The sequence below is a fragment of the Jaculus jaculus genome, chromosome 19, assembly GCF_020740685.1.
Source record: "Jaculus jaculus isolate mJacJac1 chromosome 19, mJacJac1.mat.Y.cur, whole genome shotgun sequence".
NCBI classification, from domain to species: Eukaryota; Metazoa; Chordata; class Mammalia; order Rodentia; family Dipodidae; genus Jaculus; species Jaculus jaculus.
Window position 1 is genome coordinate 58,392,344 of NC_059120.1, and position 60,128 is coordinate 58,452,471.

The window sequence follows — 60,128 nt, forward strand, 5'->3', positions numbered from 1 at the left end:
ACGTGGTTTTCTATGCTTGTCAGAACAGAGCCTGCAACCTACTACAGGCTATGAAGTCTTGTAAAGACTAAAAATGGAGAAACCATTATTCCCCTGACTGTTGAAAAGAGATAGAAAAAAGCACGGAGCTGGGCGTGGTGGTGCACTCCTTTAATCCCAACACTAGGGAGGCAGAGGTAGGAGGATCGCCGTGAATTCCAGGTCAGCCTGGATCAGGGTGAGACCCTACCTTGAAAGAAAAAAAGAAAGAAAATAGCATGAGATGTTGAAGGGAGGCCTGCAGTGGCCTGTGGTTCAAATGTTGCCTAGGGCCACTGCTACTATGATGTGACTTTAGGCATGTCACAGAGCCTCAGATGAGACCCAGCACGTTCACAAGTCACCTAATCTCAATCTCTCTCTCTTTTTCCCCCTCTGGTAGTCTTACTTCCTTCAAAGTCTATTTCTCAGTGAGATACAAGGCCCAGAAATGTCTTGGCAAGCTAATGGCACTGTATAGATGTCAGGAGAGCTCCAGTCACTATGCCTGTACTGGTCTTTCCTTACAAAGCTGTAAGAAGGGTGACAGCTGACAGCCACCTTTGAGTTGAGAAGGCTTTAATGGCCACCCTATTAAAGCCTCAGGCTCTCTAGCACTTTCCTCTCCACCCAGTATGTGGCTTCAGGTTTCTGCCTGTCCTTCCTTGTCTAGATCACCTGTCCCTTTGACTCTGAACCAGAGCTCAGTAATGACCTCAAGAAATGACTGACCTCACTTATCTGGGTGCCTCCCCTGGAGGAACGGCGATCAATGAAGGTCAGTGTCCTGAGCTGGTAAAAACTTACTAAGTGGCCCAGCCCCTGAGGTATGAAGGGAAGGGGGAGGCGGGTGGCACAGGCCCATGCAACTTGGGGAGGGCCGAAATGATGACCTCCTAGTTGGCCAATCCTTTCCCAAAGCCCACATTCTGCAAAACAGAGCCCAGTACCTCCCACTCACCCCACCCCACTAAACCAGCTTTGGCCTTCCTTCTTTCCTGGTATTGTGTGAGGGCACAGGCATCCACTTGGCAAGAGGCTAGGAGGCCAAGTGACCTTGACTCCTCCCTCTCCTGCCCCCATCCATGCAGGCAGGTCGATACTAACTCCTGGCCCAGGCCAGTCCCCAGCCTCCCAGGAAATCCCCCCTCCACCACCACAGCTGAATCCTCCTGGCCACCTGTGATTTTCCACCTCCCCATCCAACCTCCCTGCACCAGTGTGCATCTTCCCACAAGTGCCTCTGGCTTCCAGTGCCTTCCGTGGATGCCACTTCCGCTCTTTTCCCATAGTACAGGGCCCCCAGGCGTGTTTCTGAGTCATCTGCCTCAGGCTGTCCCTGCCTTCCTTCAGCTCACCTTTGCCTCTCCTGAAACCATCTCCCCAGTCCCCGAGATCCCACTGCCCTCACGCTCTACCTCAGAGGCCTCCCCTCCAGGTCCTCTCCACCCTTCCCGGCACCATTATGCGAGACTGTGAGCACTCTGCTTGTGTTAAACTTGGGTAGTTAGCCTGAGGGGCAAGGATTGGAAGCTGTGGCACCCAGCACAGCCTTGAAACAGAGGAGGTCCTGCTACGGGCTTGGAACCCAGTGCCCTCTGCTCCCAGGTCAACAGCCCCAGGAGCTCTCCATTTCACCCTAGAAGTTCCGAAAAATTAAAACTCGGGCTGGAGAAATGGCCCAGCAGTTAAGGCACTTGCCTACAATGCCTAACAACCCAGGTTCGATTCCCCAGTACCCACATAAAGCCAGATGACAGAGTGGTGCATGCGTCTGAGTTCATTCACAGTGGCTAGATGCCCCGATGTGCCCATTGTCTCTTTTCTCTCTTTCTCCTCTCAAATAAATAATAAATATATCAACCACCATTTCGATAGCATAGTTGGCTTTCTTTTCTTATTTTTTATTTATTTACTTCTTTGACAGAGAAAGAGGGAGAGAGAGAGAATGGGCACACCAGGGCCTCCAGCCACTGCAAACGAACTCCAGATGCGTGCGCCCCTTGTGCATTTGGCTAACGTGGGTCCTGGGGAATCGAACCAGGGTCCTTTGGCTTTGCAGGCAAATGCCTTAATCGCTAAGCCATCCCTCCAGCCCCATAGTTGGTTTTCTATACCAGTGGGTTCTACAACAGTGGAGCCAGTCAGCAGCACAGCAAAACATCTAAAAAGTGAAGCATGATGGCGCCCACCTTTAATTCCAGCACTCGGAATGCAGAAGCAGGAAGATCTTGATTTCCAAGACAGCTAACACTACACAGTAAGATGTGTCTCAAAAACAGAACAAGAGAGTTTGATCGGTAGCGGGAGCGGAGAGCGGACCCCAGAGAGCCCTGAGCAGCCCCACCGCCGCCGCCGGCCTAGTTACCATCACACCCCGGGAGGAGCCGCAGCTGCCGCAGCCGGCCCCAGTCACCGTCACCGCGACCGTGAGCAGCGATGCCGAGACCCAGCCGCCGCCCGCCGCCCCGCCCTCGGCGCCGCCGACACCAAGCCCGGCACCACGGGCAGCGGCGCAGGGATCGGCGGCGCCTGCCGGCGGGGACAAGAAGGTCATCGCAAGGCAGGTTTTGGGAACAGTAAAATGGTTCAATGTAAGGAATGGATATGGTTTCATCCACAGGAATGACACCAAGGAAGATGTATTTGTACACCAGACTGCCATAAAGAAGAATAACCCCAGGAAGCACCTTCGCAGTGCAGGAGATGGAGAGACTGTGGAGTCTGATGTTGTTGAAGGAGAAAAGGGTGCGGAGGCAGCAAATGCTGCAGGCCCTGGTGGAGGTCCAGGTCAAGGCAGTAAATATGCAGCAGACCGTAACCATTATAGACGCTGTCCACGTCGTAGGGGTCCTCCACGCAGTTACCAGCAGAATTACCGGAATAGTGAGAGTGGGGGAAAGGATGAAGGATGGAGAGCGCTCCTGGAGGACAGGCCCAACAACGCCGGCCCTACCGCAGGGAAGGCTCCCACCTGACCACGTGAAAGGCCCTATGGGCGCGGACCACAGTATTCCAACCTCCTGTGCAGGGAGAAGAGATGGAGGGTGCTGACAACCAGGGTGCAGGAGAGCAAGGTGGACCAGTGAGACAGAATATGTATCGGGGCTATACACCACGATTCCGCAGGGGTCCTCCTCGCCAAAGACAGCCCAGAAAGGATGGCAATGAAGAGGACAAGGAAAATCAAGGAGATGACACCCAAGGTCAGCAGCCAGCTCAACGTCGGTACCGCCGCAACTTCAATTACCGACGCAGACGCCCAGGGAACCCTAAACCACAAGATGGCAAAGAGACAAAAGCAGCCGATCCACCAGCTGAAAACTCCTTCGCTCCCGAGGCTGAGCAGGGCGGGGCTGAGTAAATGCCGGCTTACCACCTTTACCATCATCCGGTTTAGTCATCCAACAAGAAGAAATGAATATGAAATTCCAGCAATAAGAAACGAACAAAAGATTGGAGCTGAAGACCTTAAGTGCTTGCTTTTTGCCCATTGACCAGATAAACTAGAACTATCTGCATTGACTATGCAGCATGGGGTTTTTATTATTTTTACCTAAAGATGTCTCTTTTTGGTAATGACAAACGTGTTTTTTAAAAAAGCCTGGTTTTTCTCAATATACCTTTAAAGGTTTTTAAATTGTTTCATATCTGGTCAAGTTGAGATTTTTAAGAACTTCATTTTTAATTTGTAATAAAAAGTTTACAACTTGATTTTTTCAAAAAAAAAAAGTCCACAAACTGCAAGCACCTGTAAATAAAGGTCTTAAATAATGGAAAAAACAAACAAACAAAAAAAAAAACAGAACAAGAATGTTAGGTGTAACCAGGTGTGGTGGTGCATGCCTTTAACCCTAGCACTCAGGAGGCAGAGGTAGGATTGCCATGAGTGTGAGGCCACCCTGAGATAACATAGTGAATTCCAGACCAGCCTGGACCAGAGTGAGAGACACTACCTGGAAAAAAAAAAAAGGTGTGATGATGGTAACCTCAACAGTGATTGAGAGCTGAGATGGGAGGAACGCCACAGTTTTGAGGCTCCACAGAGTGAGAGTGTCTCAAAATAACAGAAGGAGGGAGGGAAGAAGATAGGGAAGGAAGGAAGGAAGAAAGAAAGGGTGGGAGGGAGGGAAAAAGGAAGGAAGGGAGAAAAGGAGGAAAGGAAGGAGGAAGAGAGGGAAGAAAAAAGGACATGGTGACCCACGCCTACAATCCCAGTACTTGGGAGGTAGAGGAAAAAGGATCAGAAGTTCAAGGTCATCCTCAACTATATAGTGTGCTCAAGGCCAGTCTAGGCTACCTGAGATCCTAGAAAAAAAAAAAAAAAGCCAGGTATGGTGGTGCACGCCTTTAATCCTAGCACTCAAGGCCAGATAGGAGGATCACTGTGAGTTCAAGGCCACCCTGAGACTACATAGTGAATTCCAGGTCAGCCTAGGCTACAGCAAGACCTTACTTTAAAAAAACCAAAAAAAAAAAAGGAATGTGGGGAAACCATATCTGTTTTGAACATAGGCAGGTCTTGTTTTCTTGTTATTTCCTAAGTAATATAATGCAGTACAACTATCTAACATTTACACCATGTTGGGTATCATAAGTGGTTCAGAGATGTTTGACCTGAACGGGCCTCTGTGTTTGGAGAAGATACAAATGCTATGTCCCTTTAGATACGGGACATGAATATCCATGGATGTGGGTACCCACCAGGGTCCTGGTGTGCCTTGTGTATGCCCACAAATTACTGTGCTCTGCAGCATTTTCCCCTGCTAACCAGGGACACTTTCCCGAGGAGAGGGCTGTGCACCAGAGTCCTTAGGCTTCACAGGTAAGCGCTTAACCGCTAAGCATCTTTCCAGCCACTCCCTCGCCTTCTTAGCAGACATTTCCTGGCCTGGCCAGGGCAGTTACTGCCCTCAGACACCTCTGCCACCCCCTAAGCTCACTGGGAGATTCTAGGGGTACTCAAGCAGGCTGCCAAGATTGAGGTTAGATCTCTGAAAGGACTTCCCAAAGCAAAGACAAGGATTCTGGGATGTGTTGAGAACTAGTCAGTGGGGAGAAAGCTAAGATCTGGGAGTGGGGAGTAGTTTGTGGGGGGGGGGCGGCAGTGGGGGGAAACAAAGTCTGGAGAAATGTGGAGCCACAGTGCCACCTAGTGGCTCCCTCACCTCTTGAGATCCAGATGCCCAGGTTGGGTGCTTTCTGCCCTCCTGTACATCTGGCTCCAAAGGCAGTACCGTCGGAGCAGAAACAGAAACAGAAACAGAACAGGCCTTCACTTCCTTATTAATTAGTTTATTTGCGTGTGTGTGTGTGTGTGTGTGTGTGTGTGTGTGTGTGTGCGCGCGCGCACGCGCACGTGCCAGGGTCTCTTACCACTACAATCAAACACTTGGGGAACTGAACCAAGGTGGCAGGCTTCCCAAGCAAGCACTTTTAGCCATTCCCCCGGGGCCCTCACTTCCTTGATTTATTTATTTTCGTCCTCAACACTTCAGTCCCCCCAATTTTTAAAAATTATTTTTTAGAGAGAAAATTGGTGTGTCAGGGCCTCCACCACTGCAATTAAACACCAGCTTGTGACACCTAGTGGGCATGTGCGACCTTGCACTTGCCTCACCTTTGTGTGTCTGGCTTACATGGGATCTGGAGAGACACTGAACATGGGTCCTTAGGTCCCCAGGCAAGTGCCTTAGCCACTAAGCCATCTCTCCAGCCCTTCAGTCTCCCACCCCCCAACCTTTTTTAAAGATAAGAACACCGATCTGGGGGAGAACCTGGCCTGAGACCACTTAATCTGCATTTAACAAGGTTCATATTCCAGAATCCACAGGACTCCACCAGCCAGGGGTGAGCCAGGGCAGCTGTAGCCTGAGCCTAGGTTCCTTGTGGAGGGCTAAGCAAGGGAAAAGGAAATGTGGGAGGGAGAAGGTCTGAGTCTAGGGTCCCATCCACTTAAGTGGCAGGTGTCTGGTGTCCCCCATCCCCACCTTTGAGTGTACAGTCCACACAAGGGTTGAAAGCTACTGAGAAGCCAGGGTAAGAAGGGGAATTCACCCCTGTGGGGAGCTGCTCCCAACTCTATCAGAATTCCAGGGCAGGTCTGGATCTGGGCTCCAGCAGCAGTACCAACCCTTCCCAGGAGCACCAGGTCAGGTGTGGATACGGGGCAAACACAGGAGATGGGGATGGTTTTTGGCTACAAGATGAGAATGTGCTTCCCAAAACACTCCCCCCCAGGCCGCTCACACTGGCACAAGTCAGGTGCAGGCCACACCCAAGGCCACGTGAATTTGCATACATCGCAGTGCAGTGGGTCCCATTAAGTCTGTTTCCTAGCTAAAGTGGCATCAGTGCAGGACTGGCTGCTGTCGCTCTCTGCTGGGGACATCGAAAGACACCAAAGAGCCAAAGAGCCAGGGGAGGCCGGCTGGACAGTGGCAGCGGGCTTCCGGGTGTCACACATAAGGCAGGGTAGCCTGGGCTACACATAGGCCAAGAGCGTTCCCCAAAGCAAGGGCAAGGCTCAGCCACGTTGGGAGTGCTGGCTGTGGGCCTCCCCAGGCCCCATAACTCGGGGGCTCCGTGAGTGCTTGTCCTTCTTCCCAGACCTGTGGGGAGACACAAAGTGGGACAGGAAGAACTCTTTAAGGGACAAAACCAGCAGAGAAGAGCCACCTCCAGCACAGAGACCTGGTCTCCCAGGGGGAAGGCTCCATCTGGGGAGGCACAAAGTGCTGTACGGGGCTGGGAAAATGGCTCAGCAGACAAAGGCGCTTGCTTGCAAAGCCTGCCGGCTTGGGGTCTGATTCCCCAGTATCCACGTAAAGCCAGATGTGCAAAGTAGTGAATGTGTCTGGAGTCCGTTTGCAGTGGCAAGAGGCATAAACATTCTCTATTCTCTCCTTGCAAATAAATAATTTTTATTATTGTTTAGTAACAAATTTTATTAGTTCGATCTACTGTAGAACATGTTGAGGAATGTAAAATGTTTTTTTTTGTTTTTTTTTTTTTGAGGTAGGCTCTCATTCTAGCCCAGGCTGACCTGGCACTCAGTCTGTAATCCCAGGCTGGCATCAAACTCACAGCAATTTTCCTACCTCTGTCTCCCAAATGCTGGGATTAAAGGCATGCCCTGTATCTGGTTTAAAATGTATTTATTGGGCTGGAGTGATGGCTTAGCGGTTAAGCGCTTGCCTGTGAAGCCTAAGGACCCCGGTTCAAGGCTCGGTTCTCCAGGTCCCACGTTAGCCAGATGCACAAGGGGGCACACGCGTCTGGAGTTCGTTTGCAGAGGCTGGAAGCCCTGGCGTGCCCATTTTCTCTCTCTCCCTCTATCTGTCTTTCTCTCTGTGTCTGTCACTCTCAAATAAATAAATAAGTAAATTTTTTAAAAATGTATTTATTTATCTATTTATTGGAGAGAGAGAGAGAGAGAGAGAGAGGAAGAGGTAGAGGCAGATAGAGAGAGAATGGGGACGCCAGACCCACCAGCCACTGCAAACAAACTCCAGATGCACATGCTGCCACCTTGTGCATCTGGTTTATGTGGGTACTGGGGAGTCAAAACTGGCTCATTAGACTTCGCAGGCAAGCACCTGAACCGCTAAGCCATTTCTCCAACCCTGGATTAAAAAAAAAAAGAAAAAAAAATTTTTTAAGGTAGGATCTCACTCTATCCCAGGCTAACCTGGAATTCATTCTGTAGTCTCAGGGTGACCTCCAACTCACAGCAGTTTTCCTACCTCCAACCTCCCCAGTACTGGGATTAAAGGCATATGCCACAACACCTGGCCTTAAAATATTCTTTAAAGGGCCACGCAGATACAGGCAGAGTGGAACACAAGGAGAACCCTTAGCCCAAGGACCGCCGTGGCCCCTCAAGGAAAACCAGAGGAGGCATGTCTGGGGCCTTCACAGCTCTCCCCACCCTCCCACAGGCGCCCACCCACCTCTTGAGTGCTCGGTCTCCAAAATAGTGCCTGAAGATGAAATCCTCAAAGTCATCCACCTCCTCATCATCACCCGTCCACCTCACCGCCACCTCCTCCAGGCTGTCCTCCAGGGCATCCACGAAGTCTCGGAAGCGAAGGCGGTCGTGGCGGAAGATACCATCCTCGCCAAAGTAGGCAGGTGAGAGGGGAAGCTCCTCGGTCAGCGGCCCGGCCCAGGGCAGCCGTGCCAGGTACGTTCTCAGCAAAGAAGCCAGCTCCTGCCGCTGCACCGGGGCCAGCTCGGAGCCAAAGAGGGCCAGGCCCTCCTGCCGGGCACACTCTTGCACCCCGGAGCAGCCCTGGGGGGGCCGGTACTTGCGCCTCAGCAGCTCCTCCCAGGGGGACAGGGGAGGCAACTGCCTCTCCCCGGAGGGAGAGCTCTTCCTCGGGGGTGCCCCGGGGTCCTGGTGCTTGGCATCCTTTCTGCCCCTCCACTTCTCCATGCTTGGCTTGCTCTCCTTCCACCTCCCTGCTGGCCTTCTGTCCTCCTCAAGCCCCCAGCTCTTCTTCCTCTCCCAGCCAGGGTCCCCCTTCCTGGGCTTCCAGGGCTCAGCCTTCGGGTCTTTTTGCTCCTCCCGCCACTTCTCCTTCCCGCTCCTCTCCCTGGGGCTTTGGGAGCGGGGCTTGTGACGCCAGGCCTCCGAGGCATTGGCAGGAACCCCGCGGTCCCCACCCCAGTTCTCTAAGCCCTTCAGCGTCTGGGCCAACCTGTGGCCAAGTTCAGCCAGGCCAGCATGAGTGGGGGCCCCTTTGCCGACGCCTCGCAAGCCCCTCCGCAAATCCTGCTGCACGGATTCCAGCAGCTCCCGCTGCCTCTGTAGGTCCTGCCTGAGGCCCTGGGCCTCGGCTTCCAGGCGCTTCTGCTGCTCCAGGAAGCTGGCATCCGGCCCCTGACCCCTCTGACCCTGATCCTTGGTAGCCTGGCCACCCTGTGGGCCTCTGTCCCAGCTGAGGCACACTCCGTCTGTGCCTCGGACACAGCCAGCCTCCAGCCCCTGGAGCCGGGCCCTCAGCTGTTGAAGCTCTGACTCCAGGGCCCTCTGAGAGGCCTCGCCCTGCCGCAGGGCGCCCCGGAGCTGGGCATTCTCCTCCTCGAGACCCTTGGGCTGGTGCATCAGGTTCTGAAGCTCCTCTTTTTGGGCCTGGAATGGGATTAAAGATGGAAGACAGCAGAAGGGGTCCTTGTTAGGATGGGCCCGATGCCTTCCACCTGTTGGAGCAGGCAGGAGCTGGGGGAGCAGCTCTCCCTGTTGGTAGAGCTTGCTGAGCGCACACAAGGCCCTGGGGTGGACCGAGGACTCGGTTCTCCTCCTCTTCCTCCTCTCCTCACCCAATGTGAACCAATCCCCCCACGCCACCTCCTCACATGCCCGAGGGGGCACTGTTCATTGATCTCAGCACAGCCCGGGCATGCTCCTCCCACCCTTCTCCACACACAGTGTGCCAGGGAGACCAGACCCATCTGCAGAGGTGACGTGCCATGGGAAACAGGTAGGCCGGCCTGGGCACAGTTCACAGCATAAGGGAGCTGAACAGAGAACTCGGAGACGTGTGACTCTGGAGGAAAAGCTGAAGCTCCAAGAGCAGGTTAAAGGCTAGGCAGACAGCTCAGCGGTTAAGGCGCCAGCCTGCGAAGCCTAAGGACCCAGGTTCGACTCTCCGGGTCCCACGTAAGCCAGTCGTACGAGGTGATGTAAACGCACAAGATCACACATGCACGCAAGGTGGCACATGTGTCTGGAGTTCAATTACAGTGACTAGAGGCCCTGGCACACAATTCTCTCTCATTATTTTTAAAAGAAGGCAGATTAGCAGGAAAAACTCCTTTCTGGGGAGCCCACTAGGACAGATATCTAGTGAGAGTGGCCAACCAAGTCCCCTCCTGCCCACTGGGGCCCACCTGCAGCTGGGCCTGCAGCAGCCGGATGTCCTGGTTCTCTTTGGCCAGCCTGTCCAGGAGAAGACCCATGCTCTGCAGGCTGGGGACACCACTGTCCAAGGGCACCGAGGCCTGCAGCTGTTCCTGAAGGCAGACAAGGCAGCTGCCTCATGCTGCCCCACATGGACCACCGGGCCAGCCCGGCTTCTCTCCACCATGCCCCACACACCTGTGAGACCCTCCCCCAGCACCCCTTCCCCACGCACATACCTGGCTGTGGTCCAAGGCATCCACCAACTCGGTCTCCAACCCAGTATCTGGGAAGACCTGCACCTCTGCTTCCTCCATGTGTCCTGTGGGAAGCGCACTCCTGAACCCAGGCCCACGGAGCCCATCGTTGCCCTCCCAGGCACCCTGCCTGCCCTGGACACATCTCAGTGGCCCAGCAAGCTAAAGTGCCCGGTGGTCACTGCAACGGCAAGAGATGCTGTGCACCACACCTCATTCACAACCAAAGAACGACTCCCCACACACAGTCACACACGTAGAAGCCAGGCACCCTACCCACGCATCAGTCTCCACCTCCTGAAGATGGAGATGGGTTTTGGGGAGACCCTCAGGGGCATGGAGGGAAGGGCGGGGCTGAAGTGCGGGCCAGGCTGCCACTCACCAGAGAAGAGGAGGACCCCCAGTCCCAGCAGAACCAGGGCCCCCAGGAGGCACATGTTGAGGGAGATGCCTAGCTCTCCCCCCACACCCTTGCCGCGGGGCTGGTCTTCCACACCCACGGGTGCCGGGGGCTGAGATGGGCTCGGCTCCCGGCCCCACCGTCTCCGCAGACCTTCCACGTCCACGTCAGTGTCGTCGTCGCTGCTGGAGCAGCGGCCCTCTGCCCTGCCCCAAACTGGAGGAAGGAAAAGGGACAAGGCACAGGGAGGAAGATCCAGGAGGTTCCCAACCTCATCCACAGACGGAGAGGGCACATGAAGGGCCTGCCCACTTAGGCCTGGGCATCAATGACTGTCTCTGCCCGGCATGGGGATAGGAGACCTGCCCTTCCTGTCTACAAGTAGCAAAAGCCACTTCAATCCTAAGAGTCCCTTTCTTCCTCTAATGTGTGCCTCACATCAAGCTTCTAAAAGCATGTGCCACCTTTCCAGGGATCCCTCACAACTCTGGCCACTCTCCTGCCCTCTGCCCTGGCTCTTCCCTGGTCCTAAAGCTTATGGTTGTCCAGGCATCTTCTCTCACTTTCCACGGGGTCATAACTCTCTCACCCGCTCCACGGACCTCTGCTTTGTGACCGTGGTGGTTTGAGTGGGAAATGTGTCCCATAGCCTCAGAGGTCCGTCGTGATTGAGTCTCATACTTGATCCCCGGATGGTGGAGCCACGCTAGTGAGGCCGGTCCTGTGCCCTGCCTTCTACACAGCAGTGGCCGAAGGCAAGGTGAGTTCTCGTACCTGCTTTGGGACTCGAGGGCACGTTCTGTGGGGAGGTTTCGTCTTCCAGATCCTGTGTGTCTGGTCCCAGGCTCGTGACCACAGGAGTCTCCTGCAAGTCTTCCTGGACCACCGTGTCTCCCGGAGGCGGCTCCGTACCACAGCCGTTAGAGGAGACCTTGGGGGGGGGGTTCCGTTGGAGGGCTCCAGCTGTGGGCAGTGCCCTCCCCACTTCTCTTCCGCCCACGGCAAAGCTCCTCACCTTGGCCTTGGTCTCCCCCTTGGGCAGCGTGGCACCCTCATTCTGGGAGTGTTCCATGTGGAAAGGGGTCCCTGTGGGGGGACAGAAAGCCCAGGAAAACACCAGCTGAACTCCCCACCCAGCTTTCTGGCTCCCACGGGTCAATTCCAGGTTGGAAGGGGCAAGAAGAAGCTGGTACAGAGCAAGGCAGCTTGTAGTCGAGGTTGACAGGGACCCGGATAAGCAGTCCCTGCTCCCGCCCCAGGAAAGGGAAGTCCCAGAGATAAAGGATGACCACAACCTACCCTCCGCAGGGCCCCTTACCTTCTCCATCCAAGGTCTCAGCTAATGGTTCATCTGCCTTGGAGGGGTCCTGAGGAGGCGGGGGGACCCCCTCGGATGTTAGGTCCATCCTGGATTGAGGGCCCAGGGTCTTTACGGGCAGGTTCTGGGGGAAGGAGGTGAGGACAGGCCTAGTCCACAGGAAGGGTGCTCTGCGGGGGCCTCCAGGGCCAGCTCCAGTTCAGATACCGTCACCCACTCGGTCTTATGCTATACTTAGTGAGTGTCCATCCAAAGCCACTCCCCCTTGCAGCTCCGGAGGCCAGGCTGCTGTGAAATCACAGCCTCGCTGGGCAAGGCTCTAGACCAGCGGACCAGCCTGGCAACGCCTGAGGGAGGCCAGGGGAGCCTGGCATCCTTGCCCCCTGATCACGAGTACTTCCCTGCCCATAAGTGATCAACTCCATCCCGACCAGGCGTTACAGCTATGTTCTCAGGGCAACCCCCCTGCCCAGCCATGCATACCTTCCAAGCTTTCCTGGTTATTCCCACTGGCCCACACTCCCCCTGACAGCCATCTGCAACTCCTGGTACAGGCCCAGCTGCCCCCAGTCATAGCCAGCCTGACCCCAAGGTGTTGATTCCAAGCCTGGCCCTCCAGCTCTGGCCACATGATTCTGCCCTCCCCCCTCTCTGCAGACAGACCCTCGGCAGACCTTCTGCTACCCACCCCAGCCAGGCTCCTGGTGTCCATCCAAGAAGAATTTTTTAAAATAGATTTACTTATTTATTTATTTCAGAGAGAGAGGGAGGGAATGAGTGCATCAGGGCTTCTAGCCACTGCAAATGAACTCCGGAAACATGTACCCCCTTGTGCATCTGGCTTACGTCGTGGGGCCTAGAGAGTTGAACCTGGATCCTTTGGCTTTACAGGCAAGCCCTTAACTGCTAAACCATCTCTCCAGCCCCAAAGAACAATTTTTTTTTTTTGGTTTTTCGAGGTAGGGTCTCACTCTAGCTCAGGCTGACCTGGAATTCACTATGGAGTCTCAGGGCGGCCTCGAACTCACGGTGATCCTCCTACCCCTGCCTCCCGAAGAACAATTCTTTAAAAAAAATTATTTGCTGGGAGTTGTGGAGCACTCTTTTAATCCCAGCACTCGGGAGGCAGAGGTTGGAGGATCAGCGTGAGTTTGAGGTCACCCTGAGACTAGATAGTGAACTCCAGGTCAGCCTGGACCAGAGTGAGGCCCCACCTCAAAAACAAAAACAGAAACAACAACAACAACAAAAATTATTTATTTATTTGCAAGCAGAGAGGGAGAGAGAGGATGGACACACTAGGACCACTTGCCACTGCACATGATGTTTGTGTCTTTTTGCAGCTAGCTTTATGTGGGTACTGGGGAATCAAACCCGGGCCATAGGGCTTTGCAAAGTAAGCCCCTTTAACCACTGAGCTATCTTCCCAGACCTCAAGAATAATTCTTGACCTTAACATATTTCTTTATAATTGTTTTTTGTTATTGTTGTTTTGAGATAGGGCCTCACTCTAGCCCAGGCTGACTTGGAATTCACTACGTAGTCTCAGGGTAGCCTGGAACTCACAGCCATCCTCCTACCTTTGCCTTCTGAGGGCTGGGATTAAAGACATGTACCACCATGGCCCCTAAAATTACATTTTAAATTATTTATTTGAGAGAGAGAAAGAGAAAGAAAGTATGTGAGTGTCAGGGCCTCTTGCTGCTGCAAATGAACTCCAGGCTCATGCACCGCTTTGTGCATCTGGCTTTACCTGGGTACTGGGGAACCAAACCCAGACTGGTAGACTTTGCAAGCAAATTCCTTTAACCACTGAGCCATCTCTCCAGCCCCAAGTCACATGGGTTTTTTTTTTGTTGTTGTTGTTTGTTTGTTTGTTTTTTTGTTGTTGTTTTGTTTTTCATGGCCACCCTTGCAAGGCAAGGATCATAACCCTGATTTTGCAAGGAGGAGGGTAGATGAAATTGTTTGGTCCAGGCTCAACAAGTATCAACAAAGGCATCCATACAGGAGGCCAGGGCTGAATGACGGAGAGCCAAGGCCAGCCTCAAACCGGATGTGCGCTGAGGATGACCTGAAGTTTCCTGATCCTCCTGCCTCAGCTCCTCCTAGTGGATCTAGGTACAAAGTCGCAGGGTCTGGGAACTCTCAGATTCCTCTGATGTTCCCACCACCCTTCCTTAACCACTCATCCTCCATCCTACCAGCCTTTCTCCCTTCTCAGTGGTTTCTGGAGCCCTGTGGGCTCACACTTCACCACCTATGACCTGACAGGTTGCAGGAACCTTGAAGAATTGAACCTATTCCCACCGGGTCCCCTCGAGGCTTTGTTCTCTGCTCAAGGCCAGGATCATAGGGCTGCCCTCCAACACAGCAGCCTGGCACTGCCCCACTGCCAGCCTGACTGACACCTGACACCTCACCAGGCCCCTCAGGCCTCTTCCCGGTATTCCCAACTCAAAAACGCAGGCTCTGCCCAGCTGTTACTTCATCCACTAGGCCCCTCAGCATGACTTCTCTGTTGTCGCCCCTTACAGAACTCCCTCCCTTCTTCCCTCAATTACTCAAATGGACCCTTCTTTCCAAGTAAGGCCCAAGTCCCCAGCACCAGAGCCTGGGGTGAGGGTGGGGGAGGGGGAGGGTAACCTCTTCCCTGCCTCTGATGTTCCTCTAACAGCCAACAGGGGGCGATGCAGGTGACCACCAGGACCAAGGGAGAGGACAAATTCAGAAAGCCGGCCCCATCCAGCAGGAATCCCACTTCCACTTGGTTCCCAGGCCCACTCCTTCCTACCTCAGAGCTGGCGAGCACCCAGCTATTATCGGAGTCTGGGCAGGAGGCCATAGTGGCTGAGGTCCTTGGAGCCACTCGGGTGGCTTTCCCCTGCAGGAGAAAAGCGGTCTTAAGGATGGGAGCTCCCTTCGGGAGAGGCAGCCCTGGGCCGGGTTCCAAGGATCAAGGGGTGAGCAGCAGCCTCCAGCACCCAGGCTTGGTCTGGTCCTTCTGCCCATGACATCCTCTGCTTTTTCTGGCAGCGCTGACCTTGCAAAGCAGTGCCTGCTCTCCCAAGGAACCAAAGGGCCTTGGGAAACTATGCTGACCTTGAAAGGTCAAAGCTGGAAAGGCCAACCCCTTCCCTGATGATCCAGTGAGGGAAGGGGATGCCCAGATAGGTTCACTGACTTGGCTGGTTAAAGTGAACAGCTAGGAAGAGTGAGAGAAAAGACTTGGGTCCCCCAACCAGGAACTTTCACAATCACTAAATTCTCCCCCAGGGCCCAGAGAGAAGAGCTAGCCTGCTCTGGTCTTGCGGCCCCACAATCACTAAATTCTCCCCCAGGGCCCAGAGAGAAGAGCTAGCCTGCTCTGGTCTTGCGGCCCCACCCACCATCAATCTGCCTGTCTGATTCAGGGGGTTCACTTGGGGCTTAGCTAGGATCCCCAGGGAGGTGGGTGGTGACCGCTAGGCAGGAGGCTTTCTAAACAAAAGGCTCAGATGAGTGTCAAATGCAGCTTGGGGCCAGGAGAAGAGGGCGGGGTTAAGTCCTTCGTATACCTTCAGCCACCTCCCTGGTGACTCTCTCCCACTAAGTACTGCAGAATTTAGTCTTAGGGAACGTGAAGCCAGCTGGAGGAAAGGCAACTATCACCCATGAATCACTTCAAAGTTTGTAACAACAGCAACAACAAACAGACAAAAGTGGGCTGGAGGGATGGCTTAGCGGTTAAGGTGTTTGCCTACGAAGTCAAAGGACCCCGGTTCAATTCTCTAGGACCCACGTAAGCCAGATGCACAAGGGGGCACATGCGTCTGGACTTTGTTTGCAGTGGCTGGAGGCCCTGGTGCATCCATTCTCTCTCTCTCAAATATATATATTATATATATATATATATATATATATATTTTAAAGAGAGAAAAACTGAGATGGTGGTCCTGCCACCTGCTGATCTGCTTGGAGTTGGTAGCTGGGTGGTGGGGCACGGCTCTCACCTCCAAAGCAAGGCAGAAAGAGACAAGGCCAAGGCTGTGCCCTCAGGCTGGAGAGTTCCAACTGGGACCAGGCATAAGGGTAGAGTGACAGATGAGCCCTGGACTGTGGTCCAGGAAGGAATGCGTGCTCCCCCGGGGCTGGAAGAGCAGGGTACTGAAGACTATGGTGCCACAGCACTGCTGGAAGGAAGAAAGATGGAGTCTGGAAGGTCTGCTTCTGAAAAGGGACACAGTGCCTGTCTGTTTCCGCTGTGTTTAAGACCTGTGTGGCTACCCAATAAATGTCTGTGGCTCTTGCCGGTCAAGATCTAAGCCCAGGGCTGGAGAGATGGCTTAGAGGTTAAGGCGCTTGCCTACAAAGCCAAAGGATGCAGGTTCCATTCCCCAGGACCACATGTAAAGCCAGATACACAAGGTGACACATGCATCTGGAGTACATGTGCAGTGGCTAAAGACCCTGGCCATTCTCTCTCTATATCTGCCTCTTTCTCTATCAAATAAATAAATAAAATAAATATTTAAAAAGAAAGAAAGAAATACAGGGATGGTGGAGCGTACCTTTAATCCCAGCACTTTGGAGGCAGAGGTAGGTGGGCTGCCAAAAATTCAAGGCCACCCTGAGACTACATAGTGAACTCCAGGAGTCAGCCTGGGCTAGAACGAGACCCTACCTCAAAAATAAAATAAAATAAAGTAAAAAGATCCAAGCCCAGAAGAGGTAAAGGACACCTAATAGTGTCTTTTTGTTTGTTTTTGTTTTTCGAGGTAGGGTCTCATTGTAGCTCAGGCTGACCTGGAATTCACTATGTATTCTCAGGGTGGCCTCAAACTGGTGATCCTCCTACCTCTGCCTCCCCAGTGCTGGGATTAAAATCAAAGGCATGCGCCATCATGCCCGGCTTTTTTTGTTTGTTCGTTTTTTTAAGCTTTTCAAGGTAGAGTTTCACTCTATCCCAGGCTGACCTGGAATTCATTGTGTAGTCAGTCTCTGGGTAGCCTTGAACTCATGGCCATCCTCCTACTTCTGCATGCGCCACCAAGCCTGGCTTTTTAAATTTATTATTTTTATGGTGTTTTTTTTTTTTTTCCAATGCTCATTCCTCCCAGACACCAGCACTTACCCCGCAGAGACAGAATGGCTGCAATGTCTTCCCGATACTACCCACCCCGGCCCGCCCACACCCTTCTACAGCTGTCCGTGGAGCCGTGGTGTTCAGCCCTCGGCCCTCAGCCCCGCGCCTACAAGGTTCGGCCATCCTCCTGCCCCCAGCTGCGGCACGTGACTGGTAACAGGTGGTGGCAGGAAGGAAGCGCAGGCTCGGGCTGAAGTCCCTGTTTATCCCCGGCCGGGTACAGCCTGCGCAGGTCCTCCTGAACCCGGCACCATGGCAACTAGGCTGATGTCAGACCCACCGTCTCCGCGGAAACCAGCAGCAGGATGGTATTTAGGTCAACAAGACAAGCCTTCTGAAAGCCGAATAGGAGACCATGGGGGAAGCCCCACACTCGGGGTCCCAAACCCTGATAAGCCTGATAAGCTGTCTGGGCGTGTTCACCCAACATTCCAAAACAGACACCCCTCGTGTCCCAGGACAGCACCTCCCGGCTTTATTAGGAAGGTCTCCTGCGGCCTGAGTGCCACCCCATCTGGTCCCTTTCCAGCTTTTTCTCCTCATCAACCTCTGGGAAGAAAAGCGGATTCTTCGCCCCCTCTCCCCTTCCTTTTATTTCAGGCAGGAGTCAACAAAACATGTAGTATCGTCAAAAGACTTCTGCTATTGCTAATAAAAAAAAAAGAAAGAAAGAAAAAGTAAAAAGGGAGCTGCACCACTCTACAAAACTAGCAAGTCTCCCCTGGAGCTCATTCCAACCGCTGAAAGTCGTCCCGCCTCTAACACAGAGCACCGAGGGCCACAAAACTTGCCTGAGTTCCTGCCGGGGACATCGGCCTCCTCCGCCGCCCCTAGGTGCGGTGCGGGGCCGGGGCGCCGGGGCCGGCGGGGCCCATTCCCTCCAGCGCGCCGCCCGGTCCTCTGCGCGCCCAGGGTCCTGCCAGGCCCGGCCAGCTCGCCCTTCGCCCCTCCGGTGAACTTGCTGCAGCCTCGCTGGGTTTCGGGGGTGGGAGGGGGGGTCACATGGCTGGTCATTGTCCAATCAAAAGTTGACTTCCCCAAGGGGGCGGAAACTTTTGACCATTAAAAAGTAGATGATGAGCCAGGCCCAGGGGCGGGGGGTAAGGGAGGGGGGAGGAAGATGTAGGCAGCATTTTTGCCTTGCATTTAACCTCCAGGTGGGATCCCCAGCTAACTTAAAAAAAAAAAAAAGTCACCTCCCCACCTTTCCCAGTGCAATTCTGGGTGTCTGTGGGGAGACCCAAGGATCAACGACAGGGTGGCGGCTGTCAGGAGGACTCGGACCAGGTGCAAGGCTGGTCCCGGGACAGACGGAGACAGCTGCAGGTGGGGGAGGGGAGGGGTGGTAAACTGTGGGCTTAGAAGTAACTGTCCTTCCTCCTGTCTGCTACTCTAAAAACAGAAGGAAGCCGAGGCAGGATTGCAAGTTAGAGGCCCTCTGGGGCTACAAAGTGAGCTCTTGTCTCAGAGAGAGAGAGAGAAAAAAAAAAAAAATACACAGGAGCAGACGACAGAAAAGTCAGTGTGCAAAACCTTCAAAAATGAAAATGCGGAGGCTGAAGATGCAGCTCAGTGGGTAGCATTTGCTGAGCCTGTGCAAGACCGCAGGGCCGTCCCTGGCACTGCAAAAAAAAAAAAAAAAAATTAAACAAGTTTTGGGGGGAAAAGAACTCAAAACGAACTCTGCCAGGGGGATGACGGGTGCTCCCCTCATTTTAGAGCTACCTTTGACCCCTAAAGCCCACTGCTGGAAGGTACAGGCCCCAGACCCAGAGGAGTTCAAGCAGTCATCTGCTAGAGGCATCAGATCCAAAAACGGTCTGGCCCCTGGGCAGCCCAGGAATGTACTCCAGAAAGCAGCTTTCTCGTAGCCAGGACACAAGCGGGGAGGAGGGGACGCGGGCCGGCCACCTCGGCTCAGCAGCAAGTCCAGAAGAGCAGGCCAGGGCCATTCCCACTTCTGGGCGGTAGACATGGCATCATCTCTCACCTTAAGCCTCTTTCTAGCAGGGACAAGGGCTCATTCCAGCCTTTTGGCAGACAAACAGCAAGAGTCCTTGTTTGGATTTTCAAGTCATTTTATTAGTCCAACCTTACAAAAAGACCCCACAAGCACATTTCTGTTGACTCATATGTTCTTCCAAAAAGTAGTGGAGGGACAGGCGCTCCCCAGGAGCACTGTACAAACTGTGGAGGGAGCGATGATAGAAAAGGAGCAACAGATAATAAGGGCAAACAGAAACACGAGCGAAAGTCGAGCTGCCACGCAAGGGGGTTTGCTGTGGAGGAAGAGGGGAAGGCAGGATCCTCAGCCTCAGAGAGTGCTGGCTCCACTGCACCAGTGTCTTCTCCCCATGGGCAGGGGACCCCCAGAGGGCATCTCAGCTACCACACCCAGAGCTGGGCACGGGGACTTCTCTCTCAGCATGGCCACACCCAGGCTTCCCTGCCCATTTGAGGAATGTGGCTGGAGGGCTCCTGGTCAGGCCCCAGTCCCATCACTAGCGGGCAGCGCTGACAAAAATAAGAACCATGCCCAGTGCGGGACTGGCAGGGAAGAGTGAGAACTGCTCCATCACCTGACCCAGGATGATACCCAAGGGCAGAAAGGGCAAAGCAGAAAACTCGGCTCTTCTACCTTTTCCGTGTCCTGGCTTTGGGGATCCCGCTGCCTCCCCTTCCCGTAAGGCTGGAACAGGGCTTTACTTGGACCCATTTATCAGGCAGGAAATGAGGTATAAGGGCCCTGCGACCTTCAAGCTTTCCTTCAATCAGGCCAGTGAGGCAGGGAAATAAAGGCGCCAAAAGTTAAGAATGGCGCTATAGCAATGTGCAACAGATGAACAGGGAGGGAGTTCTACTGGCAGAATCTAGATTCCCAAGACAGCCCAAAGTTCAAATACTCTTGTCTGTCAGTTCACATATCTCAAACTTTTAATTTATTTTATTTTATTTATTTGAGAGCGACAGAGAAATGAGGCAGAGAGAGAGAGAGAATGGGCACACCAGGGCCTCCAGCCACTGCAAACGAACTCCAGATGCATGCGCCACTTTGTGCATCTGGCTTACGTGGGTCCTGGGGAATCAAGCCTCAAACCGGGGTCCTTAGGCTTCACAGGCAAGCGTTTAACCGCTAAGCCATCTCTCCAGCCCGACATATCTCAATTTTTGGCAAAAAGAAATGTGGTCAAGAGAAAAGCTCAGAAAGGGCCAGTGACTTTGGTATGAGGAACACGTCTTCTCGGCACCTTACCTTCTGTCCTTAGAGCCCCAGGCCTAGTCAGGGCCCTCGCCAGGAACTCTCCTGCTCCTTCAGCTATTTGGTGCTCTGAGTGGGTAAGAGCAAGATAGGTCTGGGGAACCAAGAAGGGGGGCAGAGAAAGGGAGAGGTCCCTATTGTTCCCAGAGCCCAGGAAAGGACTGGTGTAGGAATGTGAAGAAAGCCAACTCCTCTGGCCAGAAACTTTGAACACTTGACTCCAAAAGCTAAGACTGGAGCTGCGGATTGTAGGCACAGGTGCTGGGGGCATCTGTCGTTTGCGCACAGGAACCCTTGCCCTCCAGAAGTCCCGTCAGCCCCTTCTCTCTTGCAGCCACACCCTCAGGCTTCCAGACAGCCACAGAATGGCTCTGCCTCCACAGGGCTTTTGGCTTCCTGGATCACTGCAGATCTCGAAGCACAAGTTTCCAGAAGAATGAGCCATCGGGCTCTTCTGCCTGCCCACCTCAGTTCCTTTCCTGCCCTTAGGAACCATCATGTTTCTGCTCCACTGGGAACGGATGGGAAGCCAGTGGAAACGCGGACCAGGAGCCACTCCATGGCCCCGGGTAAGCAGGGAGGGAAATGTGCACTTCCCCAGGCCGCGGTGCCAACGTCACCCGTCATTAGCAGCCACCAGCTGCCCCATGCCCTCGCGGATGTAGACGGACTGGATCTCCTTGGTCTTGAGGCAGAGATCGCAGGCCCAGACGGCCGAGGCCTCCGTGGTCAGCAGCCCGTAGGCGCTCTCGGTCATGCCCGTGCACTCGCGATGGAACCACTTCTGGCAGGAGGCCTCGCAGAGAATGGCGTCCTGGTCATCATTCACCTCACTCCGACAGGCACCGCAGGGGTACACCAGACCCGGCGGAGGCTGGGGCCCCGAGCCCCCGCCTGCCTTGCCAGGGGGGGCCAGGCTGTTTGCATCTGGAGTGCCCCCACCTCGCCCACTGCTGCTGGGGGGGAAACTCGGCTGATTCCCATTAACAGCAGCTGCTGGGGAGCCCGAGTGGGGTTCCTGGGGAAAAGCTGTGGGAGCAGGCGGATTCAAGGGCTTTCCCCCATCCTCACCACCGGGGCCAGGAAAGCCAGGGTCTGGACCTGGGAAGGGACTCGTGTTGGGAGGCAGGCTCGGAAGTCCCTGACCAGGTCTCTGGAGAGAAGGACCAAAAGGTGCTCCTGGCTGGGCAAAGCGTTGAGGGAGAGGAGGCCCCAGGTCCCCCCTGGGGGGCTGTCCCATGGTGGGTGAGATCATGGGGCCAAATCCCCCCACTGGGCCTGGCATCATCTGCCCACCAGGAGGGCTAAAGTTTTGACCCAGAGGCTGGTTGAAAGGCTGACTGGGAAAGTTCATGTTGCCTGGGGGCGGGTAGCCAGGGCCTTGGGGAGGCATATTGAAAGCTGGACCCATAGGGTTAGGAGGGAAAGGAGGAGGCTGTCGGCGGAGTGGCTGGGGACCCCCTCCACCCCCCGCGCCATAGCCTGGGGGTACTTGGCCTGCCATGCCTCCCTGAACACGAAAGCCTCCGAAGGGCACAGGACTTCCAAGGAATGGAGGGGCTGCAGCCCCCACCTTAGGGGCTCCGAAGTCATCCTCAAAAGGGTTAGATGCGACCAGGTGGTCCACCATGGGAGTCGGGGGTGGTGCAAACTCCGTCAGGTGTGAGTACGCAGGGCCCTGGTGGAAAACAGGAGGAAGAGGGTGGTAGAGGGAGATGGAGAACTAAACCGTAAATGTGGCGAGCACCACACACACAGTGTACACTTTGGAGGCCAGTACTGACCAGCTCACATCTAAAACTGAGGTATCTGTGTCTTCACGAGTACAGTGGATGGGGAGGGGAGAGCCCAGAGTGCAATAACACTTTTAAAAAACAGGCAGAGCCAGGCATGGTGGCATTCTTGGAGCTCAGGAGGCTCTCAAGGGCTAGGCCAGCCTGGACTCCACAGCAAGACTCTACCTCAATAAACAAAATAAACAAAGATGTAGGCAAAATAACAACTAAATCAAAATCTGATCTTGAGGCAGGTAATTTGTTGTACCAATTGAGCGACAGTCCGTGGTGGTCAGTATTTGACTTTTTTTTTTTTGAGGTAGGGTCTCACTCTAGCCCAGGCTGACCTGGAAATCACTATGGAGTCTCAGGGTGGCCTCGAACTCACGGTGATCCTCCTACTCTGCCTCCCGAGGGCTGGGATTAAAGGCGTGTGCCACCACGACCGGCTATTTATTTGATGTTTTTTAAGCCTCGTATTTTTCATTTGTAAAGTAGGAACAACTGCAAAAGCACTTTAGTACAGTCTTAGAGAAGACTCAGTAAGATGGCTTAGCGATTAAGGAGCTTCCCTGTAAAGGCAAAGGACCCAAGCTTCTTAGTTCTCCGGTACCCACACAAAGCCAGTTGCACAAGGCAGAGCATGCATCTGGAGCTCATTTGCAGGGGCTAGAGCCTCTGGTATGCCCATACTCTCTGTCAAATAAAAATATTAACAAAAAGAATAAGCTTGGAATGGTGGCACATATCTGTAATGCCAGCATTTGTGAGGCTGAGGTGGGTGGGTGGAAAAACCAAAGCCACGCACAAGGTGATGCATGCGCACAAATTGGCACACACGTCTGGATTTCACTTGCAGTGGCTAAAGCCCTGACATGCCAATTCTCTCTCCCATTAAAAAAAAAAAAATCAAGAGCCAGGCGTGTTGGCACACACCTTTAATCCTAGCACTTGGGAGGCAAAGGTAGGAGGAGTGCTGTGAGTTTGAGACCACCCTGAGAATACAGAGTGAATTCCAGGCCAGCCTAGACTAGAGTGAGACCCTACGGGGGGGGGGGGGGGGATTGAGGGCTGAAGAGATGGCTTAGCAGTTAAGGCATTTGCCTGTGAAAGCCAAAGGACCCAGGTTCAATTTCCCAAGACCCACAAGGCAGATGCACAAGGGGCAGATGCATCTGGAGTTCATTTGCTAGAGGCCCTGGTGCGCCATCTCTCTGTCTCTGTCTCTCTCTGCTTGCAAATAAATTGACCATGGTGGCGAACGCCTATAATCCCAGCGCTGGGGGGGCAGACATAGGAGGATTGCTAGGAATTTAAGGGCACCCTGAGTCGATAGTGACGTGGATGAGATCCTACCTCGAAAAACCAAAACCAATATATATGTATGTACATATGTATGTGTGTGTACATATCTATAATTATATATATAATATGTATGTTTATATATATGTAATATTCAATAATAATAACAATTGACGCTAACCAGGGCTGACCTTGCTTCAAAGGAAAGTAGGGGCGAAAAGAGGCTCCATCAGTAGTTGGTGTTCCATTGAGACAAGGAGCAGGAGAGGGAACATGGGGGGCGGCTATAAGCCTTTTAATGTGAGCTTTGGTCAAAGCATCTTAGCAGAGGGGTATCCCCCATCCCTCCACACACATTTAAGATAGAAAGAACCAGAAACTTGCCCCTGCACCGACAGAATACACAAAAGGACGGGGGCGGGGGTAAAGAAAGTTAGACAAGATGCCTAGAGACTCGTAAAACATTCCCAAACCCCGACCGGCCATTCACCTGAGTATTTGACTTCCTTCGCTTCTTTTCCGGGCTCTTCATTTGCAGACCTGGAAGAGCAGCAAAAGGCGGGCGCCGGCGGGTTTCCCTGGGGTTTCTACGCCCTCGACCCCGCTCTCCCAAGGCGCTCGCTAGTGCTCACGGGCCGGGAGCTGGCGCAGGGCACGGAATGGCGGGGCTCTGCTCTCGGCCACTCGGTCCCGGGTGCGCCCTGACTGCAAACCGCGGTGCCCTGCACGCCGGCCCGTACCCCGTCCTCACCCGAGCCTCCCTCAGGACCCCGGCCCGAGCCCGCCAGCCCGCCCGCCCGCCCGCGGCCCCGGGCCCCGGGGATCGCCGGCCCGGCCCGGCCCGCTCGGAGCGCTCACCGGCCTTGCCCTGCTTCCTGCCGGTGCTGGGCGGCGCAGGGGGCGGTGCGGGGCCGCCACCTCCCTCCAGCTTGTCCGGTGGGGGCGGCGCCGAGGAGGCCATGAAACGGGGACCGGGTCAGCGGCGGCGGGGCGCGGAGGCTCCCTCGGGCCGCACCATCGCCGGGAAGGGGCGTCGGGCGCGGCGGCCCCGGCGGCGGCAGGTCCGGGACCCGGCGAGCGAGGCGCCGGCCCGAGCGCTGGCTCCGCTCCGCTCCCCGCCCGCCCGCGCGGCCGCAGCGACCGGAACCGGAACTCGGGCGGGCCCCACCACCGAGGGCGGCCGCAGGGGAAGCGGGGCCGGCGAGACTCCGCGTCCGGGCCGCCGGCACGCCGCGCCCCCCGCCGCCCCGCTCACCGGCCGGGCCTCCCTGCGGGCCGCGGGCACGCCCCTGCCTGCCCCGAGCCGGTGCCCTCGCCGGCCGCCTCTCCCTCCGCCGACCCCGGGGTCCCCGCGCCCGCCCAGGCCTGTGCGCTCGGTCGCCGCCTCGGGCCGCCGGCCGGGGCCCAGCAAACAATAGACTTCGCCGAGGGCCGAGGTAGAAGAAATACAGAACTTTAATGAAGACTATTCCCTTTGGTATGCGAGACTCGCGGAACATGACAACAAAAGAGGACGGCGGCCAGGACGAGAACAAGTCCCGCATTGGCTGGTCGGCGGCGGCCACATCACCATTCGCGCGCGCTCTCTCTCTCTCACCCAGCACTATCTGGCCAAACTTCCTCCTGGCCTTGCCCTAAGAGGCCCATGTTTTCGTCGGAGTCTCTCGTTTAAAAAAATAACAAGAAGCAAAGAAAGGGATAATCCTGCTAGTCCTAGTAACCCCCAGGCCCCAAGAGGAAAATGCCAATTTGGAAAAGGGCTTGGAAAAGTCAGAGGCGATGTAGAAACGTAATAATCGGTGACCGTCATTTCGTGCTCAAAAGCCAGGGAAAACAAAACTAGTCAGGTCCATCTACAGTTGCATGTAGAACAAACATGGCTGCGGTTCCAAACGTACGGACGGCACCTGGGGATTGTCTACCGCTTCATTCGCAAGGCCGCCACAGAACCTGCCTGGAGGTTAACTTGCACTTATAGGAGGCCCGAGTTTGGTCACCCACAGCCAAGAAAGGGCAGACGGGGTGGGCTGCAGGAGGAAAGGCTACACTTTGGCTGTCAAATATAACACACATGCAACATGGGAGGGGCGGGCTGAAGAAATGTATATACAGACCCCTTGGGGAAAAGGGTCCCGGCCAGGAGGCACTGAGCAAAGGGAGGGTCCAACTCCCCCCGGCCGGGAGGGGGGTCTAGGGCAATCTCTAGGGCTGCGTTATCACCCTTGAGGAGAGGGGGACAGCTGCTACTCCTGCCCTGGTTCTCCCAACCCACACGGGAGGGGCGGGGTTGCTGAGCAAAAGGGCAGGCTCTCAGAAGCCAAGGTGTCAGCACCCATCCTCAACTCAGGAGCCTGAGAATTCTACATCAAGTATCTGCCAACCCAGGAGATGGCAAAGGCACAAAGTTTCAACAGCAGGTGGGGTACTAAAAGGAGTCTGGGGTACCCTGAAGCCCGGGCATAGACCAGAGGTATGATTAATTCCCTTCCCCAAAAGGGCGATTGCTCCACTGGGCCTGTCACCACAGGGCACATGACAAGCACCCACTTTCTGGGGGTAGGGCACATCGGGTTGGCACAGGAAAGGCCCAGGCAAGGGCCATTCTGCACATTAATACTTTGGTGAGGTTTGGGGACAAGCAGGATGCTACCCCAGGATCCTAACTCAAACCCTCTCATTCAGGTGGACACTAAACCCAGAGTCCACAGTACTCCCAGCTCCCACCCCAAGCCAAGCCCACAGAACAGAAGTCCTGAGGGTTAGGGGAGCAGGGTGGAAGGGCTGGGGGGGGCATCCTCTGGGAGGGAGACTGGGGAAAGATCACACTTTCCGCTCCACAGGTTGCTGTAGGCACAGTTCGCTGCCCGCAGAGATGATGGGCAGGTGATTGTCCACGTGGTAGCTAATGAGGTGACTGACACTCTCAAAGCGGTGATCCTTTGTCCGAACCTGGAGGGGAGGAGAGTCAACTCAGGCGAGGAGTCCAGTAAAACTCTGGTCCCTCATGGCTGAGGACAACAGAATGGTTAAGAGGAAATGAGGAAGGGACTGGAGAGATGGCTTAGCGGTTTAGGTACTTGCTTGCAAAGACTGACCACCTGGGTTCAATTCCCTAGCATCCACGTAAATCCAGATGCCTCTGGAGTTCATTTGCAGCAGCAAGAGGCCCTGGTGTGCCCATTCATAGCCTCTCTCTCTCTTTCCTGGCAAATAAATAATTTTTTTTAATTTTTTTCTTAAGAAAAAGAGGAATATGCCAGGCATGGTGGCACATGCCTTTAATCCCAGCACTTGGGAAGCAGAGGTAGGAGGACTGCCGTGAGTTTGAGGGCACCCTGAGACTCAATAGTGAATTCCAGGTCAGCCTGGGCTAGAGTGAGACCCTACCTCGAAAAAAAAAAAAAAAAAGAGGAATGAGGGCTGGAGAGATGGCTCAGGAGTTAAGGTGCTTGCTTGCAAAGCCTAAGGACCCCAGTTCAATTCCCCAGTACCCACTTAAAGCCAGATGCACAAGGTGGCACATACATCTGGAGTTTGTTCACTGCAGTGGCTAGAAGCCCTGTTGCCCATTCTCTGTGTCTGTCTCATATATAAAATAAATATTTTAAGAGAGGAATGAGGAAGAAAATGGGGAGAAGGGAGATACCAGCCTGATGATCTAATTTTCTCTATAAAGAGAAGCTATTCACAAGTATGGAGACGGGCAGGTTGGTGGACTGGGAAAAAGTAGATGATCAGCCCAGAAACCATGAAGCCGAGGGACAGTAAAACGTGTGGCTTGAAGGAAGCTGGTCATTCTTCCCAAAGGAGACACACAGTACAAAGAAGGTTGTAGAAAGGTCAGGTTGCTGCAGAAAAGAGAGCAAAAAAATTTAAAAAAAAAATGTCTTTGAAGGGCTGGAGGGATGGCTTAGTGGCTAAGGAGCTTGCCTGCAAAGCCACAGGACCCAGGTTTGATTCCTCAGGACCCATGTAAGCCAGATGTACAAGGTGATGCATGCATCTGGAGTTTGCAGTGGCTGAAGGTCCTGGTGCACCCATTCTGTCTGTCTCTCTCTCTCTCAAATAAATAAATAAAATTTAAAAAAAAGAAAGAAAGAAAGAAATATATATAGAGAGAGAGCTGGGCATAGTGGTGCTTTTAATCTCAGCACTCAGAGGGCAGAGGTAAGAGGACGGCCATGAATTCTGAGACCAGCCTGGGATTAGAGTAAGTTCCAAGTCAGCCAGGAAATACAAAACGTCAAGGTTCTGAGGAGCAGTAGGTAGTACAGATAAAAGAAAGAACACTAAGCTTAGGGCCTAAGGAGCTGGGGAGACCCCAACCACCTCTTGCAAGAGGAACCTATGGGTGCAGAGCCCCTAACTATGTGGCAGCATTGCCATTCCAGGGCCATTTCCTCACTTATCAAGAGGAGTACAGGGCCAGACATGGTGGCACACGCCTTTAACCCCAGTACTCGTGAGGCAGAGGTAGGAGGATTACTGTGTGTTTGAGGCCACACTGAGACTTCATAGTGAATTCCAGGTCAGCCAGCATGAGACCCTACCTTGAAAAACCAAAACAAAAGAGGAGCATGGGGCTGGAGAGCTGGCTCAGCAGTTAAGGTGCTTGCATGCCAAGCCTACAATGAAGGTCCGATTCCCCAGTACCCACGTAAAGCCAGATGCACAAAGTGACACATGCATCTGGAGTTTGTGTGCAAGTGGCTAGAGGTCCTGGTGTGCCATTCTGCCTCTCTCTCTCTGCTTGCAAATAAATAAATAAATAAATAAAAGTTTTAAAAGAAGAAGATGGTCAAGAGGGGCACAGCTCAGACAAGCACCTTCTAGACCTGATGGGCTTATGGTCTGAGAGCTGAGGACTGGCCAAGAATATAAGGAACACAGCTCAGGCTCAGGATAGGAGGACAGAAGGAGGCTTACACCACCGCAGGGGGATACCAAGCACCTAAAAAGAGCAAAGGAGGCCCACAGACAGCAAAAGAAATGAGAGAAAGAAAGAGACCCTTTTCTGGCACTTCTACCCACACATCCAGCACACGTACCACGCCCTCCGGGTCGACCAGAAGCAGGTGCTTGGGCTGCCCGCTCTGCAAGCCAGTAAGCACATACTGGCCAGGCGTGGTTGTACTCTCGCGCACCAGGAAGTCACCATTGAGCTGCAGCAGCGCCTCGGCCTCCCGCCGGCTCAGCTTCCCGTGGAACCAGGCCTCCCCTTGGAGCTGCTCAGCCATGGACAGGGACTGGGCAGGCGGAGGTGCCCGGAGAGCATCTTCAAAGGGCTCTGTGGGCATGCAGAAAAGACTAGAATCGGTAGCTGGCCCAACACACACCCCAGTCCACACTCAGGAAGAGACAGGAGGGGAGCCAGCAGGCTGAAGAGGAACAAAGCAGGAAGCGGGGCTACAAGAGAGCCTGGCAAACTCACTCATGTCGAAGAGGTCCCGGGGTGTGCTGCCATTGATGGCCAGATTGGGGGGCCCGGCTCCCCCTTGCCTGGCCTTGTCTAGGTTCTGGATGTTGACATAGGAGGGATCATCGAAGAGCTCTCTGCCTGCTGAGGAAAGGCACTCTACAGTGACACCAGCCCTGCCTCCTGTACCCCGGCTCTGCCCGGCACAGCGAACCTTTTATACCTGAGCAGGGTGGAGGAGGCAGCATCTGTTTACGGACTTCAGGGTCTCCTGCAGCAGGCTGCCCTATGGGCTACAGGGGCAAAAACGACTGTGACACCAAGGTCCTTGCCAGACACCCCCACCTTGTGCTCGTGCACCTCCACCCAAGCAAGTTACCAGGGTCGCTCCCAGGTGGCTGGGTGGCTGGGCACTGGGTGGAGTGGGTCGAGCAGCCCCTGGAGCAGCTCCTTCCTGAAGCCTCATGTCTACCACCCCCCCAAGAGGGGGTTCCTTCCCAGGGAAGTCATTGTAGTACTGGTGATCAGGTGTCTCCTCTTCTTCCTCATCCCAAGCAGAGCCATCAAAACCAGCCATCCTGCAGAGGGTGGGGTGGAGCGAGGATGTAGGCGTGAGGGACGGGACAGCGGCTTGAGGCCTGCACTGGGCATGTACTGTGGGTCCGGCCCAAGGGCGCTTATCTTCCTGGCATCCCTAGAAGGCAACTACTGGTTCTCCCACAATTTCACAGATGAGGACCATCAAAGTGCAGGTCTCACGGCTGACAGAGGTCACTCCAGAGTGGTTTAACCACTTGGACAACACAAAGTGTCTGATGGCCTTACTGTTTATCCTTTGATGTCTGAGGCGAAAGAAAAAAAAGAGGTATTTTTCCAATCTAAACTCTTATTTTTTATTTGTATGTGTGTGTATGAGTATGCCAGAAACTCTTGACACTTGCCAATGATACTATGAGGGTGGCTTAGAAATTGGCCCCAGCCTGGCAGGCTCCTTAAGCAAGCTCCTTTAATGGCTGAGCCATCTCCCTAGCCCCCAATCTTTTTTTTTTTTTCTTTTTCTTTTGAGGTAGGGTCTCTCTCAAGCCTAGGCTGACCTGGAATTCACTATGGAGTCTCAGGTTGGCCTTGAACTCACAGAGATCCTCCTACCTCTGCCTCCCAAGTGATGGGATTAAAGGTGTGGGCCACCAACACCTGGCCCAATCAAAATTCTTTTTTATAAATATTTTTTATTTATTCACAGAGAGAGAAAGAAGCAGATAAAGAGAGAGAATGGGCCTACCAGGGTCTCCAGCCACTACAAACAAACCAAAGACTCATGCACCCCCCTTGTATATCTGGCTTACATGAGTACTACGGAAATCAAACCTGGTCCTTAGGCTTCACAAGCAAGCATCTTAACCGTTAACGCCATCTCTCCAGCTCCCAATCAAAATTCTTTTTTTTAAAATTTTTAAAATTTTTTTGAGGTACGGTTTCACTCTAGCCAGGCTGGCTTGGAATTCACTACGGAGTCTCAGGGTGGCCTTGAACTCATGGTGATCCTCCTACCTCTGCCTTCCAAGTGCTGGGATTAAAGGCATGTGCTACCACACCCGGCTCAATCAAAATTCTTAATGGCATGGCTGGAGAGATGGCTTAGTGGTTAAGGCGTTTGCCTGTGAAGCCTAAGGACCCAGGTTTAATTCCCCAGTACCCACGTAAGCCACATGCACAAGGGGGCACATGCATCTTAAGTTTGTTTACAGTAGCTGGAGGCCCTGGCGTGCCCATTCATCCTCTCTCTCTCTCTCTCAAATAAATAAATAAGTAAAATTATTAATGGCCATCAGAGCCAGGAAAACACAGAACAAAGAAGTGAGAAGTAGGCAAGACACAGGGATTGACCAGAAATGAGGAAGGTAAATTAAAAGGCTTTCCAAGCCAGGCGTGATGGCGCACACCTTTAATCCCAGCACTCAGGAGGCAGAGGTAGAGGTAGAAGGATCACCATGAGTTTGAGGCCAGTCTGGGACTACAGAGTGAATTCCATGTCAGCCTGGGCTACAGTGAGACCCTACCTTGAAAAACCAAAAATAGGGCTGAAGAGATAGCTTAGTGGTTAAGGTGCTTGTCTGTAAAGCCAAAAGGACCCAGGTTCGATTCCCCAGTACCCATGTTAGACGTATGCACAAGGTGGTGCATGCATCTGGAGTTCGCTTGCAGTGGCTGGAGGCCCTGGCACACTCATTCTCTCTATTTCTCTCTCTCTCTCTACCTGCTTCTTTCCCTCTCTTCCGCTCTCAGATAAATATATAACAAAGTAAACAAAATTTAAAAAATAATAAATAAATAAGAAAGCCTATCCAGGGCTGGAAATGGCTCACTGTCAAGGCACGTGCCTGCAAAGCCTAAGGACCCGGGTTAACTCTCCAGGTCTCAAGTAAGCTAGATGCACATGGTGGCACATGTGTCTGGAGTTTGTCTGCAGTGTCTAGAGACCCTGGTGTTCCTATTTGTGCTCGCTCTCTCCCCCCTCCAACTCTAATAAATAAATAATTCTTTTAAATAAAATAAGCCAGAGAAAGAGATGCCAATGGGAGGTTCTAGAATGCAGCTCTACCCTGGGCAAAACACTTTTCAGGAGCTAGGGATGTAAATCAGTTGGTAGAGTGCTTGCCTAGCCAGCAGGAAGCCTTTGGTGTGATTCCCAGAACCATATAAAACTAAGCATGAGTTATGAAATTTGCAGGAAAATGGATGGATCTGGAAAGGATTATACTGAGTGAAGTAACCCAGGCCCAGAAAACCAAACGTCACATGTTCTCTCTCATATGTGGATCCTAGCTACAAATGACTGGACTTCTGTGAGTAGGAAGAAAACTCAGTAGCAGAGGCCAGTAAGCTACAAAGGAGATACAAAGGGAAGAGAAAGAGAGGGAGGGGGGACCTAATAGGATGGTATTGTATAGATGTAAGTAGAAGAACAGATTAATGGGGGTGAAAACGCCTAAGTGAGGTCAGGAGAAGAGATTGAGTAAAGGAAAGGTGGAGGGAGGGCTAATCAGAATCTAAGAGGATATATAAATAGGTCATATGGAAACCTACTTTTTTGGACAATGGAAACTCAGGAGCCATAGATTGTTACTAGAAAATTTTCAGTGCCAGGGATGGGATACCTTCCAGTGAGTTGTTGGGACAGGGAGGTCCCTGATGCCCCTAAAACATTACAGGCCATTGCCGAGGCCCTTGGTTTTCCACCAGGAATAGATGGTAAGACTCTATTGCTGAACACTCCACATACTTGGGCTGCAAGGTCATTGAGAAATCCTGCTGCAACTGAGCTGAGAACCTCCTCCATGTAGACCAGCTGACAGAAAGCTGGAAGAAGACATTCTGCATTCTGCATGCAGTTCAATGGGAGAGAGAGAAATCACCAGTGAAGATACTCAACAGTGGACACTGCAAGCCTCATATTTGGCCAAATGAGCCAATGGGTGCAATAGTGGCACATCTGTCATGGTGGAAACCAACTGACCTGTAATTGGACTGGAGGCCGGCTCCATGGGAGGGAATACATCCCTGATACTGAAAACCTACAACAGGGGTAATCATGAGCCCTAGGGGTGTAACATCTGCTGCAGTCTGGCAAAATGTATATACTATGCTCATCAAACTGCCCAAGAAGCATATATTAATGCTACTCTCACTTTTGGTAAAGAACCTTCTCTTTTCAGATGGCAGTGACCTTGGGATGACTCAGGAGGCATCATGGTGCTGGGAAGAAGTGACAGGAGTGCTCAGCACTACAATATCTCTATCACACCTTCCAAGGCTCAGGGTCCATTGCAGAAGAGGTGGCAGAAAGAATGTAAGAGCCAAAGGAAGGATAGGACTCCTTACAACATCCTCCCTCCATACACAAAATGGCCTGGATATCCATGACCTCACAGTGCCTGACACTACCTACATAAGACCATCATAATAGGAGGAAAAGATCATGATATCAAAATACAGACTGAATGAGAGGGGGAGGAGATATGATGGAGAATGGAATTTCAAGAGGGAGGGAGGTAATTACCATACGATAATGTTTACAATTATGGAAGTTGACAATAAAAAAATTAATTAATTTTTAAAAAACTAAGCATGATAACACACACTTGTAATCCCATTACTCGAGAAATGAAGGCAGAAGGATCAAGAGTTCAAGGCCCAAGAACTGCCCCACACCCTTCCCACTGACTCACCTGTCATGAGGGGCAACCAACTTAGGTGGGTTCCTGAGGTATTGTTTGAAACGCAACTCAAAGGCCTGGCCAATGGTGCTGATGACGTCCTGAGCAAGCCCTTCGGGACACTCCAGGATGTGGCAGGCTGGAGGCATAGTAGAGGCATTCAGTGAGCTCTGAAGTAAGGTGTCCAAGACAGGTGGGCAGAGGTCCCCATCCTCCCCAACAGGACCCCTTAAGAGCTATGCTCCACAGGGGCAGGGAAAGAGATACCAGGTTCTGCTCACCTGCCTCTCAGACAGCTGACTCTACCCCGCCCGCGTCCCCCACCATGCCTCACCTCTCTGATTCACGGGGTCTTTGGCAACATAGGCAACGTACTCAGCTGTGTCCTGAGGGGGAAAGAATCAGAAGTGTCTAGTTAGGTAAATTTTACAGCTTCATCTCCTCTTGACCCCTAAGACACCCAGCCCTTTTCAGAGAGTCCCACAATTCCAGCCCCCCCACTTCTCTAACCATTACCTTTTCAGCCTTAGTCCCTACTTCCCATCTTTGCTCTGTTCCCCGACTCACCGGATCCCCACCAGACGCGAATGAGATAGATTGCATGTGGTGGTTGGCAATGATCTGAGGATGAGGAAGGGGATGAAGACCAAAGAGAATGACACGCGTCAGGCAGCCTCGAGGCCCGGTAGATCAGCCTCATCCCCAGCCCAGAACCCAGTGCTCCAGTCCCAGTCTCCTGACTTCTTATCCCACATGCTCCTGGTTTCTTCCATCTCCACCCTCCTACTACCCCTGGAGTCCCTTCTTAGCTTTTGGCCTCCTAGCCAGGTCTCTCCTTAGCCCTCCCTCTGGTGTTCCTAGTCCCCCTGAACCACTACCCACCTGTTTGCAGTCTGCGGCCATGAGGTTGAGGCTGCTGGTGGAGACTGTGAGAGTTATTGGCATTCCGGCAAATTTTAGGTTACTCCTCCCCAGGATAGAGCTGAGCGGGCGGCTACAGGGCTAAGGAAGGAACCAGTTTCAGAAGCCGAGGGTTCCCAACACCTGTAAAACACTCCTGACTTCTGGTCTTCCCACGTGCCACTCCACATTCCCCAGACCCACCAACCCCACATACCTTTCTCCTCCTTGTTGCTCCCTTAGCACTTGGCACAGCCTCACACACCAGACTGATGGCCTCCCTGGGGAAACAGAGGTGCTGGGTCAGACTGGCAGGAGGCCTGCCTCCTGCTGGCTGGGCTGACACAGAGCTGGAGGAGGGGAAGGCCGGGCCAGAGTCCCAGGGCACTGCAGGCTCTTTGTCGTGGTGAATTGAATTAAGGGCTTTTAATATTTGATGACACTGAGGCTGCTTCCTGGATGACTGGGTTAGGGCCTCAATGGGCGTGACTCCTCCTCTTCCCAGCCACCAAAGGTCCTGTTCCCTTCCGAGGCAGCAGCACATGCCACCGAGCCCTATTTTCTCCCCAGCTCCACCCAGCAGCTACTCCCCGCTCCACTGTGCCCAAGGCTGGACAGTAAGGCGGCGCCAGTCTGGAGCTGTACTGAAGTCCACCACTTCTCCTGATTCTCTTCTCCACCCGGAGCCCCGGAGCTCAGCAGGACAAGTGCCCCACCCTCTCCTCTCCTCCCCTCCAGTGGTCTCCCACAATCCAACCCCTCCCCACTAACCTGGTGACCTGGGTCCGGGTGTTGAAGTCCAGGGCTCGCATGGACTGCAGGACCTCCACACAGCCCATGTACTGGAGGAGGAAGAGGAGCAGCGTCAGTGGCCTCCTACAAGCCCTTCAGAGGACAGCAGGCCTTCTCCCTATGTGGTCCTTAAGGGACCTAACATGAAACAGTGCTCCCCCTGCCTGGGGCTACCATCCCACAGGTATTGCCTGGGGGGCGGGGGAGAGAAGAAAGGGCCAGCTAGGAGGACCTCACGCAGGGTAGGTATTGGGTGGGCTGGAGTGACATCTCTATAAAGGGGGAGGAGTCTGGAGGGAAAAATCAAGAAGTCACTTGTTCTAACACTTACAAAGAACCTCCGAGGTGCTGGGCATTGTGCTAAGCGGGGGTGGGGTGTCAAGGAAGGAAAGGGGCCAGGGCGGAAATTTCCCCAGGCTGGCATGGAAGGGGCACGGAACTGGAGAATGGGCAAGACAGGTTTAAGAACTAGGACAACAATTCGAGGAAGGAAGCAGCTGGGGAGGATCCAGGAAAAGAAGTCTCCGAAGCTATGAGCAGAGGCACTGGAGGGGCTGGCAGGGAGTAGAAGAGCGATGTTCACTCACCCGAACCAAGTAGGAAACCCCGGGTCCCATGACTTTGTCGTTGGGATGCAGCCAGCCCCGTGTGGGCTTATTGACAAAGCTCCCGTGTCGGGTCCACTCCTCGCCCCCCAGCTGGCCCCCTTCTACCCGAGTCCTGCGCCCGCCGCCTCCACTCAGCTTGTTCATGTCCTGGAGGAGGGGCAGGGGGCCTGAGTCCATCATGGCTGCCCCTGCAGTCCCTTCCCCATCTTCCGTGGCCTTTCCAGGCTCCCCCTTAGGGCCCAGGCGCCCCCCAGTCGGATTGGCCAGCTTCAGGTTGCTTATCCGGGGGAAGAAGGAGCACAGGGTGGTGGGACTGTCGTCCCCAGCCAGAGAAGGCAGAATGGGCCCCAGGGACGAGACTGATGGGGAAGGCAGCTCCTCCGGAGGGGTGGACCCCGAAGCCCCCTCTTCCAGCGATGACAGAGATTCATTCCGAAGTGGGTTGTACTTGGGCTTTGGGGGTAGGAGATCCATGACCAGGGTGAGAGGGGACTGCTGCCCGGCCCGGCCCGGCCCCCCTGCCAGCTTAGGCAAGGGGGCCAGGCAGGGGGCATCCGCAGGCCCTTAGTCTGGTCTGACCTCTGCGGCCCAGTGGTCACAGGGATCCTGGGGAAGCGAAGGACATGTCGCGTCTGCACCCCCACTTCAGACCTAGACAGTTTCAGATCTCATCCCTGCCCAGCCCAGGGCGGGGGGCCTCTTCTCAAAACTGAGAACAGGCTGGACCCAGAGCTGCCTGGCTCCTCCCCGGAGGCGGGAGTTACAGAAAGAGTCCAATCCCGAGGACCGTGCTGACTCACAGGCTCAGAGGGGACGAGCGACCCCCTCCCAACCTGGAGCTCCAGACAGGAGTAGAGCTGGCCATGCCTCTTTCCTTCACTAACAACTAGTAATCTGGGGAAGAGGAAAGGGGGGAGGGGTGGCCAAAGAGGAAAGAAAGGAGATAAGAGAAAGTGCATCAATCTCGACAGGATGCCCGAGCAGAGGCCAGTGAGGCTAGTGAGAAAAGTGGGAGGAACAAAGGCAGCTGGAGGTGGGAAAGGGAGGGGACCCCAGAGCACAGCATTGCCCTTCCAGTCCTGGTTCCCTCACCCTCCAGCCCAGGCCACCCCACCCTACCGCAAACAGCGGGGTGGTGGCCCCCACGTGCGGGGGGGGGGGGGGGGAGGGTCATTACCATCCTCTGCCACTACAGCTGTGGGCGGGAGCAGGGAAATGGGAAGGGAAAGGAAATGGTCCCAGGAGATACAGAGCAGAGTGGAGAGGAAGGGCCAAGCCGAGGAAGTAGTACTGTCAGGGGTCTACAAGGCCAGAGCCAGAGCCAGAGGACACCTTGTTCAAGCCGTGTCCTCTATGCATGACACCCACCAACTGGGGAGCAATAGCCCCATGCTGAACACGGGTCAACCTCCCCTCCACAAGCCTGGTGAACAAAACAAGATGAGAAAGAGGGGACAGGCATGTACGTGTCTGTATCTGAGGCCAATCAGTGGGCCTGCCGGGTATGCACCCCACAGTGTCCCTCACACCACTAGACAGAGGTGGCAGAATAAAGAGTTCTCCAAGAGAACTGAAGCTAGAGGCCACAAAGGGACAAAACAAGTCTGTGTCAATAAGGAAAGAGGGATGCCAGGCATCAGGGTTAGGCTGTAAGTGGCTACTAGTCCCAAACCCATTCCTTCGTCTACAGCTTCCTGACACAGCTCAGCTTCAGGACGGTTACAGAGGAAATTAGAAAGGGACCAGAAGATGCATCATCTTCCCCCATGCTCACCTCCAGATTACCATTCGGTTTATTTCAGAGGATTAAAACAATCTGCATGATTACTGTAATCAACAACATTATCAATTAAAGTGTTAAATAGCAGGGCATGGTGGCACACCCCTTTAATTCCAGCATTAGGGAGGCAGAGGTAGGAGGATTGCCTTGAGTTCGAGGCCACACTGAGACTAGAGTGAATTCCAGGTCAGCCTGGGCTCGAGTGAGACCCAATCTCGAGAAAAAAAAAAAGTGTTAAATACCTTTGCTTAACTCTTTTCCCACAGTCCTTAGTCCTCAGGAAAGCTTTGTCACTGCACTCCTCCATTCCTCAGGAATTCTGTCACTCCATTTGGTAGGGCCTTAGCTCTCAGGCATAAAGACAATGACAAAGGATTTTGTCACAGCCTCTCTCAATTATAAACACACCAAACTGTCCTCATCCTTAAGAGATGGCACTCCTTGGAAGCCTACATATCCAGAGGCAAGGCATGAACAACAGGTGTGGACATTTGGGAGAAAAGGAGGTTTGCAGGCTTTAAATTTGCCCAGGGAGAAAAGAGACTTGCCAATGGACCAAATCCTGGCGATTGGAGGGAGGAGCTGGGGGGAGGGTGCGGCTTCTTAGCCCTGCAGGAAGGAGGGACGGAGGGGAGGGAAGTAGCAGGAAATGGTGGAAGACTCGGGAATGTTTTCCAACCAGGAAGGCTGGGCCAGTGCAGACAGGATGAATGTCCAAAGATCTCAATAGCTAAGGGGAAGAAAAGAGCCAGAGAAGGGGCTGTGTAACAAAAAGGACACTCATCCCTATGCCTCATTCCAACCACTGTTTTCTGGTGGTAGAAACACTTCCGCTTCCCAGTCTTAAACGCCAACAAGTCCTCGGCCCTATTGAGCCAGGGGAAGGTACCAACCACACAGAGCTAGCAGTCTTTCGGGGGCTACCACCACTCTCGTGCCAGTCAGCCCTTTCAAGATGCTCTCTCCTCGCAGGAGGGGAACGGATGGAGAAAACGTCTGCCTATCATGTCACTGCGCACAACCACAGACGGAAACTTCAACCTGCCACCTGATGGAGCATGTGCGCTCAGGAAAACTGAGCCCACTGCCAAAAGAAAAAGTAAAGCAGGCCGTGGGGGGTGGTGCACGCCTTTAATCCCATCATTCGGGATGCTGAAGTAGGAGGATCGCCAAGAGTTCGAGGCCACCCTGAGAATACATAGTGAATTCCAGGTCAGCCTGGACTAGAGTGAGACCCTACCTCGGAAAATAAAACAACAAAAAAAGAAAAAGAAAAGAAGGAAGGAAGCATCTAAGATGAAAGGCAAGGGGGGGTTCCCCACCACCGTAACTGTCCCTAGGGGGGCGTGGACCCCTAGGAGGAGCGCACCAGACTTCTCCCAGGCCAGGCTTCCCAACCACCGGGAGGAAATGACCGGATGGGCGGGGCTTCCCGGAGGGGCGGAGCCACGCGGAAGGCGTCACTTGCACAGAGTAGAAGCATTCTTTCAGAACCGAGGTTTTTGCCCTTTTGGAAACGAGGTTTTTCGGGCGGTAGTTAGCAAAGAACGGCGGCGAGACGATGGGTTTCGGGGTGCCCGAACGCCGGGTGGGGCCTGTACGCACGTCTGGGGGTGGGGGTGGGACTTCCAGGAGAGCTGGACCACAGGGTGGGGTAGCGACCGTGAGAGACAAGTAGGGGTCTGGGGGAGAACCCCCGAAGTAGAGAGGTGGGACTTCCGGGGAAGGGGTCTTGGGGGCGGGACTTACAAGCGAAACCGGAAGTAGGGTCCCGGGGAGGTGGAGGAGTTGGGCCGTGAAAGGAGAGGAAAAGTCGAGACTCACCAGGGCCTCATGGAGTCTCCGCAGCGCAGCACACGGGCCGATCGAGGTCCAGACCACACCCGCCGCCTGCTTCAGTTGCCTCCCTAACTTTCTCCCCGGCCTGGGCCTCCCCGGAGAAACTTTGGAGTACTTCCGGCCTCACTAACCCCTGACCCTCTTACCTCCCCCATTCCCCCTCCTTCGGCCTTCCACGCCCCCTCCTTTCAGCCAGCCAGTGAGAACGCGAGAAGGCCGGGCCCGGGAGCCGCGGCAGCCAATCAGCGGCCTTGCTTCGGCCCACGTCCGTTCTTGAGGAACTGCCTTCCACTGAGAACGCGAGGCCGTAGCCAACCAGGACCAATCAGAGGGCTCCGAGTGGAGATGTCCCGCCTCGGGCCGGGGAAGACCAATGGGCGAGGCGGGCGGTGTGTTTGAAAGCGAGGCCGCCGAGGGTGGGCGCTGTGGGCAGAGCTGGCGGCGCGGAGTGGGCGTCCGCGAGCACGGCGGTCATGTCGCACAAACAGATTTACTACTCGGATAAGTACGACGACGAGGAGTTCGAGTACCGGTCAGTGCCGGCGCGGGGCCGTAGCTAGGTCGTGAGCCTTGACGAAGGAGGGAGCACAAAGAGTTAGTTGGTTAGAAGCGGGGGGGGGGGGGGGGGGGGGGGGGGGTCCTGGCGCATGCGCAGGAGGCGATCGGGATGGGCGTGAGTGTCGTTGGAAGCTTGAGGCGCTTGAGCAGAGGTGGGAGGAGCTCTGGAAACAATTGAAACTTGGAGTTTGCGGTCCAGTCTGTTGATTAGAACCGTGATGGGAGGAATAACGAGTTTCACCTTTGGGGTGCGGGGCGGGGGTTGGCGGTAGATTCTGGATTTTTCTTTTTTTGTTTTGTTGAGGTAGGGTCTCGCTGTAGCCCAGGCTGACCTGGAAGTCACTCTGTAGTCTCAGGCTGGCCTCGAACTCACGGCCATCCTACCTCTGCCTCCCAAGCGCTGGAATGAGAGGCGTGCAGCTAGGATTCCGGCTTTTTGCTGTTACCTCTGGGGCTTTAACGTGCCTTGTGGAGAATGTTCGTCTCACCATAGTTCCATAGAACCTGAGCGAAGCGGGCAGAAGTGGAGCTGGAGTCCTCTCCGTATTCTCAATGACAGGGGCGTTCTGAGAGCTGGAGTTATTACCAGTTCTTGAAAAAGAAATGGGGGGTGGGTACCTAGGCTTGTTTTGTGAAGAGAGCTTGAAGTGATGTAAAAAATAGACTTTCTGAGCCGGGCGTGGTGGCGCACGCCTTTAATCCCAGCACTTGGGAGGCAGAGGTAGGAGGATCGCCGTGAGTTCAAGGCCACCCTGAGACTACAGAGTTAATTCCAGGTCAGCCTGGACCAGAGTGAGACCCTACCTCAAAAAAAAAAAAAAAAAAAAAGTTCAAAAATAGACTTTCTGGGGCTGGAGAGATGGCTCAGAGGTTAAGGCGCTTGCCTGCAAAGCCAAAGGACCCAGGTTCAATTATCCAGGACTCACATAAGCCAGATGCACAGGTGGCACGTGTGTCTAGAGTTCATTTGCAGTGCCTGGAGGCCCTGGTGCACACACATTAATTCTCCTTTATATTCATTCTCTCTCTCTCTCTCTCCTCCTCCTCTCAGTCTGCCTTTTTCGCTCTCTTAAATAAACAAAATTAAAAAAAAAAAAACAACGAATGGACTTCTTAGGCCAGAGTGACCGGCAAACTGGGGGGCGGGGATGGACTTGTCATTTGACAGGGCCTGGTAGATGCCCTTCAAATACTTAGAAAAGTTTGCTAGGTTTCAGGTGTGCAAGATGCAAGGCAAGCCGGTAGGGATGGCTCCTTCCACAGGTAATGTCAGCACTAAGAATGCTGAAGCTGGAGGATTGCTATGAGTTGTGGATCAACCTGGGCTACAGTGACACCCTGGCTCAAGTAAACAGAGTGCAAAGTAAAGCAAGGTGTCAGCCAATCACAGACTTAAAAATACCTAGAACAAACAAAATCCAGAAAGAACAGTCACCTGGCTAGGCGTGGTCACTCACACCTTTAATTCCTGGCACTTGGTAGAGGATCGGGAGTTGGAAGCCAACCTGGGCTACAGCCTGGGCTAGACTGAGATCCTTCCTCAAAAAGGAGCACTGGGGATTTGGCACATTGTTTGCTTGGGTTCAATTCCCCAGTACCACATAAAGCCAGACACAAGAGGTGGCCATGTATCTGGAGTTTGCAGTGGTAAGAGGCCATGGTGCACGCACACACACACAAACACTCTCTCACTCACTCTCAATGAATAAATTTCAAAAAACAAAAAAGTGACCAGTTTTGCTAGGGCTATGTACAAGGAGGATCACCCAGGACTTCACAGGAAAGAGGGAAAACTAGAGAAAACTTCATGGAGGGGAGTGTCAGAGAAGGGAGCACAAAAGGAAAGAGAAAGCTTCTCTCTTGTGGTGGAATGTTTTTTTCAAGGTAAGGTCTCACTGTAGCCCAGGCTGACCTGGAGCTCACTGTCTAGCCCCAGGCTGTCCTTGAACTCAGCCTCCTTAGTGCTGGAATTAATTAAAGGCATGAACTACCACATCCAGCCTCTTTTTAAAAAATTTATTGGCAACCTCCATACATAAAAACAGTGCACCCTTTCCCACCAGGAAAGCACTATATCTTCCAAGTATGAAAAAGAGATCCTTACTGGATGCAGTTTGGATTTGGTAGTTGTAAAGAAGTCCATGATAATTCTGGAGTGGAAAGGAATAGAACACAAGGATTTACAGAGATTGACATTACTAATTATTGTGATACTTAAGACAGTTTTTTTTTGTTGTTGGGTTTTTGTTTTTTGAGGCAGGATCTCACTCTAGCCCATACTGAATTGAAACTTACTCTGTAGTTCCAGGCTGCCTCTGACTCAACAATCCTGCCTCTGCCTCCTGAGTACTGGGACTAAAGGTGTGCACCACCACACCCAGTTTAAGGCAGCATTCTAGTTTAAATTTTTATTTTTTAAATTTTATTTATTTTCTTCATTTAAGAGAGAATGATGGGGGTGCCAGGGCCTTCAACCACCGTAAATGAACTCCAGATGCATGCGCCACCTTGTGCATCTGGCTTACATGGGTTCTGGGGAATTTAACCTGGGTTCTTTGGCTTCAAAGGCAAACACCTTAACTGCTAAGCCATCTCTCCAGCCCTTTACTGAGTTTTCCTACCTGTGCATGACGTATGTGGTCACAGTCCCCCTCCTATTGCCACCTTTTGTCCTCTTTCCACCGAATCCCTTCTTTCTGACCAGTCTCTACTTCAGCGTCTTGTTGTGAGTCCCAGGCTTACTCCAGCTCAGGCTGGCCTCTACTTTACAGCATTTCTTCCTCAGCCTCCCAAGAGCTGGGATTAAAGACTTTGGTTAGCCTTGTCTCCTCATCTGGAGAACATAAAGTTGAAGTTGGCTTTTATGTCTCTTTGCCCAGCCTAGAGTAGGGCTTTGGACACACCGGAGATTTGGTATGTGTTGACAAATACATAACCTTTATGACAAGAAAAGTGCCACACCAGTCTCAAAGTACCCAACCTTGTCTGGTCTTGGAAACTTAGAGGGTCAGGCAATTTAGTACTTTGATGGGAAAAACATTTAACACCTTTCTTGGACCCAGTTAACTTTTTTGTTTCAAGCCCAGGCTAACCTGGAACTCACAGTGATCCTTCTACCTCAGCCTGTGTTTATAGGCATGTGCCACCAGACCTGGTCCCAATTAAAATTTTTTTAAAATTTATTTATTTGACAGAGAAAGAGGGGGAGAGAGAGGGAGAGAAAGAATGGGCACACCAGGGCCGAACTCTAGATACATGTACCACCTTGTACAGCTGGCTAATGTGGGACCTGGGGAATCGAACCTGGGTCCTTTGGCTTTGCAGGCAAACACCTTAACTGCTAAGCCATTCCTCCAGCCCCCAATTAGTTTTTTTGTCCTCAGCTGTTTTGCTTGACATCTGTAGCTAAAACTGTACCTTTGCATGGCTGGGAGAAATCGCTAGCTTCATCTCCCAGAAAATGCAACAGTTTAACTATGGATTTTTAAAAATATTTATTTATTTTGCGAGAGAGAAAATGGCCACACCATGGCTTTCAGCCAGTGAACCACAGATGCATGTGCAACTTTGTGTATCTGCTTATATGGGTACTGGAGAGTTGAACCCAAGTCATTAGGCTTTGCAGGCAAATGCCTTAACCATTGAGCCATCTCTCTAGCCCCCCCTTTTTTTTTCAAGGTAGGGTCTCACTCTAGCTCAGGCTGATCTGGAATTCACTCTAGTCTCAGATGACCTCAGGCTTACAGTGATCCTTCTACCTCTGCAGGAAAATGAGAGTCAAGGCAGACATTTACATACCATACCTCCTGATTATTCCACACAGTGCTCCATAGCAGGTCTTTTCTATCCACAAAATAACTTTAACAATTCTATTTAAAACCTACCTTCACCTATTAACACTATGTGCTCTCTTATGGGCAATCAACCAGAAAACATATAAGACTTGTAAAGTCAGAGAAAATACACATCAGTGCCTGGAACCTAGGTATTAATTAGAATTGTTCATTAATTTGTAGTTTTTTCAAATATACTTTTATGATGCCAGGCATGATGGTACATGCCTTTAATCCCAGCACTTGGGAGGCAGAGGTAGGAGGATCACCATGAGTTCAAGGCCACCCTGAGACTACATAGTGAATTCCAAGTCAGCCTGGGCTAGAGTGAGACCCTACTTCAGAAAACCAAAAAGTAAACAAATAAAAATACTTTTTTTTTTTAAATCTTTTTTTTTTAATTTTTTATTTATTTACTTGAGAGCGACAGACAGAGAGAGAAAGAGGCAGATAGAGATACAGAGAGAGGGAGAATGGGCGCGCCAGGGCCTCTAGCCTCTGCAAACGAACTCCAGACGCATGCGCCCCCTTGTGCATCTGGCTAACGTGGGTCCTGGGGAACCGAGCCTCGAACCCGGGTCCTTAGGCTTCAAAGGCAAGCGCTTAACCGCTAAGCTATCTCTCCAGCCCAAATAAAAATACTTTTATGAAAATCTACATAACTTGACATGTATTTCCAGCTGCCTCTACCCACATCCCATAATAAGATTGTTACAAACTCCCTGATATCAGGAATCAGTTTCTCTGAGCTAAGGAGATGGTTCAGTGGGTAATGCATGTCTCAATCCTAGCATGCCCTTTGCACACTTGGGGTAAGAGACAGGCCCAAAACTCATGGGCCAGCTAGCCTGGTAGACAGCCGTGAGTGAGAGATCCTGCCTGAAAAAAACGAAGCTGGGCATGGTGGCACACTCGGGAGGCAGAGGTAGGAGGATTGCTGTGAGTTCAAGGCCACCCTGAGACTCCATAGTGAATTCCAGGTCAGTCTGGGCTAGAGCGAGACCCTACCTCGAAAAACCAAAAAAAAAAAAAAAATGGAGCTGGGCGTGGTGGCCCACGCCTTTAATCCTAGCACTCGGGAGGCAGGCAAAGGTAGGAGGATTGCCATGAGTTTGAGGCCACCCTGAGGCTACATAGTTAATTCCAGGTCAGCCTGAGCCAGAGTGAGACACCCTACATTGAAAAAAAAAAAAAGAGAGAGAAAGAGGGCTGGAGGGATGACTTAGCAGTTAAAGCATTTGCCTGTGGCGAAGATAAAGGACCCAGTTTTGATTCCTCAGGACCCAATGTAAGCCAGATGTCCAAGGGGGCAGATGCGTCCGGAGTTCATTTGCAGTGGCTGGAGGCTCTGGTGCGCCCATTCGCTCTCTTTTCTCTCTCTGTCAAATAAATAAAAATAAAACATTTATTTAAAAAAAGAGAGAGAAACTAATTTCTCTTTTCCTTTTGTTGGTGTGGCTTTTGTGTACTTTTTTGTGCCTGTGCATGCTGACAGAGGACACCTTGAGTGTCATCCACATGACTGTCCTCTTCCTGTGAGACAGGTTGTTTCCCTGGCCTGGAGTGCACCAATTAGTCTGGACTGGCTGGCTGGGGCGTCCCAGGGGACCTCCTGGCTCTGCCACTGAAGTGTGGGGATTACAGGTGTGTACTGCCACACCCAGCATTTGTGGGTTCTGGGATCAAACTCAGGCTCCTACGCCTGTGAGGCAAGCACTCTCGTGACTGAGCCATCGCCCCAGCCCTTGTTGTTTGTCAGAGTATCATTTCATAGTCCAGACTGGATTGGAACCCATGGTAAAGGTGGCGGCCTTTCTGCCGTATCTGCTAGAATCCAAGGCCTGGGGCACCATAGCCCAGCTTTCCCTCCTGTGTAGACACTTACAACAGACTGCACCCAGTACTGACACAAATTCCCCACCTCCCATATTTCTGTTACAGGCATGTCATGTTGCCCAAAGACATAGCCAAGCTGGTCCCCAAAACCCACTTGATGTCTGAATCTGAATGGAGGAATCTTGGCGTCCAGCAGAGTCAGGGATGGGTCCATTATATGATTCATGAACCAGGTCAGTGCACTAGCTAAAAGTTACCAGGTAAGGCTGCAGTCCTGAGAGAGTGGCAGAATAAGATTGTCTGCTCCAAAGCAATTAAGGGTGGAGGGGATGATTCAGTGGGTCTGTCCCATTTGCCAGGTAAACAAACTAGAGTGACTAAATCAGGAGTTCAGTATCTTGAACTCTGTGTTGAAGATCAGAGACCACCTTTACTGAGAAACCTGTAACTTTAAGTCAGAGGGTCATCTTTCAAGGCCACATATACCCCAGTTATGACCCCTATTTTGTTTTCCATTAGGAAAGCAAATTAGATGTGGTCCACATAAGCAAAAGAAATTGTATTTCTTGATAAGACACCAGACACTCAGCTGTCAGGCAAAACCAATAAAGGATACCCCGGAGCTATACCTAGAAAAGGATTGCTATTAAGAATTGTACTTGGCAGGAAAAAAGGCCAGACTTCCAGATCGCCTCTAAGGCCGTATGTTTACATCATAATTCAGTTAAGAGTGCAGCTGGGGGCGGTGGGGGGGGAGTACAGTGCATAACATGATGTGAGCTGGTCCCTCACATCACTCTTTCAGAACCTCACATCTTGCTGTTCCGGAGGCCGCTCCCCAAGAAGCCAAAGAAATGAAGCCTGCAGATCACTTCGCAGCCGCAGGCGTCACGCAGCTGTCCTCACTCTACCGTCTCCCCATAGCGATGACTTCGCTTGCTTGCTTCTCACTTTGGCGTTTCAAGGACGTTCCACGCCCTGCTCGTGCTGTAACTGCTTTGCTGCTTCCCGAGTAGAGCCCCCCCCCCAACACCAGAGCGCCCTGGGGGACAGCCTCGGCTGAGAGACCCCTGGAGCCAGTGTGCTGTCACCAGATGGAGGCATCTGAATGTGACCACGGCTGCTCTGGGGATTGTGTAAATGTGCTTTTCTTTTTGTTCTTTCCTGTTGGGTGCTGTATTTATGGTGACTTAGAGGTTATGTTTCAGTGTACTGGATACTTCCATTTTATTTGACAAATCTGTTACATGTTACAAGCCTTGATTAAAGAAGAAGTTTTTATAATCCAATGCTGTGATTTTAAGGGCTCTCCCCCCATGTGACCATCTCATTCAATACTATGGTTCTTATTCTGTGTCCTTCAATTTGACAACAGAAGCTCAGCTCTTTGCAAGGTGAGGTTTACAAATTGCAGTAACTAGTTTTTTTGTTGGTTGGTTTTGTTTTTTGAATTAGGGTATCTCTGTAGTCCTAAACTGGCCTTGAACTCACGTGACCCGCCTAGCTCTACCTTTCAAATGCTGGGATTAAAGGTCTGCACCATGTCAGACCTCTAGTAACTAATTTGTAATCTACTCGAAATGGCCTTCCTGTGAAACAATTCTAAGCACTAGCCTGAGATACAGGTTGTATTAGGATAGCCTCAACTCATCAGAACAAACCAACTGTTTTCCTACAGTCAGAGGTACTTGAAGAGCACATAAAGGTTAGGGGAGGAAGCGGTCAGCCCAGAGGCTGTGTGTGCAGTCCAACGCATGAGTCCAACAGCTTCTCAGCTGTGACCATTGTTTTCAGACAAGCATTGGAATCATCTGGATGCTTTACAAGTGCTGATGCCCCCCTAAATCATTCCTGGAGTCTGAATTCTCTGGAGTGTAGGTAAGGTGTAGGGATATTAAGCAAGTACTTAGAGCTGGCCCAGGTCCAGCCAAGGGGAGAGCCCCCGACCCTTATTCTGCACATAGGTTCTCTGTCCCCTCTGGCTTCCCACATGACAGGAGCTCTTTGAACCTTTTTCCCCCATGGTTTTCCCAGGCCCTCCACATGGGATTTCTAGCCACGTGGGTACCTTTCCTTGGCTCTGTACTTCCCTAAATAATTTATTTTTTACTTTTTAAAGCACTGCAGGTCTTTGGAGATGGCTCAGCAGTTAAGGTGCTTACTTGCAAAGCCTAACTACCTACCTGGGTTAGATTCTCCAGTACCCAAGCAAAGCCAGATGCATATAAGGTGGTGCACGTATCAAGTTTTCTTTGCAGTGTCTAGAGGCCCTGGCACACCCATTCGTTCTCCTTGCAAATAAAAAGTGTGTGGAGCCAGGAGTGGTGGCACATCCCTTTAATCCTAGCACTCAGGAGGCAGAGGGAGAAGGATCGCCATGAGTTCAAGGCCACCCAGAGATTACATAGTGAATTCCAGGTCAGCCTGGACTACAGGAAGACGTGAGACCCTACCTTGGAAAAAAAAAAGGTGTTTTGTACCCGTGGCACTCATTTGCAGTGGCAGGTGACTACTTCACATGCACAAGTAAATTAAATGTATTTAGGGCTGGAGGGATTGCTCAGCGGTTAAGGTACTTGCCTGAAATGCCTAACAACCTGGGTTCAATTTCCCAGTACCCACGTAAAGTGGTGCATGTGTCTGGCGTTTGTTTGAGGTTGCTAGGAGGCTCTGGCATGCCCATTCTTTCTCTCTACCTGCCTCTTTCTTCCTCTCAAATAACATTTAAAAAAATTTTTATATATATATATATATATATATATATATATATATATATATATACACACACACACACATTTTAACAAGCTCAAGAACTCATTAATAAAGGCCCATCAGAATAGTTGGCTTTGGGAGGGAGTTCAGTTTGCATCTTTCTTGGGGCTGGTGAGATGACTCAGTGGGTAAGATCACTTGCAAACCTGAGGACCTGAATTCCATTCCCAGCACCCGTGTAGAAAGCTGCACAAGGCATGCAAACCTACGACCCCATCACTTAGGGTGGGCAGAGAGAGAGATTCAAGAGGCTTACGGGTCAGCCAGCTTAACAGAAAACAGCTCCAGGCTCAGGAGAGATTCTGCCTCAGGGAAATACAGTGGAACAATGACAAGAGGTTACTTGTATCCTTCGGCTTCAATGTGTGCACAGGCGCACATGTATATGCCACATGTACACTGAAAAATATTTAAAACCTTTATTACAATAAAGATACACACGATACATTAGACAATATACTATTAGGAAAGTGGGGGCTTGGGGGTTGTTTTTCGAGGCAGAGTCTTGCTGTAGCCCACGCTGACCTGGATCGCTATGTAGTCCAGGGGGCCTCCAACGCAGCGATCCTCCTACCTCTGCCTCCAGTGCTGGGGCCCTGCCGGTAGCTTCATAACAGAGGGACAAACTCACATTCACGACTTACTACTTAAGCCTGGTCCTATCATTTATTCACTGTAGTTTTTTGTTTTTCGAGGTAGGGTCTCTATGTAGTCTCAGGGTGGCCTCAAACAGACGGCGATCCTCCTACCTCTGCCTCTAAAGTGCTGGGATTAAAGACGTGTGCCAGCACTGTAGTATTTTATGGTGTGTGGTGTCCCTCCCACTTTCTGGACCAGTTCCTCGGGTGGAAACTCGGAACGTTACTTTCAAAAGGCTTTTTAAAATTATTTATTCATTTGAGAGAAAGAAACAGAATGGGCGCACCTGGGCCTCTCGCCGCTGCAAATGAACTCCAGACGCATGCATCTGGCTTACCATGGGTACTGCGGAATCGAACCTGGGCCCTTTGGGTGCAGGTAAGCGCCTTAACCTCTCAGCCATCCCTCCAGCCCGAGAAGTGATGTTCCAACTGAGATCTTGGTAGCCCAAGAGCCTCCTTCCAGCTTCCTTCGGCCACGATCCCGGCTGGGCGCGGACACGCAGGCGACGAGGGAATGGGGCGGGAAACAGCCCCCGCGCCGTTGTCTAGAATCAAGCACGGCTAATGCAAGGAGCGCGCGCGCGCACGCGGGAGTCTGCACGTGGACGGGTTAGCCGAGCCTCCGGGCACTTGGGCCTAGAGGAGGCAGCGCCTCCAGGGGAGGCCCCGCTTGTGTCCGGAGCCGCCGAAGCCCCACCCCTGATGAATGCACGTACGCCCGCCCCTCACGCTTCCGGAGGCGGGGCATTCGCGTGGTGTGACCAATACCAGCGCAGCATAACTCCCGCCTGCCCGTCAAGCCCCATAAGCGACAGTCGGCTAAGCCAATGAAATCGTACAGACGAGTGTACGCGACCATCCAAGTAGCCAATCAACGCTAGGGAGGCAGGACTTTGAGTACGGAAGCTGTGCGAGGACACGAGCTAAAGGAACTGAAAGACTCGGTTGAAAGGGGGCATCTAGGTATGTGAGGATCTGGAAAGAAGTCAGTGGCCTGAAGCTTGGTGGGAAAAAAGAGATTCTGGGCTAAGACAGCGTGCAGAAGGGGACTGGCTTTGGGCCGGTGGTGGTGAAGAGAGAACACATTTAAAGGGGGCGAGACCCAGAATAAGATAGACATTTAAAGGGACAGGTGCGCAGAAGAGACATTTAAAGGTGCAGATGCTCTACCTAGAGCAAACTCGAGAGACCGGCTCAGCAAACAGAAGACTTGTGAAATAGCAGGTTCCGGGAGAGCGGAACACTCTAAAGCCTCTGGACCAAGACGTTCGTAAGAGTGCGGGGTTTGAGAACACGATGATTAAAGGTCGGGAATAAAAAGGAGTCGTTTTTCAAGGGTGTGGCTAGAGAAGACGGAGAGCCTGGCCCTGAGTCGGGGCCGTACGCTCCCGTCATCGTCCATTGTCCTCTCTGGCTCCTCCAGGTTCCCTCGGATTCTGTTCTCAGGTTATGGCCCCCAGTGCCCTGTAGACCTGGCGGTCCCTCAGTGCTTGCGGCCCCTATTTGGGGGTCTTGGAGGCTGCTGGAGGAACTTTCAGAGAATCAAAGAAGGCAGGACCATGGCATCTAAGGCCTCTGAACTCCCCTCCGGGCGCAGCGTGACGGCAGGCATCATCATTGTCGGAGATGAGATCCTCAAGGTGTGTCTGGGACAAGAGAGGAGGGCCTGGCGTTCTCCTGTCGTCGAGGCTCCCTCCCTCCTTTTGGTCGTTCCCCGAAGGCGAACCAGGGTGGCGGACCCCTTGCTTGTTCCCAGGAAAAGTGACCCCTCTCTCTTGCATGAAGTGTGTTGAAACATTTCCAACAAAGTCCCTGCAACTTGCCAAGCAGTATGATTTTTTTTTGGGGGGGGGAGGCAGAGGGGGCTGCACCACCCTGACAGGGAGGAAGTCCAGCGAGTAGAGGAGATCCAGGTGCATGTATTACCTGTGTAACGTTCTATTTAGCCTATTTGAAAATGATCCAAGGCACTCAGCAGCGTGGTAAGCGAGCTAGAAGGAAGGTACTATTTTGAACCATCAGGGTTGTTACTAGAGAACGTGGCAGGCATTGGGTTTGTAACAATAACACTAACCCCTATTTTTTTTTAGTGTTTCCTGAAGTCTGATAGTGTGCTTATTATTATCACACATGTAATTTTATTTATAAATCCTCACAATCCCATGAATTACTTATTAGAAAACTTGGTTATAAATCTCAATAGATTATGAAGTAGAGCCTCAGAAAGGTTAAGAAACTTGCCCAAGGTTGCAAGCCCAGGCAGTGGTGGAGATGGAATTCCAGCCTGTTTTCCCCTTATTCTCGAGCACAAACTCTTTTTTTTTTTAATTTTTAAATTTTTATTAATATTTTCCATGATTATAAAAAAAGTCCCATGGTAATTCCCTCCCTTCCCACCCCCACACTTTCCCCTTTCAAATTACATTCTCCATCATATTATCTCCCCATTACAATCATTGTACTTACATATATACAATATCAACCTATTAAGTATCCTCCTCCCTTCCTTTCTCTTCCCTTTATGTCTCCTTTTTAACTTACTGGCCTCTGCTACTAAGTATTTTCCTTCTCCCGCAGAAGCCCAATCATCTGTAGCTAGTATCCACATATGAGAGAGAACATGTGGCGCCTGGCTTTCTGGGCCTGGGTTACCTCACTTAGTATAATCCTTTCCAGGTCCATCCATTTTTCTGCAAATTTCATAACTTCATTTTTCTTTACCGCTGAGTAGAACTCCATTGTATAAATGTACCACATCTTCATTATCCACTCATCAGTTGAGGGACATCTAGGCTGGTTCCATTTCCCAACTATTATAAATTGAGCAGCAATGAACATGGTAGAACACGTACTTCTAAGGAAATGAGATGAGTCCTTTGGATATATGCCTAGGAGTGCTATAGCTGGGTCATGTGGTAGATCAATCTTTAGCTGTTTTAGGAACCTCCACACTGTTTTCCACAATGTCGAGCACAAACTCTTTATAGAGAAGCAGGTGACGAGGCTGGAAAGAAGAGTACACAACACAGCCAGCCTTAAGTGCTTGCAAAAGGATTTGAACTTTATTCTGCATGCAACTGGAAACAACAGATGTCTTTGAGCCCAGGAGTGATGCAATCATCACAGTGACATCATTAGAAAGGTTACTCAGAAGACACACAGAGCACAGCATGGTGGCCCGAGGCTTGGAGCTGGCCAGGAGGCTGTCACCATTGCCGGGTGAAGGGTGCGGTGAAGGGTGCGGAGGACCTGAGTGGAGAGTTGCGAAGAGAGCAGATGTGGAGAGATTTCAGAAGTAGAGTTGACAAAACGAGAGGCCTCACTGTAGAGCGTGTCTGGGATGCCACTGACCAAAGTGACAATAGCCAGGGCGCAGCAAGGCTTCGCAACAGGAACTTGGAGGCTGGGGAGTGAAACCTGAACTTTTCGAGGTTCTAAGAAAGTAGACTAGCTGGGCGTGGTGGTGCACGCCTTTTATCTCCAGAGGTAGGATCTCTGTGAGCTCAAGGCCAGCCTGGGTCTACAGAGTGAGTTCCATTTCAGCCCAGGCTACCTGAAACTCTACCTCAAAAGAAAAAAGTAAACAAAAGCAGACAAGTCCACAAAGAAATGAATCTATAGATCCAGGTGAGGTGAGGATCCCCTCGCAGTGAAACAGGCCCAAGTTGAATCACTCCATCCCTTACTCCATTCAAGTGTATTTATTATTTTCCCAGTCTCCTGCCCTTCCTAGGGTCCTCAGCAGCCTGAAAGTTGCCCACCACCCCCCCCGCATCCCCAGAGAACACACAACACCCACCCCACATCTAGCAGGTGCACCCATCCCCCAACGCCCCTCATCTCCCAGACTGACGATCTCATCCTTCCTCCAACCTGCAGGGCCACACTCAGGACACCAACACTTACTTTCTGTGCCGGACCCTGCGCTCCCTGGGGGTCCAGGTCTGCCGAGTCTCTGTCATACCTGATGAGGTCGCCACCATTGCAGCCGAGGTGGCCTCTTTCTCCAGCCGCTTCACCCACGTCCTCACGGCTGGGGGCGTCGGCCCCACGCATGACGATGTGACCTTCGAGGCGGTGGCCCGGGCCTTTGGGGAGGAGCTGAAGCCGCACCCGGAGCTGCAAGCAGCCATCAAAGCTCTCGGAGGGGAGGGCTGGGAGAAGATGACGCTGGTGCCCTCCTCCGCCCGCCTGCATTACGGCACCGACCCTCGGACCGGCCGTCCTTTCCGATTCCCGCTGGTCTCGGTCCGCAACGTCTACCTCTTCCCGGGCATTCCCGAGCTGCTGCGGCGCGCGCTGGAGGGGTTGAAGGGGCTCTTCCAAAACACCGGGGTGCAGTTCCACTTGAGGGTGCTGTATGTGGCGGCCCCCGAAGCCTCCATCGCCCCCATACTAGCGGAGGCCCAGGCCCATTTTGGGCGCAGGCTTGGCCTGGGTTCCTACCCTGACTGGGCCAGCAACTACTATAAGGTGAAGGTGACTCTGGACTCCGAGGAGGAAGAGCCCGTGGAGGAGTGCCTGGCCTACCTGAAGGCCCGCCTGCCCCAGGGGTCGCTGGTCCCCTTCCAGCCCAGTGCAGTGGAGCAAGCTAGCGAGGCTGTGTACAGACTCTCTGAGTCAGGTAGGGGTCTCGTGGGGGAGGGGCGGTGTGGGCCAGATCGCTGGTGCCACTCCAGGTCTGGTAAAGCTAAACCAGTAGAGAGCTTCGTGCAGACCCAGCCAAGGGCGGAAGATGCCTTCCAATGATTCACTCATTCTTCCCATAACTAACGAGTACTTCTTCTCGCCAGCACTGTGCCAGGGGTTGGGGTGGGGGATGTGGCTTGGTAGGGCAGGTTTGCCGTGCCCATAGGAACTATAGTTTAATGAGAGGAGGGTCCATGCTAGCCAAGCAGGTGATGGTACATAGGATGTATGACGGGGCCCCCACAAAAGAAGATCAGCTTTGATCTGGGGTCAGAGAAGGCCTTTTTGGCCAAGTGACAAAAGCACAGTGATGAGGCTTGGGTTGGACCAGAGGCTGGGTAAAAGCAGGCAGTATGCGTCAAGGCCTGGAAGGAGGCGGCCCTAGGGCTGCAGAGCCTCTCGCCCTCTGACTCCTGCCCCAGAGGGGTGGACAGAGGCCAAAGGAAGGTGAGGTAAGGCCAGATGGCGGGAGCAGGCACCATAGGACATAGAGGACGGCATGAAGGAATTTGACCTTAATCCTAGGAACGCTGGGAAAATATTGAAGGGTTTAAGCAAGGGCAACATGGCCTCTTTGGCCACTCTGAATACCTATTCGGTGACCTCTTCCCTGCCTGCATGGCAGGGTCTTGCCTGGGGAAGAAGGTAGCAGGCGCCCTACAGACCATTGAGACGGCCCTGGCACGGTACCAGCTCGCCCAGCTCTGCGTGGGCTTCAACGGAGGCAAGGATTGCACTGCCCTGCTGCACCTTGTCCACGCAGCTGTGCAGAGGTGAGCCCACCCCCACCCCCCACAGGTGAGATCCAGAGACACCTGCTCAGAGCAGGACCCCTCCAGTGCCCCATCCCAGAAAGCAAGGAGAAAGGGAGAACACAGCTGGGGTTTGGAGGAGGAGGACATGGGACCTGTCAGCTCCATTCCCCCACCATGTTAATCGAGCATCTGGAGCATGTCTGGTGCTAGGTCCACATGTACAGTCCACCATCCCGGCCACAAGGAAGCTAGGGTTCTGCTGGGGAAGGTTAAAATTGCCACCACACCCCGCTTCACCAGAGATCTCATGTTGCCTGGTGTGGTAGCAGTCCCAGCAAACGGCAGGCTTATGTGGGAAGACTGTCTACCCCCTTAGTGCAGGAGTTCGAGGTCAGCCTGGGCAACAGAGAGACCAATGTCTTTTGTTTTGTTTTTTGTCTTGTCTTGTTTGTTGAGGTAGGGTCTCAATCTAGCTCAGGCTGACCTGGAATTCACTATGTCGCCTCAGACTGGCCTTGAACTCACAGCAGTGATCTTCCTGCCTCTGCCTCTCTGAGTGCTAGGATTAAAGGCGTATGCCAGTAACCCAGCAGACAGAAAAAGAATGGGTATACCAGGGCCTCTAGCCACTGCAAATGAACTCCAGAGGCATGTGCCACCTGTGCACCTGGCTTTACACGGTTAATGGGGAATAGAACTCAGGTCGTTAGGCTTTATGAACAAGTACTTTAACTGCTGGGCCATCTCTCCAGCCCAAGAAACCAATATCTTTGAAACAAAAGTAGAAAAGAAAAAAATCAGCCAGGTATGGTGGTGCACTTCTTTAATCCCAGCACTTAGGAGGGTAAGAGGTAGGAGGATTGCTGTAAGTTTGAGACCAGCCTGGAGCTACAGAGTGAGTGCCAGGTCAGCCTGGGTTAGAACGAGACCCTACAACAACAACAAAAAATATCTAGTAGAAGCCGGGCGTGGTGGTGCATGCCTTTAATCCCAGCACTTGGGAGGCTGAGGTAGGATTGCCATGACTTCAAGGCCAGCCTGGACTACAATGAGACCCTACCTCTAAAAGCCAAAAAAAAAAAAAAAAAGTAGAAACAATGCTCAGGTGGGACATGGTGATGCACACCTTTGATCCCGGCATTTGGGGGGGGGGGTGAGCAGAGGTAGGAGGGTCTCTGTGAATTGGAGGCTACCCTGAGATGACGTAATGAATTCCAGATCAACCCGGGCTAGAGTTAGACCCTACTGCGAAATCTCCCTCCCCTCCCCCCCCAAAAAAAACCACTGTCCAGGTTTGAGTGGTGAGATCAGAATGAGCCAGACCTGGTAATGCACACCTGTAAGTCCAGCAGTCAGGAGACCAAGGCAGGAGGACTGTAAGTTTGAGGCCAGCCAGTATATAACAAGTTCCGAGACAGGTATGTAGCCTAGACTACACACCAAGACCCTGGAGAGAGGAACAAAATGGTGGGGAGAGACCTACTGAGGTGGGCCTTTCAGAAAAGGTGGGGAAGTGGGTTTGGACTTGCTTGTGAACAGGGTGAGGAGGGGGAAGGGGAGGTTGTTGATCCCAGGGGCCAAGGAGAATGGTGAGCCCTTTGGACAATCACATTTGTCCATACTGGCAAACCTTTGGATTCTTCCCCCTTCCCAGGAAATTTCCTGATGTTCCGAAGCCCCTCCAGATCCTGTATATCCGCAGCACCTCTCCTTTCCCAGAGCTGGAACAGTTTCTACAAGACACCGTGAAGAGGTGCCAGGGGCCTGAAGGGTTGGGCTCCGAGAGGGCCTCAGCAGAGCCCGTTCTAACCCCTGCTCCTGTTCTCTCCTTTGCGCAGGTATGATCTGCGGCTGTTAGAAGCTGAGGGTAACATGAAACAGGCCCTGAGCGAGCTGCAAAAGCAGCATCCCCAGCTGGAGGCTGTCCTGATGGGTACCCGCCGGACTGACCCCTACTCCTGTAGCCTCTGCCCTTTCAGTCCCACAGACCCCGGCTGGCCCACGTTCATGCGCATCAACCCGCTGTTGGTAATGGGAAGGGGATTTATTTACTGCTTTGGGTCTCCTGTGCCCTGTTAGCCCTAGCCTCAAGGCGCTTGCCACCTACCAACCCCAGAGGAGGCAGTGCTGTTCATTCTTCCCTCTGACCAGTATGATGGAGCACTACCTCACTGGCAGGGACTGTGCTTTTTTGTTGTTGTTGTTTATTTGCTTTGTTTTTCGAGGTAGGGTCTCACTGTAGCCCAGGCTGACCTGTGTGGTCTCAGGCTGGCCTCAAACTCACAGCAGGCCTCTCTTACCACAGCCTTCTGAGTGCTGGGATTAAAGGTGTATGCCACCATGCTCGTCGTTAATTAATTAACTATTTATTTATTTATTTGCAAGCTGAGGGGCAGAGAGTGAATGGGTGTGCCAGGGCCTCTAGCCACTGCAAATGAACTCCAGATGCACACACCACCTTGTGCATCTGGCTTTACATGGGTGCTGGGCAATTGAGCCTGGGTCCATAGGCTTTACAGGCAAGCGCCTTAACCAATAAGCCATTTCTCCAACTTGTGGCTTTTTTTTTTTTTTTTAATTCTATGGACAAAACAGTGACTTAAACCTGTGCTGTCCGATATGATAGTAGTCACTGTACTTAAATGATAACCAAAATAAAATACAAGCTGAAGCGGTGGTGCAGGCCTTTAATCTACAACGCTCAGGAGGCAGAGGTAGGAGGACTGTCATGAGTTTGAGGCCACCCTGAGAGTACATAATGAATTCCAGGTCAGCTTGGGCTAGAGTGAGACCTTCCCTTGAAGAACCAATAAATAAGTCAGTTCTTCAAGTCAAGTATGGTAGTACATACCTATAATCCCAGCAGGTAGGAGGCTGAGGTAAGAGGATGAAAAATCCTGAACTACATAGTAAGACTCTTACCTCAAAAAAGCAAGTAGGGGGCTGGAGAGATGGCTCAACAGTTAAGGCAGTTGCCTTCGTAAGGACCCATGTTCGATTCTCCAGATCCATCCCAGGTTAGCCAAACGCACAAAGGTGAGGCATGCACAAGATTGCACATGCCCACTAGGTGGTGCAAGCATCTGGAGTCTGATTTTAGTGGCTGAGGCCCCAGCAGGCCAATTCTTTCTACATATCTCTTGTCTCTCTTAAAAAATAACAGCAGCTGGTAGTGTTCAAGGCAGCTTGGGCTACAGTGAGTTCTAAGTCAGCCTCAGCTAGAGTGAGACCCTGCCTAGTGGCAGGGGGGTGGTGGAAGGAAGGAGAGAAGGGAGGGAGGGAGGGAGAAATAGGAAGAAAAATCTCTTCTTTGGTTGTACCGGCCACATTCCAAGCGGCTGTCGTATTAGATGGCACACGGAGAGAACATTCTCATCACGACAGAAAGTTCCGTCTGACACTGGCTTAGACACCTGGTTCTTCCGGGCGCTGGAGCTTTACAGCACACTGGAAGGGGGCTGGGGAGAGGGGAGGGCCTTCTGTCTAATTTCTTGGCCCACACATAGCAACAAGGCACAGCACAGAACCAGCAAGCAAGCCTTTCCCCGGGGCCCAAGGGACTGGGACAGCCTTGGATGGAGGGGTGGGCAGGAGAGAGGAGCCCCGGTGACTGCATCCATCTCCTAGGACTGGACCTACAGGAACATCTGGGACTTTCTTCGTCAGCTGTTTGTACCATACTGTATCCTGTACGACCAAGGGTAAGGCTGTTGGCGTGGGGGGGGGGGGCACCCGAGGGTGCTTGCATGGGGCGCGCCCACCCACCTGGCTCTTGCCTTCCACGCCGCGGCTCCAGGTACACCTCGCTGGGGAGTCGGGAGAACACCGTGAAGAACCCGGCGCTGAAGTGCCCGAGCCCAGGAGGGCACCCCGCCTACCGTCCCGCCTACCTGCTAGAGAACGAAGACGAGGAGCGGAACTCCCGCACGTGACCGTCCGCACCGGGCGAGGGTTGCGGGCTGGCACGGGGTGCGACCTGTCAATAAACGAGCCTCGCCTGCCACCGCGCCCACTGGTCTGGCCGAGCCTTCCTGCTCCGGGGGTCCGGGGAGGCGGGACTGGGCCAAGTCGGCCAGCTCCGAGCCCACAGGCAGCCAGGAGCGGTGCAGGACAGGCTAGGGAAGAGCCGCGCTGGCTGACTCTCACCATCGGCCTGAGCCAGGGCCCGCTGCAAGGCAGGAGCTGTGCCAGCCTCCCGGAAGGGGGCAGCCAGGCACACGTAGGAGAAGATGACGAGCTGGCCGGGCCCTGGAAGATGAAAGATGGAGTGGCCAGGCTCTCCCTTGTGCTAGCCCCGCCCCCATCCCTGTCCACAGGGCTGACTCAGCCTGCTGCCAGGCCCAGAACCTTCCTTTGCTAGGTCCTGGGGCCTTTGTTACTAGTCATGAGACCTGCGTGGGTGGGGACAGTGGATAAAAGACCCCAAGGGAAGCTTCTACTCCCCTCTTCACAGCTGCTGCCCAGAATGCTGCCCCGAATGCGTCCCCTTGCCCAGGCCTTGCCCTTCTCCCTTGGAGGGGCCCTACGTGACACCGGTCTCCGGGTTCCTGTCTTTAAGATGGGCAGAGGGTGGGAAGGCCTGCTGCGAACTCTGAAGGAAATCGCCTACGTCCTCCTCTGCTGCTGGTGCATCAAGGAACTGCTGGATTAGCGGCGGCGGCAGGAAGCTGCCTCTCCTCATCCCTGGTACCAGCCCGTCACTCAGGTGGGCAGGGCTGGGCACACAGACAAGAGGCACGGTTACAGATTCTATGGCAAATCCCGCCTCTAGGTTCCTCTTGTCTTCTCTAGCCCCGTCCAGATTCCTGGAGTGTGCTGAGCTCAACAAGCGAGGTGTGGATCCTGCCTCAAGCTGTCCCATCTGTCAGACCTGCCCGTCGTGGGGCCTCCATCCCAGCCCTGCCACTGGTGGACCTCTGATGGGCCTGAGCTTGGCCTGCTGGCTAGGACCCCAGTAAGACTGCAGCAGGACCACTTAGCATTCCTCCGGGCTTCACACAGTGAGATGGTTGGTCCTTCCGTGCACTTGTAATGCCAGGAGTGGGCTGGCCCTGAGCTCGCTGACAGTCACCGAACTATATACACAGATAATAAACGGGCCTTGAAGCCACACGTTCTAAATGTCTAAAGGGAAATGAGGAGCGGTCAGCACAGAAAGGCCTTCAGACCCAGAGTGCAGACCAAGGAGGGGAAGGAGCTGTCCGGGTTACAGTGGGGTGCAGAACGGCCAGGTTCCTCCCAACCTGAGTATAGGGAGAGGCCCATCTCGAGTGACGTTTTACTCTATGAGGACAGGGTGTCAGGATGGGGACCCAGAGGGCTCATCCCTTTTCCAAATAGGAGGTGCGGTCTAGGCAGCTCCCTGCCTCTGAGGAGCTAGTCCCCAGCTCAGAGAGGAAGGAGGCCCCACGAGCTGCAAGAACTCCCAACTCTGCCAAGAGTGTTGGTCAGTACGTAGCGTAGCCCTCTGTGATTTCGAGGCTGGCATGGATTTACAGAGTGAGTTCCGGGTGACCCTGGGCTAGAGTGAGATGGCCCTTTCACGGCGCATCTCTGTCAGCACACAAACGACCTGGGTGAGTAGATATAACTCCTCACCACTGCGCTCTGGCACTCCACGTGCTTGCCAGCCACCAACACATGCCGTCCCTGAATCATGCCAGCGTCCCATACACATGCGCATTGGCTTGCTCATACTTTTGCCACAGCCACCACGTTTATGCAGCTGTCCCTGACCACTGCCTGTCCCGGTTACTGCCCAGAAACTCCCTTTCTCTCTCTCTCTTTCTCTCTTTCTCTCTCTCCCTCTCTCTTTTCTTTCTTTTTGTTTGTTTTTTGAGGTCGGGATTCACTGTAGCTGAGGCTGACCTAGAACTCACTCTAGTCTCAGGCTGACCTGGAACTCATGGCAGTCCTCCTACCTCAGGGCTGGGATGAAAGGCAGGCACCTCCGCAGGGCTCCACCTCCCGTTCTCACCTGCACTGAGCTGGAGGTGTTTGATTCGCCTTCGGCCTCCCTCCCTGGAACCTCCTCAGCCTTCAGTTTCCTTTTGTTAGCTCCTCCTTCTCTGGAATAATTTGTCTTTGTTTGAGTTTGGGTGCTGGGGACTGAACCCAGGGCTGATTTGTTTGTT

At 52.8% G+C, this 60,128-nt stretch overlaps 6 protein-coding genes, 2 long non-coding RNA genes and 1 pseudogene across 17 annotated transcripts; 4 read left to right on the top strand and 5 right to left on the bottom strand.

Annotated features, from left to right (window-relative positions):
- The first annotated feature begins 2,318 nt into the window (after positions 1–2,318).
- LOC123455991 lies at positions 2,319–3,680 on the top strand (annotated as a pseudogene).
- A 1,971-nt stretch (positions 3,681–5,651) lies between these two features.
- On the bottom strand, positions 5,652–17,940 carry Pbxip1 (PBX homeobox interacting protein 1). Of its 2 annotated transcripts, none has more exons than XM_045138567.1 (10): positions 17,814–17,940; positions 14,692–14,781; positions 11,898–12,021; positions 11,595–11,665; positions 11,354–11,510; positions 10,562–10,795; positions 10,162–10,244; positions 9,913–10,035; positions 7,971–9,154; positions 5,652–6,629 (listed from the first exon to the last, which is right to left on the bottom strand). In XM_045138567.1, exons 1-10 carry the CDS (start codon positions 17,832–17,834, stop codon positions 6,545–6,547), a joined length of 2,172 nt encoding a protein of 723 aa, XP_044994502.1. In that variant the 5' UTR covers positions 17,835–17,940; the 3' UTR covers positions 5,652–6,544. The 2 variants fall into 2 exon arrangements, with proteins under 2 accessions (XP_044994502.1, XP_044994503.1); XM_045138568.1 differs by lacking the exon at positions 17,814–17,940 and adding an exon at positions 15,890–16,011.
- A 1,142-nt stretch (positions 17,941–19,082) lies between these two features.
- Pygo2 (pygopus family PHD finger 2) lies at positions 19,083–24,340 on the bottom strand. The gene is made up of 3 exons (XM_045138709.1): positions 24,217–24,340; positions 23,849–23,898; positions 19,083–21,959 (listed from the first exon to the last, which is right to left on the bottom strand). The coding sequence occupies exons 1-3, from the start codon at positions 24,317–24,319 to the stop codon at positions 20,898–20,900; spliced, it is 1,215 nt and encodes a 404-aa protein (XP_044994644.1). The 5' UTR covers positions 24,320–24,340; the 3' UTR covers positions 19,083–20,897.
- A 455-nt stretch (positions 24,341–24,795) lies between these two features.
- Shc1 (SHC adaptor protein 1) lies at positions 24,796–39,038 on the bottom strand. 5 transcript variants are annotated; one of them, XM_045137900.1, is made up of 13 exons: positions 38,896–39,038; positions 35,271–35,438; positions 34,663–34,733; positions 34,109–34,172; positions 33,874–33,993; positions 33,559–33,612; positions 33,326–33,377; positions 33,004–33,130; positions 29,154–29,352; positions 28,998–29,067; positions 28,790–28,918; positions 28,407–28,645; positions 24,796–26,307 (listed from the first exon to the last, which is right to left on the bottom strand). In XM_045137900.1, the coding sequence occupies exons 2-13, from the start codon at positions 35,433–35,435 to the stop codon at positions 26,179–26,181; spliced, it is 1,419 nt and encodes a 472-aa protein (XP_044993835.1). In that variant the 5' UTR covers positions 35,436–35,438; positions 38,896–39,038; the 3' UTR covers positions 24,796–26,178. The 5 variants fall into 5 exon arrangements, with proteins under 5 accessions (XP_044993835.1, XP_044993834.1, XP_044993837.1 ...); XM_045137899.1 differs by lacking the exon at positions 38,896–39,038 and adding an exon at positions 37,314–37,520; XM_045137902.1 differs by lacking the exon at positions 38,896–39,038 and adding an exon at positions 35,871–36,011.
- A 256-nt stretch (positions 39,039–39,294) lies between these two features.
- On the top strand, positions 39,295–46,426 carry Cks1b (CDC28 protein kinase regulatory subunit 1B). The gene is made up of 3 exons (XM_004667231.2): positions 39,295–39,442; positions 45,243–45,370; positions 45,943–46,426. The coding sequence occupies exons 1-3, from the start codon at positions 39,384–39,386 to the stop codon at positions 45,993–45,995; spliced, it is 240 nt and encodes a 79-aa protein (XP_004667288.1). The 5' UTR covers positions 39,295–39,383; the 3' UTR covers positions 45,996–46,426.
- Positions 46,427–48,314: 1,888 nt separating this feature from the next.
- LOC123456087 lies at positions 48,315–49,232 on the bottom strand. The gene is made up of 2 exons (XR_006634308.1): positions 48,886–49,232; positions 48,315–48,515 (listed from the first exon to the last, which is right to left on the bottom strand). It is a non-coding gene; the product is annotated as an uncharacterized LOC123456087 (long non-coding RNA).
- Positions 49,233–49,461: 229 nt separating this feature from the next.
- Flad1 (flavin adenine dinucleotide synthetase 1) lies at positions 49,462–58,583 on the top strand. Of its 3 annotated transcripts, none has more exons than XM_045138239.1 (8): positions 49,462–49,856; positions 49,974–50,190; positions 52,430–53,174; positions 53,865–54,012; positions 55,649–55,747; positions 55,833–56,022; positions 57,636–57,695; positions 57,791–58,583. In XM_045138239.1, the coding sequence occupies exons 2-8, from the start codon at positions 50,110–50,112 to the stop codon at positions 58,352–58,354; spliced, it is 1,887 nt and encodes a 628-aa protein (XP_044994174.1). In that variant the 5' UTR covers positions 49,462–49,856; positions 49,974–50,109; the 3' UTR covers positions 58,355–58,583. The 3 variants fall into 3 exon arrangements, with proteins under 3 accessions (XP_044994174.1, XP_044994175.1, XP_004667290.2); XM_045138240.1 differs by having other exon boundaries at positions 49,462–49,513; XM_004667233.2 differs by having other exon boundaries at positions 49,462–50,190; positions 57,622–57,695; positions 57,791–58,002.
- LOC123456011 lies at positions 57,210–58,200 on the bottom strand. Its single transcript, XR_006634275.1, has 3 exons — positions 57,885–58,200; positions 57,760–57,800; positions 57,210–57,452 (listed from the first exon to the last, which is right to left on the bottom strand). It is a non-coding gene; the product is annotated as an uncharacterized LOC123456011 (long non-coding RNA).
- On the top strand, positions 58,379–59,086 carry LOC101601061 (lens epithelial protein). Of its 3 annotated transcripts, none has more exons than XM_004667232.2 (2): positions 58,379–58,680; positions 58,766–59,086. In XM_004667232.2, exon 1 carries the CDS (start codon positions 58,379–58,381, stop codon positions 58,643–58,645), a length of 267 nt encoding a protein of 88 aa, XP_004667289.2. In that variant the 3' UTR covers positions 58,646–58,680; positions 58,766–59,086. The 3 variants fall into 3 exon arrangements, 2 of the variants coding, with proteins under 2 accessions (XP_004667289.2, XP_044994178.1); XM_045138243.1 differs by having other exon boundaries at positions 58,786–59,086; XR_006634274.1 differs by having other exon boundaries at positions 58,379–58,699; positions 58,786–59,086.
- The last annotated feature ends 1,042 nt before the right edge of the window (positions 59,087–60,128 follow it).

What these genes read in the sequence shown, in the direction of transcription:
- Cks1b (XM_004667231.2), top strand. Translation starts at nt 39,384, where the DNA reads ATGTCGCACAAACAGATTTACTACTCGGATAAGTACGACGACGAGGAG. An exon ending in GACGAGGAGTTCGAGTACCG is followed by an intron (nt 39,443 to 45,242) that starts GTCAGTGCCGGC and finishes TTTCTGTTACAG; the next exon opens with GCATGTCATGTTGCCCAAAG. An exon ending in TTATATGATTCATGAACCAG is followed by an intron (nt 45,371 to 45,942) that starts GTCAGTGCACTA and finishes TCACTCTTTCAG; the next exon opens with AACCTCACATCTTGCTGTTC.
- Shc1 (XM_004667229.2), bottom strand. Translation starts at nt 35,765, where the DNA reads ATGGATCTCCTACCCCCAAAGCCCAAGTACAACCCACTTCGGAATGAA. An exon ending in CCGGGACCTCTTCGACATGA is followed by an intron (nt 28,646 to 28,789) that starts GTGAGTTTGCCA and finishes GCATGCCCACAG; the next exon opens with AGCCCTTTGAAGATGCTCTC. An exon ending in TGGTCGACCCGGAGGGCGTG is followed by an intron (nt 26,308 to 28,406) that starts GTACGTGTGCTG and finishes CCTCCCCTCCAG; the next exon opens with GTTCGGACAAAGGATCACCG.
- Flad1 (XM_045138239.1), top strand. Translation starts at nt 50,110, where the DNA reads ATGGCATCTAAGGCCTCTGAACTCCCCTCCGGGCGCAGCGTGACGGCA. An exon ending in TCGGAGATGAGATCCTCAAG is followed by an intron (nt 50,191 to 52,429) that starts GTGTGTCTGGGA and finishes TCCAACCTGCAG; the next exon opens with GGCCACACTCAGGACACCAA. An exon ending in TGCGCATCAACCCGCTGTTG is followed by an intron (nt 56,023 to 57,635) that starts GTAATGGGAAGG and finishes CTGGACCTACAG; the next exon opens with GAACATCTGGGACTTTCTTC.
- Pbxip1 (XM_045138567.1), bottom strand. Translation starts at nt 17,834, where the DNA reads ATGTCCCCGGCAGGAACTCAG. An exon ending in AGGGGGAGACCAAGGCCAAG is followed by an intron (nt 11,511 to 11,594) that starts GTGAGGAGCTTT and finishes CCCCCCCCCAAG; the next exon opens with GTCTCCTCTAACGGCTGTGG. An exon ending in GGGGGTCCTCCTCTTCTCTG is followed by an intron (nt 10,245 to 10,561) that starts GTGAGTGGCAGC and finishes CGCTTCCCACAG; the next exon opens with GACACATGGAGGAAGCAGAG.
- Pygo2 (XM_045138709.1), bottom strand. Translation starts at nt 24,319, where the DNA reads ATGGCCTCCTCGGCGCCGCCCCCACCGGACAAGCTGGAGGGAGGTGGC. An exon ending in CAGGAAGCAGGGCAAGGCCG is followed by an intron (nt 23,899 to 24,216) that starts GTGAGCGCTCCG and finishes CTGCTCTTCCAG; the next exon opens with GTCTGCAAATGAAGAGCCCG. An exon ending in GAAGGAAGTCAAATACTCAG is followed by an intron (nt 21,960 to 23,848) that starts GTGAATGGCCGG and finishes GTTTTCCACCAG; the next exon opens with GGCCCTGCGTACTCACACCT.
- LOC101601061 (XM_004667232.2), top strand. Translation starts at nt 58,379, where the DNA reads ATGAGACCTGCGTGGGTGGGGACAGTGGATAAAAGACCCCAAGGGAAG.